The following is a 72089-nucleotide window of genomic DNA, read 5'->3' as shown; positions in this document are numbered from 1 at the left end:
ATGGCCCGTATCCACCGCAATTCCCCCCCCCCCTTCCTACGCCACTGGATATACATGCATGTAACTGGAGATTTGGCTTGAAGATTGACTGGAAGCTATTCAAGTCTGGGCCAAAGAAGCTAAATATAAGAACTATACCTGTAACTCTTTTGTGTACACACTTGTGGCTTAGGGAATTCCCTTCCAGGGCATAGTGCCAATATCGGCCCAGACCCAGACCTTTCTTCATACAACACACCCCTCCACCAATAACCGACACAACACAAGTTGATGGAGAAAGTTGTTGCAGCTTTATTAGCACATACATTATGCCAACATGTTGGGTTATCTTACGGGCAATCCAAGAGCAGGCCGCCTCTCGCGACCCCGCCCACCTGATGAGCCATAACCCCCCGGGGTGTTAACCGCGGGGGCGTTGTCAGTTTCGGGGGAAGGTCTAACCCCTCCCCTCGGCGGACCTCTATTCCGCCCCTTGCTCACGCCCCCCCCCCTCGGGGGGCGGAGCGTTGTGGCAACCCCCGGTTGCTCAGGTCTACAACCGCCCGAAGGACTAACGGGGCGCCGTCGGTCCTCCAGGATCCATCACAGCGTGGATCTCCCTGGGGATAATTCTGCTCTCGCACCCTTCCGGTGCTCCTGTAGAGGGTACCCCTCTGTACCTTCCTGCATTGGATTGCCCTGTAACTCCGCCTGCAACACAAAAGACAGTAATATTAATAACAAACCCCCCCCCCACTTACTGCCCGAAAGCAGGGTAAGCGGATGGGAGGGAAAAACAGCAACGGGCAGCACCCGCTCGGGGTCAGGGCAGGGGAGGGCGAGGGTCACGCGAGCAGCGGCCAGGGACAAAGAGGGCACTCGACCCTCGCCCCCAGGGCTATATAGCCCTACAACCCCTCCCCCCATGACCGGAAGTGACATCACAGGGGGACCACTGGTCCCCCCAACCACTAGACCGCTCAGGGTCCGTGCCATCCTATGGCACTAAGGGTGGCCCCCCTCGTATGTGGCCACCTTTGGTGTCCCGGGGCAGCCTATCATAGTGCCAATATCGGCCCAGACCCAGACCTTTCTTCATACAACACACCCCTCCACCAATAACCGACACAACACAAGTTGATGAAGAAAGTTGTTGCAGCTTTATTAGCACATACATTATGCCAACATGTTGGGTTATCTTACGGGCAATCCAAGAGCAGGCCGCCTCTCGCGACCCGCCCACCTGATGAGCCATAACCCCCCAGGGTGTTAACCGCGGGGGCGTTGTCAGTTTCGGGGGGAAGGTCTAACCCCTCCCCTCGGCGGACCTCTATTCCGCCCCTTGCTCACGCCCCCCCCCTCGGGGGGCGGAGCGTTGTGGCAACACCCGGTTGCTCAGGTCTACAACCGCCCGAAGGACTAACGGGGCGCCGTCGGTCCTCCAAGATCCATCACAGCGTGGATCTCCCTGGGGATAATTCTGCTCTCGCACCTTTCCGGTGCTCCTGTAGAGGGTACCCCTCTGTACCTTCCTGCATTGGCTTGCCCTGTAACTCCGCCATGGCTCTGGGTGTGGCCGCCGCCGCCCCAGAGCCCCCCCACCTACTAGCTTCCTATTAGTACAACCTACTGCTCCTAGTGCTTTCCGCTATATCAACCAAGGATCGTCATATCAACTTCCATTAAATGAACCAAGTCTACATCAAGGCACACCGTGCCTTTGGCAAGTAGCAACCCAAGCCTAATGAAACAAGTTCTCCTATGCTTCAGGCTAGTTCCAAGTTGTCGGGCGACACTATCCACCTCTCATTGACGCCAAGGACCTATTGCACTACAATTGCAATCACCGTTCTCCCTTGGCTCAGGCAAGGACAAGTCTGCTCTCTTCCTCAGCACCGCCAAGCTGGCATGCAACCAAACTTCCTTCTCACTTCTGCCACGTTCCGGACAGGGAACTGTGACAGCGATGTCCCTGAACTGCACAACTAACAGCCAACTGTGCTTTGCCGGTGTCCATCTGGCATCCCCTAGTCTATTCCTATTCTGTACAGCTGGCTTACCAGCAACCAACAAGCCCCTATCAGGTAAACAACACCACTGCCACTGGCATGGTGTCCCCTGTCTAGCATGTGGCCTTACCCCCTTACTTAGATCTACTGGGGACACATTCACCATCAAGGCGACGCCAGGCAGCTTACTCCTATGACGCCGATCCTACTGTAGGCTAACAAACTCCTCGCATCTTTAGCCTCACTGGAAAGACATGTAACTTTCAAACCCATGTGAACCTAATTGTAAGACCATTACCTCCCAACTATGCCTGCCAACTGCGTTCTAGTGTTGGCTTAGAACACTGTAGAGGATCTCCTCATGTTGACACTTGTACAAGACGTCCCCCCGTGCCTGGCCTTCGATGACCCTATGAAGCTTGTAACAAGCCGCCTATACAACCGTTATACAAGTTGTGCAGCTAGAAGAACTAATTCTACCTCTTACATCCTGGCATGTGCACACTGCCAGAGTAATCCCTACTTTAGTACCTGAAAACAATTAAGCAAATACTATCTAGGGAAAATCTCACCCGAGCACCTAGCCCCGGGCCCCCCACTGCGTGTCAACCCCTGTTGATTTTTTCGCTGTTAAAATTGCCTGCCCACTTCCGGACCCTTCACGTAAAACCAGCCAAAACCAATCGCTTACACGGCCAAACATGTGCCAACCTGTGTCCCATGAACTAACAAGTTAGAGGCTTACTGTAACAGCCTGATTCAAAGCGGGGGCAGAGCTGAGAGGTCTAGCGGGATCAGACTGGAGGAGGTAAGTGAGTGGCTAATGCAGGCCCAACATTCTGTGCAACCTGATAATGCATCCCCATAGTGCCAATTGGCCAGAGAGAAGGAAACTGGCAATGCTGAGGTATAACTATGTGATTGTCTCAGCGTGGGCCAGGATGCAGCAGTTAATGAGTGGCTTGTGCAGGCCCAACTCAAACTGCCAGGCTATCAAGCTTGTACAGGTAATGTGCTGAAATTGCCTGGTATATTGCCACTATGCCAATTGCCTCCCTGAATTACAAAAGGAGCACTCTAATTACAACAGTCAAAGCTGCTAGTAGCCCAAGATAAGGAAGCCTCAGTTAAAGCTTTCTTGCATAGCCAATCACGAACTAGCCACCCCTTTTTAGAGCTGCACGCGTACAACTGCTATGTGCGGCATTCCCATTATTACAGTGCACGAAGAGTGACATTGAAAGACTAAGAAGGACACTTTCTTGCTAGCACACCACATTGAAGATGACGGATACCCAATGTCAGTAATACGGCCATCTGACCCACAAGGTTCTGGGCAGACCACAGATATAAGGCTGCTTTAGTCAGACATTCCCTAGGTTGAAGGGTGCATGTGTGAGACAGTGACCTATGCACGAAACCTTGGGAGTAAAAGTGCCTGGACTTGAATGAGGCTGCGTAGCTCAGATGGGACAGAGTATCACAAAATTACACAGTCAGTCAAAACTGCCTGGCCCCATGAGACCGGAGATTTTAAGAGAAGTCCTCCACGTACCCCACAAAGAGGACCCTACCAGTCTTTTACCGTACTACTCATGAGGATACTTGTCCAGTTGCCTAGGAGCTAGTGGCCCGACAGGAAAATAAGACTTTGTTGCTGTCTGGCCATTGCCTGATGTTGTTAAACAATAACTGTGGGTATCGTGGAAGAAAACAAAATTCCACCATTCTGAACTGATCAGCCTGTGCCCAGGGGTAGTCCCAGCATGGGTTTTTCAAATGTGCTACAGGTCTCGGAGCACACACCCGTCCCTCAGTGGATGGGGCCTCAGTTGTTCAAACTGCTATTACAATTATTAAAGAACAAAAGGCACAGCAGTCCCTTAATGCACATGAGATGCATGATATGCCCAAATCAACCCGTTGTTGAGTTGAGAACCCGTTTCCCATTATCTTTCACATGAAATGCATGATTAGCCCCTGCTCCGCCACTGAATCAAGAGCGAACACCCCCATTATTGCACCGTAAAAGACATTGTCCAGACTCAAGTAAGAGAGAACATGCCATTCTGCACAGGGCTGCCTAATAAGTCCCAGCTCCCAGTAACTATCCAAGTACTGCTTTCATGAGTGAAACCAGCCCGCGTCACACACCCCGGATAGTAATGACAACTGGGGAGAACATGGAAATCCCAGACCCTAGCACCCTGCCCCCAATGTGCTATGATCCTTATACCTGTTGATAATTCAGGTGGCCCTCCATGTGGGTGGGGCGGTTCTCGTGCGTGGTACCTGCATTAGAGACAGAAAACATTCATTAAAACGTCTCCCCTCCCCCCCGGATCCACGATCTGCATTCTCTGCAACGAGACATGGCCCTCAATGCCCCACACACTAGCCAGGCCGGTTGGGGTTAAGAGCACTAATTAGTCAGCAATACCTGCACCTTTCACAATTGAGTTGTCCTCTCCTATTAATTGAAGGAAGTCCATTCGTGAACGAAACACTCATCTTCTTGTATCGCTCTGAAGGGGTCTACCCAAGTGTTCTGATGCCTAGCAAGGCTGCCCATTCTTGCAGTATTATCCCTCTAACTGAGTAGATCCTCTGCTGACGCATGCGCCCGTCACCAACCTCCGGTGACACCCAGCTTACTACCTCTAGCAGTCTGTTTAGATCCGGGGTTAGCACGAGTTGCCTCCCTAGTACCTATACGCCAATGGAAATGGCACACAAGACCTATTCTCACCCTGTAATGCCCAGTACAACATCTTCTACTATCCGCTCCTGTAGAAACTTGCTTCTTGTAACTACGCGTAGCTATGTACTGTGAACACCTATGGGAGTGTCGGTACTGTCCCCCTTGAGAAGCGTTCTGACCCCCATCGGGCAAAGTCCACGCACCCACGCCTGGCGCATAGAACTGCATAGACCTGCCACAAGGTTCCTCTCACCTCTAAAAACTACTCCGTCTACTCTGACGCAGGCCTCTAGATTCAAGCTTGGGCCAGTCACTCAACGTTAACTGAGTGTAGGAATCTATTCTCGCTCCCCAAGAGTTCGGCTTCAGGTTGTTAGGAGTTCGTTCACTAATACCCTCATGCAAGGCCCCCTGGTAGGCCCGCAATGTTCTTTGTTAAACTTCTTATTCATTGATAGCATACCTACCCTCGCACCAGCATATCGTGCCAGGGATGATGGGTGAAGACCTATTTCCGAAACACCAAGAAAACGCTCTTAATGATCAATGCTGCTAACAGACATCAGTTAATAACGATGTAATTCCTAAGATATGCTATAAACACACCACCGGACAGTGCTTGCGTGGACCTTACACGCTATGAAGAACATTGACGTTAAGTAAATTGCAACAAGGCATGCCCCGTCGTGAAATTACTACTTTGTACACATGCCAAACCACAACACAGGTCGCTTCGATGGCTGCCATGATGTGATCCACGACGTACTCCTCTGACCGATACCTGCATGAATATAAACAAAAGACATCCAAGCCCACAGGACGGGCTCGAGAAACCCCATGGTGTTGAGTTACCTTTAGCATGTAATAGTATACTTGACACGACACTTCCCCATATGCATAGAATCCAACGGCATGTCTAATGCCTATTCAACTAATATCACCCACTAAACCCGGTGAAGCATTCTATGTTCTCCTTAAAAGCAATACTAATCCCAATGAGCAACAATGACCACTGTAATAGTATTAACATTGGTTACAGCAGCAGAGTGTTGCCCGGTGTAAAGAGCTCTCCCTAGCCGCAATAAACGCTGTGCAATGAAATAACACCACAATAGAGGCACCTGCCGACTTACAGGTGTAGTGGCAGACGCATGTAGAAAAGAGTACTATGGCCCTCACATGTCACCAATAAAGAATTTTTTTTAAATTGTACATTGTCAGTCCACAAAGTGGTTTCTCTATGCATGGTACAGCCATATATGTATTGCAGATAAAATTACAAGCGGATGAGGTGGGGGGGGGGGTCGCAAGTCAGTCTGCTCGATATGGTTGATAACTGCAGCTAAAAGTTACACTTGCTCACATACCAGCCGCTAGATTCGGAGCTCCCTGGGTCTGTATTGCCTTTGTTTGGGTGAAAACACAAGAAAGACTGGGGAGGCAAAATGGTTGATTCAAGTTGCTGAGAGTAGTAGGCCGCATTGGCCACTGTGGAAAGAAAACTTGCATGCGTAAATATGTTATGTATAGAACAACTCCACAGGAGCATATCTTTTTACGTCCACTCCACCATTTTGATGAACTACATAAACTAATCCTGACCTAATACGACTACCTGAGCCCTGCAGAACCACATCGCCGAATGAGGAATAACGTATGTTAAACTCACCCCTCAACTAACTCGTCCCTGGGTAGCACAATAAGCTACCTGGCCTATATCTACAATGGTTGTACCACAGTAGCTGTCCATAAATTGCCCTTAAGTATGTACAACTACTACAGTTGTATCACTACTATTGCTCGTATTTAACTTATTAGGTGTTTAATGTTAAGAGTACTTTCTTCATCATGGCTAGACCCAAAAGTGTCAGGGCACTGAACAATAGAACGGTTACGTTTCATGAGAGAACTGTTACCGGAATAAACAAACAAAATTAGCAGGCCATAGAGTTGACGCAACACCAGCAGAACTGTAAAAGGACTAGAACAAAATATGCAGGCCTTAGAGTTGAAGCAACACAGGCAGAGGGCACTCAATCTCAAGCACAGCAAGCACAGACTGTAAAAGCAAAAGCAAGAATAAATATGACAAAATTCCAGTGGCAACGCACTTCCTGGCAAACAATCAAGCTGCAAATGTGACCAATTTAGCCGGCCCACTGCAACAGTGGGACAAACCCAATTACCCATGTGATTCCATCCACGATGCGGGGGCCTACAAATCAATCTCGCTGAAGTCCTGCAGTGATAAAAATTGAAAGTGATCAAAACCTTATGCCCGCCCTCCCACTACCCAACACTGCCCCGTTCCCTTCGTGTCTGTTGTCCTTCTCTTTGCCGCCCGTCTGCTGAAAGACAAAAACAACACGTAAAAAATCCCCAATCCCGCCCCCCCCCCCCCAAACGACGTTAAAACAGGAAAGGCTCAGCTGCAGATCACAACGAAGTGGCCTGGGACCCAAGAGGTGACACCGATCTCCCCCATGTACATGAAACCCGCGTGAGAAGCACAGGAAACCAAAATGACCATAAGCCCAAACATAGACAAGCCAGCCCACCCCCCGTACCGCGAGGGGCAAGGAGGTGCAGCCCCTCCCCGCTGCAGTGACGCGCGTGACGAAGGAAGCTGCTGGAGGGGGGGGGGGGGTCGGACAAGGGCCCGAGGACCGCGCATGCGCGGGTCCGCGGCAAAACCACGGCCAAGTTGCGCCAGATAGAAGTCCGACGTGGGCCCAAGCCATGAGGACCGAACCATGACATAGGAGAGACGCCCGATCCTCGACTGGCCTAAGATCTGCCCCAAAGGCTGTATCGCCCCCACTCAAGGGCCAGAAGCGCCAAAACCTATCCTGCGAGTGCCCGACACCACGAGGGCATGCATCGCCGCAGGGCCAGGGCCCGCACCCCACCCCCACCCCCCCCAGAGCACTTGCACCGGAGAGGTGCACGCAGCCCCTGAAGAAGCGCTACGAGAAAGCCGTGCCGCCGCCGCCCCCCCCCCCTCCGCCGCCGAGATAAGGATGCTGAGACCGGCACCGGCCACCCCAGCGTCCCTCCCCACCCTACAGGAAATCCCTGACAACCGGAGGCCCGGACCAGCGCCGGCAGAGCGCAGACACGGTGAGCCCCCCTTGCCTGCAGCGCCACCATGCCCCAGAAGAAATACCCGGTGAGAACCGACTAATGCTGCGTGCAAATTAAGTCGCTCATCGGAGGGGGAGAGGAACGGAACGCAATCACGGGCGAGGGAGAGCGTCCCGCCCGCTCGCGAACAAGCAAGGCCCCCAGGAAACCCCGGCCCCCCTCCCCATACGAGAACTAACACCAGCTGCCCCAGCAGCGAGCCTCGCCTCCCTCAGCCCAGCCCCCCCCCCCACATGCCACAGGAGAAGCAACGCGGCGCATCCGTAAGCTCAGCAGCGCTTGAAAAGTTTGCGGGCTCCCAGCGCCGCGATACCTTTTACGCTCGTGCAGCGCTTCTCCCTGTGGCCCCCTCCTAATCGCGTATACATAAATGCGCCCCCTCATTTATGGCTTTGCCGATCCCAGCCACACATAGTCAAACACCGTTACTCACTTCTCCCGTGTCCCGGTGCGCTCCTCCTTATTACCGGTCACGTGTGCCAGTAATCATCTCGCACCCCCCAGCCGTTCTCAAAACCGTTGCCCGCCTTGATGTCGCATGGACTTTCTCGCTCCCTCTAAAAGTGATCTGTCCCTGCCAGTAATGTCCCGCAGGCATTCGCGCTCCACTTCCAAATGTTCCACAGCCACCCGCGTTACATTTCCGCCTTCAATCCCGCTACTAGCCTAAATTAAGACTACATGCCCTCTAATTTTTTCGCTACGCCGTGAGGCCTCTCACCTTGTGAATTGCCACCAGCGCCGCCGGGCCTATCAAAAACAGCAACGGGCAGCACCCGCTCGGGGTCAGGGCAGGGGAGGGCGAGGGTCACGCGAGCAGCGGCCAGGGACAAAGAGAGCGCTTGACCCTCACCCCCTGGGCTATATAGCCCTACAACCCCTCCCCCCATGACCGGAAGTGACATCACAGGGGGACCACTGGTCCCCCCAACCACTAGACAGCTCAGGGTCCGTGCCATCCTATGGCACTAAGGGTGGCCGCCCTCGTAGGTGGCCACCTTTGGTGTCCCGGGGCAGCCTATCAATCTAGGCAGCAGGAATATTTGAGCCTACTGAAAGTATGCTGTGGCTGCCTGACAACTGTTGATTGTGCTGGATGGCTTCCTGCTCCATTCAGTTTGGCGCCATATTCTGATCCCCTCGCTCTTCTGGTTTCCCCCATGTGACAGTTTCCTTGTGTTTGCAGGGTTTAGGCAGCATGCTAGTTTGTTTATTTTCGCTGCCTGATTTCGGCTTCCGCTTGGAAGTTCTGTCTCGCCTTGGAGTCCGGGTTTCCATGCCTGTATCATGCTTGGTGTGGGACTCATAGGAACACAATCCGCCCAGGAGTTTTGTAAGCAATGACAAATGCTGCTTTTGTTTGGATACTTCTCTGTATATACTCGCCTGATAGTCACGTGATTATCAGTATCCAAGACGCGGATACCTGCTGAGCTTGCCAACTTCCTTGACGTTTCAAAGAAGCAGATGAGTGGTACATTTGTGTGTGTGTGTCTCTCTCTCTCTCTATCTCTATCTCTCTCTCTCTCTCTCTCTCTCTCTCTCTCTCTCTCTCTCTCCTCTCTCTCTTCTCTCTCTCTTCCTTCTCTCGTTCTGTCTGATGGATGTGTGTTTGCCCAACCCACTGGCAGAAAGAAAGTGGGAGGGCTGGAATTCTTAACATAGTAACCTTGAGCTCAACTTAACAACCTCATCAGAAGCCTTGCACAGGAACTTCAGGTATTCAAGGACTGGATAGCTGCTGCACATGACTAAAGGCCAAGCGGGGGGGGGGGGGGGGGGGTGAGGGCATCAGTACTGGGATAAGGGCACGGCCAAAGGTCACACTATGCGACCAATGGCTTCTCTGCCTCGCCAATGAGTGAACCCTGGAGCCTCTATGTATGGCCAGAGGGCGTGTGCAACCCCGAGGTGCACAAGTCCACAATTAAAATGGGGTCATGGCTGAGTCTTGGCAGCCCACTCAGCTCTGATAGCAGTCTCAACCTGCAGCTCACCAGGGAAATGTCAGAGTATCAAAATGGTCAGTCTGGTCCTTGACGATGAGTGAGCTCAGAGTATGCCAGAAGGCTGTGCGCTGCTCCAGTGGCCACAGCACATAGCCAACAATCATTCATAATGGTTCTAGATGCAGGAGGACCGAGGGCATGATTTTTTTTTTTAAACAGACTTTATTCAATTTTCATATTTCGCACAAGTGCAACATACATATCTCTTTTAAAATACTTTATAAATGCAGAACCCAACAGTCGGTTGTGACCACATCATGACATAGCCCTGCATCTCATTAGCTCGTTTAGACCGCCCTTTTCTTCTTCGCGAGGAGAGTAGTCCATCAAATGTAGGAGTCATATGCTATCCGGCTTGTGTCATAACCCTAAGGGGCTGAATCGTGTTGCCCCAAGATTATGTGAGCACTGTCGACACCTATTTACCAGATCAGATAACAAAGAACGCAACCCCCCCAACTCACTCTCCCCTACCCTGGCCCCCTCCCATTAGCCCCACCTCCCTCCTCCCCTCAGACATGCCGCTCTCCCTAACAGCGCACTTGTTGCACCCACGTTAGTCATCTCCTCACCTACCCTCTCACCCTGCGGCATATGGTTGTGTTCTCATGTAGTAAAGGGTGACACCCATATCCAGAAGGGTCAGTCATCGTCATCAGTCAGATTTTTAAGAAGATCTACCATCACCACCCAGGCTCTCGCCGTGTCCCACAATTTGTCATTGTCAGTTCTCTGAGCCAGCTGGAGCCGGAGGGTCCCCTATTAGTCCACCCACTTTATCATTTCCCGCAGCCAGCGCGCAACACTGGGGGCTGTGACCGCCTTCCCATGGCTAGTAATTTCTCGTTTGGCGAGGACTAACCCCAGATCCAGGAATTTACTGGAGGTTTTGTTGCGGGCAGTGTGGGGGACCAGTGTAACAGGCACACCCCTGGAGTAGGCTGCAGCTCCCTCTGTCACCTCTGTCAGTTGGGCCAGAACCTCCCCCCAATATCCATGGAGCAATGGGCAATCCCAGAACATGTGCATAAACGCTGCGTTTTCCAGTCTGCATCGTGGGCAGGCAGTGCGGGAGCCAAAAAATTAATTGATTTTGTAAGGAGTGAGGTACGCCCGATGGAACACATAGAATTGTATGAGTTGGAATCTCGCATTTCGAGGGCATTTCCAAGCTCGTTCCAGAGCATCTCCCAGGGTTTTGCCTCTATAGGCGTTCCCAGATCAGCCTCCCATTTAGTGCGCAATTCCTCTAGAGGAGCCCTTAAGCCCTGTGTCAGTCCCCGATACAAACAAGTAACCGCCTTGATTTTACCTGTGGAGGTGACCACGTATTGGCAAGGGAGGAAGACCTGTGGTTCCTCCATCCCTTTTTTCCAGTGTTTGCGCACAGCCGCCGTCACTGCCACATGCAGAAGAAAGTCCTGAGCAGGCAGTTTGTGTCTTTCCATGAGATCTTGAAATGTAAGAGGGTACTATCCTCGTATAGATCTCCAATGGAGGAGACCCCAGCTCCCACCATTCCTGCAGTCGCTGCCAATCCCCTCCGTGAGGCAGCTCCTTGCAGAACCACACCGGAATCTCAGGCGCATACGCAGGGCTCACTTTATTTCATCGTAGAGCCCTATTCCAACATTGCAGTATACCCATAAATCTCTGGACACCTCTCTTTCACGTACCGGAAGCTGTAACAGAATCAGAGTCAGGTGGCGAGGACCGAGCGCATGATGTGGCTAAACGGATTGCCCCTCACACAGTGGTTGCTGCACAAGGCCGAAGGCCATGCATAGATGTTTGGGAGCTTGAGGAAGATTCAAAGGGCAATGTTGGAGGTCAAACAATGTGCCCCGTTGCCACTCCATATACAACAAGCGTGTCCATCAAGGTATCACATTTAACAGTGATGCAGAAGAAAAAGCATCTGAGGTCTACATGAAATTTAGCTGAATCATTACTGCGTTATGATTAATATAAAACACATTAATAATTGTATTTAGACTTTTCTTTTTATTTCAACATATTTTTATAGATTTTTACACATATAGTCATCAACTCTTTGTCGTTACAGGGCAACACAGAGGGTGGTAGCCCAAACTGGCTGTGTTTGTTGTCAATACAGTTACACAGTATGTATGTTTGGCTGTCCCCATTAAGCCCATTCACAGACCCATACAAATACTCACCCCCCCACTTACTGATTCATAGCCACTGACACATCCACTCACCCATACAGCCACTCATGCACCCACTCACTCACCAATACAGCAACTCATACATCCATTCAGACAGACATTCAGACACTTACACAATAAGCCAGTCACCCATACAGCTACCCACACACCTACTCACTCACCCATACAGTCACTCATGCACCCATACAGCCACTCACACATTCATTCATACAGACATACAGATACTCACACAATGAGTCAGTCACCCATACAGCTACTCACACACCTACTCACTCACCCATACAGTCTCTCATACAGGCCCTCACTCACCCATACAGTTACTTACACACCCACCCATTCACTTACACATACAGATACATATACTCTCTCACCTATACGGTAACTGACACAAGCATACACTCACCCATACAGCCACTCCCACATTCACTCACTCACCTACAGTCACTCACGACCCACACACTCACCCATACACCAATTTTGCACCCACTCACCCATACACCCACTCATGCACCCCTTCACTCACCTATGCATCCTCTCAGATACCCACTCGCTCACCCCTACTACACCACTGACACACCCACTTACTGACCCTGACAGCCAGTCACTCACTCACCCTTACAGCCACTCACACAGCCATTCACCTACCCATACAACTACTTACACACCCATAGAGCCACTCAGACACCTACTCACACATGGATTCACACAGCCACTCATATAATATGTGTACTCATTTAACTATTGTAGTATCTTAGTATATATCTTTAACGCTCAGAACCATTTAGAAAACACTCACAATCACTGGATGATGTCATCAGTAATGTCATTGTAGATGTCATCAGTGATTTAATCAGTGATGTCACTGACCATGTCATGAGTGATGTAATATGTAAGGTCATATGCACTGCACTGCAGGGGCATAAGTTATAGTTAACTCAGGTAATTATAACTGCTGAATTTTACTGGTTTTGTATGAGTGAAATCTGAGCCTAACTATAACGTCTCTGTAACCTTTTTTTTCCCAGTACATTTCTATGGTTTTTAAAATTAGACTTCCTAACTATATCGTCCCTGTAACCCTGATATTGTATAGTATATATGTGTGTGTATATATATATATATATATATATATATATATGTGTGTAAATATATATATATATATATTTTTATATATTGCCACAAAGGATTCTTGAGTGCTAAGAATCGAAGAGACACAGCGGGGAGTGCAGGAAGGATCTTTATTTCAAAAGAGCAATGGCATGACGCGTTTCGGACTGTGCCTTCATCAGATGCCTGCTCCAACCACAGTTCCTGCGCCAAAAGTCTCACAGATATACTCACATTCGTTTCGCCTTGATTGGCTGTTCAGGTGGGCGGAGTTGGAATCACAAACAGTACTGCAGCCGCGTAGGCAGACTGCAAGTACCAGCATGCACCTCTCACGACATGCAGGTAAGTGGTCCCACTTCAGTCCAAGTGTCCTTTCAAGGGCCCTGATATTAATTATGAACGCGGTGTGTTCTCTTGGCAGAACTGAGCTGGTGAAATGCGTATCCCTCCTAGGTCCCCAAGACGCCTCAACCACACAGGTCCGCTGACAGTTGAGCCGGGAATCAAAAATGCAGTCATCCCTGTTCCTCCGTGCAGTCACGGACAACTATTAGCCGCGGCACATGTACTGAGAGTGGGTGCGGTGGGTCAGTGCATATCCAATACCTTGGAGAAAAAGTATGCCGAAGCTGTCCTTGTTGCACTGACCTCTTAATGAAGCGGGTCTCTATCGGCACGCTGATAGAGACCCACTTCATTAAGAGGTCAGTGCAACAAGGACAGCTTCGGCATATATATATTATATATATATTTGAGATGTCATCAGTGATGTCATCAGTGATGTCACTGACCATGTCATGAATGATGTAATATGTGACATCATCAGCAGTGGATTGCGGGTGCGCGATATATAGTTAGTGCAACTAACTATATATGGAATTTCATTGGTTTTATGTCAATAAAATGTCCAGCTAACTATATATGGTCTCTAACCTATGGTTTTTTCAGTGAATTTTCAAGGTTTTGTAAATGCTAATTCCTAACTATATATGGTCTATAACCTATGGTTTTTTCAGTGAATTTTCAAGGTTTTGTAAATGCTAATTCCTAACTATATATGGTCTATAACCTATGGTTTTTTCAGTGAATTTCAATGGTTTTTTAATAGCAAATATCATAAGCTGTCGAATGTCAAGTACGTGGTAAGTAAAAACATTTTCGTGTTTATGCACACTGATCTGCTTTGAATGCTGCCCCCCACCCCTCATTTCTATTAGGAGTACTCTCTCTTTGCAGATAGTGAAGGGTAGTTAACGCAGGCCTTTGCCCCCGTTGTAATCCGTCGTGCCTGCTTCTCTCTCCATTTGATTGATTGTTCTCTTTGGTTCATTCTCTATTTACAAACAAGCACAGAGTCGCAATACTCTGTTTAGTCTTTGCAGATAGCGAAAAATCGTGTAAAAAAACAAAAGGAATCGAGCAAAATCAGTAGGCCACTAATGGGATCTCTTTTTGACCTCGCTAAAATAGAAACATTAGGAACAACCTGTTGAAAATAGCAATGTGTATGTACATAAGCGGCGTTCATTTGTGTTCACAGTACCCCTTGTTGATTGTTTGAATCGAGCATTGAATTATTCGAAGTTGGTTCTCTTAAGGATCTTCTCTGCCTGCAAACAAGGAAGAATAGGAATATTCTCTCTCCCTTTGCAGATAGTGAAGGGTAGGTAACGCAAGCCTTTAACACGTCGTACCTATTTCATTCCTCATTGATTGATTGATTGTCCGAACATTGACTGTTTGGGAATTAGTTCTTTTTGGAGGTATTCCCTGTTTGCAAATAAACGTAGGAAAATCTTTGCCAGTAGTGAAAGGGTAGGTAATGCGGACCTTTCTCCCCCGTTGTAATCTGTCATGCCTATCTACTCCCCACTGATTGATGCACCTGTTTCACCCGGACCATTTACTAGAGATATCTGGCCCAACAAGAGAGCACCCCTAGTGAAAAGGACATATGCAATAATAACGAAGTGATCACTGTATCCTGTTAACAGAAACTTTAGCATGAAACAACCTGGAAAGAAAAGAATAGGAAAACGAAAATCAGTAGGCCACTGATGAACTTTTTATTAAATAACAAACAAAGAAACGATAACAATACGTAATGATAAAAACTATTATTGTCCTAGAAACAAGAAACGTTAGAAGTAAGCCCGTAATAAGAAACCTGAAAACATCGCCCCTCACTGCCCCAAAACGTGTCTGTCCCACCGCCTGCCACGGCCAAATAACGGCAAACTGGGAAAGATAGAAGTTAGCAGACATCCGCCCCATTCTAGAAACTTCCAAAGGGCAACAGGTTTTCGGCTACGCCCAGCCGGAAGCAACACATATAAGGCGGGTCCTGCTGCCACGCCTCGGAGATCATCACGTAGGGTGTAGCCGGAGGAGAGGCCGAGGCCGAGGCCAGCGGGACCCGGCCAGGGGGATTGACAACGCTGGAGAGTTGCAGGGGGGGGAATGTCCGTGTCCTCGACCCTCCCCTCTCTCTCCCAGTCCGGCCGCGGTGGCCCTTGACAGTTTCAGGTAGTCCCGCCACATTCTCTACCAGTCCGGCCACCAACGGCCGGGGCCGATGGGATCCGGCTGCAGCCGATAAACCAAGGAACCCGTTCATGGGGCCAGAGCAAGGGGCGTCCGGCCGACATCCACCGGAAGCCCGGCCCGAAGACGGACGGGACACTTTTTCTTTCTTGAATAATGGCTGCGACAACACTGGGGGGGATGTCTTGCACATGCCTCCGACCCCCCCCCCCTCGTCCTCATCGCCTGGTCCGGCCATAACAAATCTCAAGCGAGACGCCGTGGGGTGCACTGGGAGGGAGAGACGGTGCGAACAGGCCTCTCCCGCCTCCCCAGTGGAGGCTTCCCACCTGCACCCTCAGCGCTCCAGGCGCCCGGAAAAGGGTTCTTCCACGGTGGCGATGCTGCAACGTCTCGCCCGGCAGGGTGGAGCCCGTCCGCTCATTTGACCCCGCGATCGCCAGTAGCTACCGAACTCTCAAAATGGCGATCGACGTGGCAAGAGCGGGCCCAGCATAAAGAAATGGCCCGGTCACTGGTTGACTCCACCACAGTAGTCCTCCACGACCTTGAAGATTCTAGAGGAGCCGCGGGAGTCTCCGACCCCCGCAGACACCCCCGATGGGGAATGACTGCCATGATCGCCCGTGGAGTGACGAAACTGTATCCGCGGGACGTCGGCGCTCCCATGCTGGCGCCAGCCTCACTTTGAATTACTAGAATCCTGCAAACCTCAGTTCCGGTGAAAGCACACTGTGACCCGGTAGGAAAAATTGTTGCACCCCCTCCCCTTTTTGACTGATAGTTCAAACCACCGATCCTTTCCTTTGCCCTTTTACCAGAACTTTGGACTGCCTCCCCCTCTTTTACATTTTCTAGAGAAAACAAAACATTAACCACTACATTAGCATAGCAGTTGACACCAGAACTGTTTTCAAATTGAAAACCAACAACATCTTCAACAGAATCCTTTTTGTTTCTGCTGTGACCCTGCTACAGCACAGGCATTGTCCCCAGCAGTAATTCTGCAATGCCGGTAAGAATACCTGTGGTGCCTACTGGACTCACTCACCCCCGCGGCGCCCCACGCCGTTATTTGCTGGGCGGCAACTTACTAGACATCACCTTTGTGCCATCTAGATTTCAGCGCGTTCTGCTGCCTTGGAACTATTCGCACAACAGACTGCTACTGACGACCCACCCCCAGGCAACATCTTCTGAATTTTCATAATTTGAAAGAACTAGTAACATGTCCTCATCAGGAATTTCCTCATGAAAAGTCTGCAATGATGATTCTTGTAACTCTATGGTCTCCAAACATTCGATAAATTCACCATCAAAAGATTGATCAAAAAAATCATTCAAGTCATCTCCTCCTTGTGAGAAAATTTCATTATTGGTGCTGTCAATTTCAATAAATGTATTGGATAATTCAAAAGAAATTGCCACGGTCTCTTCGTTGTTTAAATGTTTTTACTGTTTTTGTTTTGTTGTATATATTTATAAGTTATTAAAGTTTTATAATCCTACTACTTTGTTGGAGTGCTATATATTTTTAATGTGACACATAAATGTAAAAACTTTGATGTACAAAGAGTCATCCCTGGAATCTTCCGCTTCAGGCTCGGTCCCCTCCCCAATCACAATACAGGATGGTTTTCAGATAGTAGGAACACGTGTGGTGTGACGGATCTCATCGGGTGTGGGCCTTGATCTACTACAACTCCTTTGAAGAGGGGTGATTCTTTACAGCTGGGGCCATAAACTACATCTGCAGGGCTAGCTGATAGCCTGGACAATCGGACACAGAGGAAGAGGAGTGTCAGAGGGTGCGGTAGTGAATAGGGCGAAAGGGAGGTGTCGGGCGGGCACAGAGTGTGATTCTCAGGGAAGAGCAGCGCAGATGGGGAGAGGTTTATTGCCCATGCATAACACAGAGAGCGGGGGTGACCAGTGCCTGGGGAAGATGCTTGCGAGGGTGGGGAGCCATGCTACGAATTGACAGCGTGCAGAGAGTGGGTCTGGTCAAGGCATCTAAAATGGCTGCCGTGCACGACAAAAGTGTGGCATTTCAAAAAAGGCAAGATGGCGCAAACAATGTTTTTCAACACTTCCTCATTTCCTTCGAATCGAACGTTAACAGACGTTGGTGCATATTACCAAAGTTAAGCGATATTTATCGCTAACGATGCTTACCAACGAATTTTTTACCGCTAAGCATCGTCAGAAATTATCGAAGATAAACCTTGCTATTATCAAGGTTTATCGCAAATGCGATAAAAAACGACCGCAATGCATTAATATCGCTGAAAACTCAGCGATATTCATGCATTACCGAGCTAATGCTCTTAGCCATGTTATCCACCTCCCATTGGATAACATGGCTAAGAACTGCTCAGGGCAGGTGTTAGTTTTTGGAGATATTCGCGCTTAGCGCGAATATCTCCAAAAGTTGGTAATAGGAGATATATATCTTGCATGTTGTAATGCAAATTATTGTGGTATATGGAACTCATACCATATTCTCTCAGGAAAGCAGAAACTGATCCTTTTGGGACCGCCTGAGAAGGCCTAGGGGGTGAGGGGTACTCTACTTTTCCCCCTTTTCACGTTCCGAACTATTTTATTTTACTCTCTTCTGTAATTACACAAAATAGCAGCGATAAGATGCATCAGAGACACACAGTGAGAGAAAGGAGGCCGGAGATGAAGAAGAGATGTCAAATACACATTGGAGATAATATAGTGGGAGAAGGGAAGTAAATATGAGTAAACTTACCATGTAACATAAAAATGTTGCACTCTATACTATAAGTCTCATTTTATACTACAATCACTTCGCTACAACCTCATAAATTAAAAATAAAAATGAATAATGTCTCAAACAATTTTTGATTTCTAAATATAAATGTATTCTTCTGAATTTTCTAAATTTGAAAGAACTAGTAACATGTCCTCATCAGTAATTTCCTCTTCAATCATCTCATCTGGAATCTCCTCATTAAAAGTCTGCAATGATGATTCTTGTAACTCTATGGTCTCCAAACATTCGATAAATTCGCCATCAACAGATTGATCCAAAAAATCATTCAAGTCATCTCCTCCTTGTGACAATATTTCATTATTGGTGCTGTCAATTTCAATCAATGTAGTGGAATCATTCAAGTCATCTCCTCCTTGTGACAATATTTCATTATTGGTGCTGTCAATTTCAATCAATGTAGTGGACAATTCAAAAGAAATTACCACGGTCTCTTCATTGTGAGCCATTTTATTTTGAAATTGCTTGCTGTAAATTGCAGAAAAAAATAATCACTTTCATTTATCGTTTTTAGTAATACATAATATAAAACTAACTTTATCAAGTATTTAGTATAACAGAAGGACTGCAAATAAATAACAGAAAACATTTTTCAAATTATCTTCAAGTGTACAACATAGTTCCCCTTACAAATTAACAACTCACCTTTTTAAAAGTAGGAGAAGTGTTAGTACTGTGTAAATCAAACACCAGAAATTCACCACCAAAAATTCCTCACAAATGTACCTCAGACAGTAGTATCACAAAATGGCTGTGGTTTCCTCTCATTTGAGATATATACATAACCAATTAACTTTCATCACACACAAATACAAAACCAAAGTAACATTTTAATTGGTTCTAAATTTCAACACTTTCAAATGTGTTTTCCCCATGCAATTTTCCATAGGACATTTACATATGTCTACAGCCTGAATGGCTGAACGGAATTACACCAAACTTGGCAAAATGGTACATCAAACCTAAGAGGTCAGGAAGGATCTACTATGCCCCCTTATGGTCATTTGCCCCTTCGCTTTGGCCTCCTCTTGTCTCTCGATCCTACCGAGAGACAAGATGGCGGCCGCTACGGACTGTTTGGAATGTTTACAGACGCCGGAGAACCAATCAGCTTCGCAAAGCTCCGTAACGCGAAAAGTACGCGAAGCGGAGCGCTGTTACAGATATATATCTTTTTTTGAACGTTAATTTCTCAAAATCCACTGGAGCACATATATTGAGACCTAGCAAAGGCACATCGGGCTACCAGTCCCTAATATTTTGCCAAGTTTCGTGCAAATCCATTCAGCCGTTCGATTATTATTATTATTATTTTTTTTGCCCCGCGGGGCCCTTTTAAAACCTCCACATCAAACCTAGGGGGTCAGCGAGGATCTACTATGCCCCCTTATGGTCATTTGCCCCTTCGCTTTGGCCTCCTCTTGTCTCTCGATCCTACCGAGAGACAAGATGGCGGCCGCTACGGACTGTTTGGAATGTTCACAGACGCCGGAGAACCAATCAGCTTCGCTTCACAAAGCTCTGTACCGCGAAAAGTCCGCGAACCGGAGCGCTGCCCGGTCCGCTGTTACAGATATATATCTTTTTTTTAACGTTAATTTCTCAAAATCCACTGAAGCACATATATTGAGACCTAGCAAAGGCACATCGGGCTACCAGTCCCTACAATTTTGCCAAGTTTCGTGCAAATCCATTCAGCCGTTTGGGCTAAAAGTGAGGCCAACCGCCCTATGGGAAACTCAATGTTAAAAACATGTTTTGGGACCCCCCTTTTTTCTCGGCCCCCCCTTGACGAAACCCCCCCAAATTTTCAGGGGCTGCTCAGAAACAAAATGTTCCATTTTCCTGAAAATTTCAGCCAATTCCGTCCACAAACGCCAAAGTTATTAGACATAGAATTTTCAAAAATCCCATAGAGAAAAAATCCTAACTATATATACCTACTGGCGACCGCCAGTAGGTAATATGTATATGTATATACATATATGCAACCACAGAATTGTCCGTTCCTCCACCGGTCCAGAAATAAGCATGCCACACTCAAGCACTTGTACTTCAGCTAACTTTTAATCCAGGCAGAAAAACATGGCGTGTTTTGACCCTTACAGGGCTTGCTCTCATAATGTCTATTTAGAACAAGCATTGGCAAAGCCAAAAGGTCTCATCTATGCTAGAGTTATATGCTTTGCCTATGTGTTCTAGTCATGTTGCACACCGGTGTGGCTTCTGTTCAGCATGGCTAAAACTTTGTGGTATAGAGGAGAGTGGTGTGGAGTAGAGTGGCTTGGAGTGGCATAGAGTGGAGTGGCATGGAGTGTTGCAGAGTGGCATAGTGTGTTATAGAGTTTATAGAGTGTCACAGAGTGGCATGGTGTGGCGTGTCATAAAGTGGCATGGTGTGTCATAGAGTGGCATGTCATGGGGTGGCATGTCATAGAGTAGTGTGGAGTGGAGGGATGTAAAATAGAGGGGCCTAGAGTGAAGGGGCCTAGAGTGGATGGACCTAGACTGGAGGTGAGTAGAATGGACAGGAGGGGCTTAGAGTGTAGTGGATTGAAGGGACATAGAGTGGAGGGATATAGAGTGTCATGGCATAGAGTGGAGTAGAGTGTCATAGAGTGGAAGGGCTTTGAGTGGCATAGCATAAAGTGGAGTAAAGTGTCATAGAATGGACTGGCATAGAGTAGAGTGGAGTAGAGTGGGAGTGGAGTAGAGTGGCATATCGTAGAATGGAGTGTCTTAGAGTGGAGTGGAACGTCGTAGAGTGAAGTTGAGTAGATTGGAGTGTCGTAGAGTGGTGATGAGTAGAATGTAGTGGCGTAGAGCTAATTAGAGTGGAGCTTAGTAGAGTAGAGTGGTGTGGAGTGTCGTAGAGTGGGCTAGATTTAAGTGTCGTAGAGTGTCATGGAGTGGCGTAGAGTGGAGTGCATTAGGGTGTCGTAGAGTAGTGTATTGTGGATTAGAATGCAGGGGCATAGAGCAGAAGGGTATAAAGTGGAGGGGTGGAGTATTGTAGAGTGGAGTGGTGCGGAGTGACATAGAGGGGAGTGGCAGAGCATAGAGTGCAGTGAAGTGATGTGGAGTGATGTTCCATGGAGTGGCATAGCATGGAGTAAAGCGGCTTTGAGTAATGTGAAGTGGCATAGAGTGTTATAGAGTAGAGTGGCATAGAGTGACATAGCGTGTTGCAGTGTGGAATGTGCAGAGTGGAGTGCTGTAGAGTGGAGTGACAAAGAGTGACATTGAGTGAGTGGAGTGGAGTGCAGTAGAGTAGAATTGAGTAGAGTGCAGTGGAGTTAAGTGTCGTAGAGTGGGAAGAAGTGTTGTGGAGTGGAGGGGCATGGAGTGGAGGGGCATAGAGTGGAGGGGCATACATTGGCATGGAGTGGAGATGCATAGAGTGTCATAGATTGGAGTGACAGAGTGGGGGGTGTAGAACAGCACAGCATAGAGTGGAGTAAGGTGTTGTTGAGTGGATTAGAGTGAATTGGAATGGCATAGAGTGGAGTGGCATAGCATAGAGTGGAGTGAAGTGTCAGATGAAAGTGGTGTAGAATGGCATAAAGTGTCTTAGAGTGGCTTTGAGTAGAGTAGAGGAAAGTGGAGCACAGTATCATATGGTTGAATATCACGCAGTGGAGTAGAGTGGAGGGGCGTAGAGTGGTATAGCATAAAGAAGAGTAAAGTGCTGTAGAGTAGTGTGGAGTGGAGAGCTGTACCGTAGAGTGGAGGAAAGTGTCAGAGTGGAGTGGCATAGCGTGGAGTGGCATAGAGTGGAGTTAAGTAGTATAGAGTGGAGTGACATAGAGTGAAGTATTGTAGAGTGGAATGGCATAGAGTGAAGTAGGGTAGAGTGGAGTGGAGGAGAGGGGAGTGACTTGGAGTGGCATTGAGAGAAGTAGAGTGAAATGGAGTGAAGTATCAGAGTGTAGTATCGTAGAGTGGAGTGAAGAAGAGTGTTGTGTCTTTGAGTGGCCTAGAAAGAAGTGGTGTAGAGTGGAGTGGCACAGAGTGGAGTGACGTAGAGTGGAGTGACACAGAGTGGAGTACAGTGATGCGGTGTGGTGTAGAGTGGAGTTGAGGGGTGTGGAGTAAAGTAGAGAGGAGTAGAGTGGTGTGGTGTGGCATAAAGTGTCGTAGATTGGAGTAGTGCGGAATGGCCCAGCATAGATGGGAGTAGAGTGTTGTGTGTCGTGCAGTAGAGTGTTGTACAGTGGACTGGCATAGAGTGAAGTAAGCATGGTGTGGTAGCATACTGCCATTACAGACAATACAATCTCAATTGAAATTTCCATTATATTTGCACTGATAAAACTATACAGCACACAAACGATGATGTGTGGAAATGGCATCACGAAGTGTATTGATTTGTTTTGATTGTATTAAAATATTTGTTTCCCCCATTCTTCAGAATTACAAAAAGGTGCTTCATTTGTGCTTTCCTCATTCTGATATATTCTGAAATATTTGCACACTTCATTTACAAACATTTAGATTTTTTTGTGTGCTAGAAAAAATACCATCCTACAGCCTTTTCTCTCACATGGGTACCTAGCAGGATTGTCACATGACTCCTCTCACTTTGAAGTCAGAGAAAGAAAAGTAAACACCAAGCTCCCTCAGAAGACAGATCCTGACATTTGACCTCTCTCTAGGAATGCACAGCAAATGTGGCTAGAGAAGAACAAAATTCAAAGAACTGTTTACAGAAAGCGAGTACTTATGGAAGACTAATTTTAAAGGCATGTTTGCCGAAAGTGAGCACTTGTGTTAGAATAAAAGGAGCTATGGTGAACAGGCTTTGCTCCATGGGAGGGACAAAGACATGCCAGATAGCCTAAAGCAACTAAAGCAAGCAAATATGAGTTACAAACCACAAAGCCAATGGTAAACAGTGGCCGTAATGTATTCCCAGATAACCTTTCAGAATGTCTCCAAGATGTCCTTGCAAACCAAACAGGTGTGCTCTCTGGTAGGCTTAGACCTAAAAATAAAACAGAGAATAAATCACTATCTGACTGAGCTCCCAAAGTGCAAGAAAGATAAGTAACTGGTATTTTAGGTTAAATAGTAAAATAAAGTGCACTTTAAATTAGCTTGGGTACTGAAGAGAAAGGAACAATTTTCTGTTGAAGTGAACAATGTGTACAGGCTTTGTACAATCACTCAAAGTGAAAGGGCCGATGGATAAAAAGAGCAGACGTACTGACCCATGCTGAATGCTGTCATGGATAAGAACAACATGTGAGTGAAAATGTAACAGATCACTGGATGAAACCATGTGTTCGAAACCTCCTCTAAGTCTGTATGTATTTTATTTTTTTAAAGAAAGTATGGCCAGACATCGAAAGCTGTCTCAAAGGTCAATCCTGAAAAATAAAACGAGATATAATTGATATAATTGTTCCTGTAACCCCAGCATTGAAGTGCACTACGTTTCTGGCTGCTGTGCACAGCAGTGTAATAGACCAATCGATAAAGGCCGTGGACTGAAAGCCCCTTTAGGTATATATTTAAATATGTATTTTTTAAATAAGTATATTTTGAAAATCAATAGATCCTGACAAATTTCTGACCTATAAAGTGGACATAGGGAAAACAAATAACCAGTGCCTCGTGGCTATTAACAGACCAGACAAGATGTAAAAAAAACGATTAACTAATAGTCGAAGAGTGATCTTAATCTTAAATAGCCAAGTAGAGTATCAAACTATAAGAGGGAAAAGAAAGCCACAGACGCTTGCAGTTGTTCTTGAAGGAAAGCCATCAAGCATCCAACATTTTCCAAACAGTTGCCAAAGACTATCAAAGTCGGGCCACACACGATCAGCAAAACCACCCTCTGTATGTTTCAGCGCCATATTTGACCTAGCTTCTCCTACGTAACAAAAACACGCACAAGGATCTACAGCAATATTTGTAGAGTCTCAGAAAGAGCAAGAGCAAATAACAAGCATTGGCAAAGCCAATAGGTTTGACCTTTTCGAACAAATGCTTTGCCCATGTTTTTGTAAATGGTTCGCAGTATTGGCAAAAAAAAAATATACCCTGCAAAAGATTGCAATGATTGGCGCACCAATGCCATGGGTACACATCATGACACTATAGGTGCCGAGAAGGCTGGCATATGTGTGTTTGCATCACTATGCATGCACACCCAAGAGGCATGAAATGGCCGCTGTTCAAATCATTGTTCTATTTACTGTTGCAAGATGGTGGACTCCACTTGGATTGTGGGTAAATAAAAGAAAAAAATTAAAAGGCGCCACAAAAACGGTTTTTGAAAACAGAGAGGATCAGCCAGCAAATGAAATCTGCCAGGCCATCCAAAAATATTATTTCTAAGGACTGTGACAGGCGGAGAGCAATGGAGGAGTGGGTGGGGGGGGGGGGAGAAGGAAATGTGTGGGATCAGTGGATAGTGGGAAGGGTAGCAACAGAGGAGCTTGAGGCAGTGGAATAAATAAAAAACAAAAACACACAGGGTGGGAAAGCAAGCAGTGGACAAGCTGTGAGTGGTGGAGGAGGGGCAACATGCAGCACCTGGTGAGAGAGCTGTATTTCAGGTTGAGAGCAGCAAGCGAGGAAGAAAACAAGAAAACACATGCATTCTAATGGAGGGCTGAAGAAAAAAGTGTGAGCAATGGAAGGTTCCAAGTCATATAGTCAAATTAATGGAAAACAAATGTGGTCCAGGGGGTACAAAAACATAAGCATTGACAAAGCCAATAGGTCTCGCTTATTAGCTTTACCAATGTGTTTTAGCCATGTTGTGCAACAGCGTGGCTCCTGTTCAGCATGGCTAATCATTAGTGGCATAGAGGAAAGTGGCATAAAGTGGGTTGTCATTGAGTGGAGTGGCGAAGGGTGGAGTAGAGTGTTGTAGAGTGGAGTGTAGTAGAGTGGAGAGGTGTAGAGTGGCAGGGGCATGGAGTGGAATACAGTGTAGAAGAATGGGTGTTGTAGAGTGTTGTGGAGTGGCATATAGTGGAGTAGAGTCATAGAGTGCAGTGGCGTAGAGGGGAGAAGTGCTGTGGAATGGAGTGAAGTACAGTGGCCTAGAGTGAAGTGGCATAGAATGGAGTGGCTTATAGTGGCACAGAGTGGTGTAGAGTGTCGTAGAGTGTGGTTTAGTAGAGTGGAGTAGATTTTTGTAGAGTGGAGTAGAGTTTCATAGAGTGGCGAGGAGTGGAGTACAGTAGAGTGTCATAGAGTGGAATGGGCATAGAGTTGAGGGGCGTAGAGTGGTGTAAAGTGTAGTAGAGTAGAGTGTCGAGTGGAGGGCCATGGAGTGGAGACAAGTGGTGTAGAGTGGAATTGATTAGTACAGTGCAGTGGTGTAGAGGGGAGCTGAGTCATGGAGTAGACTGGCCTAGAGTGAAGTGTCATAAAGTGGAGTGGTGTATAGTGGCACAGAGTGGAGTAGAGTGTCATAGAGTGGAATAGAGTTTCATACAGTGGAGTGCATAGAGAGTGGTAGAGTGGAGTACAGTGGAGTAAAGTAGAGTGTCATAGAGTAGAGAGGGCATAGAGTTGATGGGCCTATAGTGGAGTGAAGTGTAGCAGAGTGGAGTGGCATAGAGGGGAGTGCCATAGAGTGGAGATGAGTTGTGTAGAGTGGAGTGGCATAGCGTAGCGTGGCACAGATTTGAGTAAAGTGTCATAGATTGGAGTGGCGTAGCATGGAGACAAGTAGAGTGCAGTAAAGTGGCATAGAGTGGAGTAGAGTGGCACAGAGTGTCGTGGTGTGACGTAACGTGGAGTGGCTTAGAGTGCAGTGGATTAGATTGACTTAGTAAAGTGGCATAGAGTGCCGTAGAGTGGATTGGAGTGTGGTGGAGTGGAGTGTCTTATAGTGGTGTAGAGTGGAGTAAAGTGGCATAGGGTGTCGTAAAGTGGAGTACAGTGGCATAGAGTGTCGTGAAGTGGCTTAAGAGTGCAGTATGCATGGTGTGTTGGTGTATTGCCACTACAGATAAAGCATTTTCAATTGAAATGACTATTACATTTGTGAATACAGTTTATGGCACGATTGTCACTTACATTCTCTCACTTTGAAGTCAGACAAAGACAAGTAAACACCATGCTCCCTCTGAAGATAGAGCCTGATATTTGACCTCTGTCTTTTAAGGCACAGCAAATGCGACGTGAAAAGAACAAAATGTAAATGGCTGTTTACAGAAAGCAAGGACTTGTGGAAGAATACAAGGAGCAATAGTGGACAAGCTTTGCTGCACATAAAGGCTAAAGACTTATTAGACAGCCTAAAATAAACAAAGTCAGCAAATAGAAAGCTAGAAAATGGGAGTCACAAATCACAAAGTCAATAGTAAGCAATAGGTGGATTGTATTCCCAGGGAAGCTTTCAGAATGCCAGCAGTAAGGTAGGCTTAAACCTAAAAAAGTGCTTAAACAGTGATACCACCAGCCATGGCAGGATACTTCATCTGGTTGTAAGGTTGCCCAAATAACACATAATGACACAAATGGTAAGGTGCAACATGCTTAAAATGAGTTGATCAATATCACCCCCGTTTTGTTTCCTTTACCTCTCCAATTCACTATTTGCATATAGTATGTAATGAGAAATCCTTAACTTCATTAGTATCATAAACATTTGCATCATACAAAGTTCCGTGACAGTTACGGAGTCCGTGAGCATGGCGACTAAGGAAACAAAAACAGGACTCTTTATGCCAATGGCATCGCATTAGTACTATCGAATGTTTTTTTAACTAATCTATGTGGTCTAAAGTTGTCAGATGTGCCACTTCCAGAACTGTCCAGAAATTACTGTTAACGCGGGATTTCTGGTCTATAGTTATAGGCCTAGATCCCAACTCAGGTCGACTGAACCATTGGTACCTGTCATTGAGTAAAAGGCAATCCACTACCAGGTTAATCCGTTAATGACTTACACCACTCTAAAGAACCACTTAAGCTTAAAAGGTTTAAAAGTTTATACAAAGCCAAACTTAACTGGGGATACAAACATCTCAATATAAGGTTCAAAAGATATACGGGTATCAATACAAACATGAATTTTCTAAATGCTCTTAGTCGGCAGAAGAATATTACCAAAACCAATTCAAAAATCATCAAAGTTACAAGAATAGACACAAGCTGTAGCTTATGAGTCATTTACAGAAAGGAAAGAAATCAGATTAGACTGTCCCTACACTAGACTAAGTGACATCCCTACTTAGCAAGATCTTAACCTAAAAAGGTGTCAGCAGTGGTGACTTCCAAAGAAGATCACACACTTCCCTTAGTCTTTGTTTCAAAACGATGTCTCGCAGTTCCCTATCTGCCTACCCATCCGCTCTCTTAGGTTCCTCAGATCATCTGCCTTAACTCCACCCCGGGGTGCTGTCCCTAATACAAAATCACATTTACAATGGATACGCCCTTTGGAGACACCCCTTAGAGACGCCCCTCACGTGGTGTTGGTTCTGGTATGTTCCATGCTGGTACTCCTCTGGGCCCATCGTTAGCGTTGACCTTGCTTCCCAGGCTCCTCTCCGGCAAGACGGTACCCCCAGGAAATTCCTGAAGACTCCTCCAGGCCTGTGCCTGGCTCTCTTGAACAAAAGTCTATTCATCACTCTCTTGATTAAAACCTCCTCGCACCTGCAAACAGACACTTGTACTGTGGGCCCCAAATTCCGGCCTCCACCATATCTTTAAGTCGTAAACCATTTGAACAGGCTCCACAGTTTGTGCTTAACACGACCTTTCTCTAACGAGCACATGCAGATCAAAAGAAATGACTTTGTCTATTCAGGCCTATCTAGAATTACATGAACGGGCCTGTGCACTCTGCAAAACATTTAATTTCTTCTAAACAGCATTCTAACTTATTACACACTATGATTATATGAAACGTTTATAAAACATATTTCAGTTCTAGGATCAATAATACTTTGAATTACAATAACATTGAAATCCACCATCGTGTAAGAGTGTAACAGCATCTTGTACTCTATGTGAACTGCCATGTGGCCTACACATTTCTACATTTAGCAGCATTACATTTTCCCCTACCACTGCCACATAACATGGGATTTCAACATCATTCTAACATCCCTACAAACTTCTACATTAGCTTTTCACACTTGATATAAGTATTCTATTTTAATAAGACACTATTATATATTTTCACTCTATATATTCGACACTCTTATATAATGTTTACTAAACTAATACAACGTGCTTGTAAATATGGTGCACTTCTATATTTTTCTTGATTTGCGCTCTCTCAATCCCCCCTTTGATGACTTTCAGTAGTCATCATCATTACAACACCATCCCTGAGGTATGGTCTGAGTCAAACTGAAGTCGTTGCAGTACCCCCTCGTTTCATCATCTCTAGAGCCTTCAGACTCCTATACTGATTATCCTGCATCGCAGTCAATCTCCTCTCTTGCCTTCTCATGGTTCTTTGCAACCGGTTTGATCTATACCATTGGTACAGCCGCACCAATCCCCACAAGGTGATTATACAAATCACTATTATGATGATAGGTTTCACTATGTACCAAATGATATTCTTTCCTCGGTTGGCAAACCAACCTCCAACTTTACCCATTCCTTGACCTACCTTTTTCCCACACTGTTACCTTTGTCAAATCCTCAATTTCATGGTGTATTTCAGTAATGTTCCGAATGTACTTTTCTAAAGGTTTTGAGTTGTCTGGAATGTAAGTGCAACATTCCTGGACCTTCAAAGCATTACAGACTCCTCCCTCTTTTGCTAACAGAACATCTAGAGCAAGTCGGTTCTGAAGAACCATTGCCCTTATCGATTGCATCTCTCCCTCCACCAGCATTAATGATCTAGCAGTACTGGCGGACAACCTATCTACAACTGTTGCCAATCTTCTAATCTTGACATCATTTAATGCTATCCCTAAAATAGGAAACATAGCACCAAATACGTCTCCAACTACCTCCTCAGCGCTTACATCCCTTCTTCCTCTAGCTTGAGTTCCTCCCTCTATAATTTCCAAATCCTTAGCATGGTATATTTTGGGAAAGACAATTGCCAAATAACATGATCCATACCAATTATCTGGTAATTTCACGTATGCATTTTTCCCACAGACAAAATATACATTTGGGATCACCTGCATTTCCTTCAAGAAGTCTTTCGAATAATATTCTAATTGGAAAGCATGTTCACAACTCACCTTTCCAACAAACACATTCTCGTAATAAGTTTCACTTCTATGTATGCACAATTTCCACTTTTTCTCTCGGTCTAAAGCTATTGGACCATTGCTACCCTTTCTTTGATGTGCCCTTTCTTCCTCCGTCCAATCTGTCTTCCATTGACCTGAAGCTTTCAGAATCTTCTGTCTCCTGTATCGATCATCCACCTGCCCTACAAACCTTTTCTCAATTTCTGACACTTTACAAGTCAAATTATTTCTTCGGGGCATGTGAAGTATCTAATGTTTTCCAGGGAAGGAAACATTTCTGTAATCTGTCTTCACTCTTGTAATAATCCCATTTATTCAAATGCTTGTAATTTGGAACTTCTGGTAACACTGAATCAAAGTTTGAGAAATAATATTCAAACCCATCTCGTTCATAAAATATACTAAGCAGCAAACTACATGTGATTCCATAAGTCAATGGAAGATGATGGTATCTGATACCTTCGTCTACAGAGGCTGGCAGTTTCATGCAGACATAACAATTTTTAGCGTCCATAGCATCAACATATTCGTATAGTAATTTAGCATATGCATTCGATTTAAAGTTCCCTTGTGATTCATCTACATGTAACCTATGAGTCTCAGCTGCTAGTAAAGCTTTATCTTCCTCTGTATTGTCCCCCTTTTTACCAGCAATAGTAGGTTTCTGTGTCGATGTAATCTTTGGTTTTGTTGTTGCTTTCTCTTCGTTTTCATGTCCCACTACATATGATATTGTAACCACTAAAGCTATAAGAAAAATCACTCCCACTAAAAGTGTGCCTATTATACATTTGGCCCTGCCGTTCGGGTTGCCAACCTCCATGTTCTCAAACAGTGTAGTTCCAGTTCTCTTTCCCAGCACAATGTCTCTTCCCTTTGTACAATGTCTCTTTTCGAACCACACCTGGAAGCTGATAATCTTCTCCGCAAGATCAGTCTTTGTTTCTATAGCAACAGACAACCCTAGCCCTTCTCCGTCCACTCAATGGAAGTCCCTAGTTTCTTCTTCTTCCACTTGGCGCTAGGTTACCTCTCAATTTGTTTATTTGCAAAGTCTTTTACACAGTCCTTTAGCAATCCGAAATTATACGTGTTCCAGCGACTCTAATCACGGCTTCTAATATTTCCAAATGAAGAAGGACCTCCCCAAGTATTGACCTCCTTGGACAACAAGTCGGGAAATCTATTCTGTTTAAAACCAAGTCTCTTATTCCACTCAGATAAGGAGGATAGGGGATATTGAGTGTGAGCAACCCTTCGACCTCCACTCCCGGTATCAACAACACTATCTCCACTGTTATGATGGGATCAGTGCTGATCAGGGTCACTTCCCTCACCCTCCCAGTTCCCTGTACACTGGACATCTGCAGCGAGGTAGGTCCACTCAGGAGTAGCGTATCTTCTGCAAGGCACTCGCACCCTCCTCGATCTTCTCGGACCTTCCTGTTCCTGTCCTTGTGTACTTTCGTCCAAATCCGAGTCTTCAGATACAGGGGCAAGAGTTTTCTCTGGAGCTGTCTTCAAGCTTGGCCTCTTTCTTCTTTCACTTGGCCAACTAACTTCTCCACGCCTCTCTCTCCTATATCTTGTCCGCACACTCGGTTCTTGATCACTCTGGGCTTGATCTGGGTCTGAGCCGTATTCACAGCAACTTTCTCCTTCTGTGGCAACTTCAGTTTCACTGCCGTCCTGTCCTTCTTCTTCTTGTTCTGTAGCGCTCCCAACTTCTTCCGACACCCCGACAGCTTGACTGGTCCCCTCTAGTGGTTCTCCCTCCACTGCTGAATTTTCATCTGGGAGAGGAGCTGTTTCTTCTAGGGGTGCTGGAACTCTTTGAGTATGGGAAGCGTGTATCCAGTTTGGCAGCCCTCCACACTTCACAGCGGTATTCGTGGTCAGGATAACTTGATAGGGCCCCTTCCAACGCACGTCTAAGCAGTTCTTCCGGACGTGCTTCTTCAGCAGGATCCAGTCACCTGGACACAAGTCGTGACATAGATCTCTTGAAGATGGAACTTCAGCAGCCTGCACCTGAAGAGACACAGAATGAATGGCGTCAGACAGCCCCTTGCAGTAATCCAGGATTAGGTCATCCATAATATTCAACAAAGCTGTAGTGGGTACAGACGGAAGTCTCATTGCCCTCCCCATTAAGACTTCGTGTGGAGAGAGACCTGTCCTCCTGTCTGGTGTGCTACGCATACTCATGAGTACCAAGGGCAGAGCATCAGGCCAACTTAAGGACGTCGATGAACAAAGGCGGCCTCGAGGCCCCGAGGTTTGACTTGTACTACTATGCGGCACAGCTTCTCCCGGCCGCCCGGTGGTTTGCTGAACACGAGAACTGGGAGCTGGCACTGTTTGCAGGAGTGACTACTGTTAAGGACCTACAGGAGGCCTTGATGCAGGGTCGGGGCGCTGACGATACTCTGCCCTATGTGGTGAGACATACGGCCAACATTTGGCAGCGCTTTGTAGAGAAGGTTCTACGACGCACGCCGTTCCACAGGGAGCTCCCACTTTGGATATTGGCCCCGATACTCACACTGGAGGAGAGTATGTCCTTTAGGGAGTGGTGCTTGGGCGGCTGCGAGACCCTGGCGGATCTCTACCCGGATGACTCCTTTGTGTCCTTTGAGAAGGCCATGGACTCTTTTAACCTCGAAGAGGGCCAATACCTTCACTATGGAAGTCTTAGGGAGGTGGCCAGGACGACGTGGCCCCCATTCCCGGAGACACCCCAGCTCACTCATACTCTGGACGTTATCTTGTCCTGTGGGAGAGGTAGGCGCCTGATCTCCCTCCTTTACTCCGCCATGCGCCGAGACTCGACTCCCCCGTTAGCGCCGGCCTGGGTGGCATGGGAGGCGGATCTGGGGATGGAATTGGACCCGGCCCAGAGGAGGCGGATTGGACTGTTGACTCGTAAAGTGTCCTGCAATGCCCGCTTTAAGCTTATACACTTTAACTTTGTTCACCGTACCTACATGACACCTGTCTCACTCCACCGTATATCGTCAGATAGACGACACAATTGCCCTAGGTGTGGGATGGCAAGGGCGGGATTCCTACACCTGGCGTGGGAATGCCCATTGGTCCAGGATTTTTGGCGCAGGGTGGTGGTGTCCATTTCCCGTACCACCCATCTTAGGTTGCAACTAGACCCACTTCCCTGCCTGCTAGCGTTAGTGCCTAAGCCAAAGAAGAGAGGTCTGTCTTATAAATTGTTGCAACTTCTGTTGGTGCTGGCAAGGAGACGGGTGGCCATTACCTGGATGGGTCAGAGGGCGCCTGAATTTTCTCATTGGTTGCGAGATGTCAAGGAATGGACCTTGGCGGAGGCGACACACATGCAGCGCTCTCGCAGAGACGAGAAACTCCAGGATGACTTACTCGCCTGGAGAACTATGTGTATGGAAGGGATGAGGGAGGATGACTCAGACGCTACCAGCGCTGAGTTGTTTTCCTCTGCGTCCTCGGAGTCTGGTGAGGGGGAGGAGGGGGGTCTGGAGAGGGGTGTTTGAGCTTGAGCTGGAGCTGCGGTCCCTTGTAGTTCCTTGACAGCTATGTTTGGATTAGCTGGGATTCCCTATAGGCCACACAACATTGTAGTGACTGTGCCCTAACTGGCCCTTGCATGTTTCTCCTCCTATATTCGGACCTGCACTAGAATGTCATTCTTGGGGTAGTTCGTTATAGTTCAAGCTGTTATGTAGTGTAGGAATGCAACTTAAGAAAACTGGCGTAGACATTGATATTGTTTTATTGTTACTTGGAGCACAATTGCACTTTTCCCTATTCAAATGTAAGTTTACTCCTGCGCCGCCCTGCCTCCGGGATGTGGGCCATAAACGGCTGTGTATTGGTTCTGGGACTTCTTGTTCCTGCTGTCTACATTCGGACTGGGTTGATGATTGTATATTTTGTGCCTTCTTCTTATCTTCGCCACAATAAAAAAATTCTAAAAAAAAACAACAAAAAAAAAAAAAGGACGTCGATGAACATACTTTGGCTATTCGGGACTTCAAAGTGCCATTGATCTGCTCCACGATACCTGAGGCCTCTGGTCGATAGCTACAGTGCAACTTCTGATCAATATTCAATGCAGAGCAAAGCATTTTCACAACTTCACTGTTGAAATGAGTTCCTCGATCTGATTCCAGGGAGTTTGGCACCCCGTAGCGCGGGATCAACTCTCTAAGCAACAACTTTGCTACTGTGAGTGTATCGCACCTGCGTGTAGGGTATGCTTCGACCCATCTGGAAAATATGCATACAACCACCAGAACATACCTGAGGTGGTTGCTTTTTGGCATCTCAATGAAATCTAATTGCATTCTGTTGAAAGGCCCCCCAGACCTCCCAATGTGACTCATTGTAACCGGTGTTCTTTTCCCTACGTTCAGTTGCTGACAAGTAACGCATCTCCTACACACTGCTTCTGCTGCAATCCTAAACTTAGGGCAATACCAAGTCTGCCTGAATACCCTCAGCATGGCATCCCTTCCTAAGTGTACTGGACCATGTATCTGTCGTGCCATTGGACTCACTAATTCCTCAGGTAACACTGCTCTTCCATCTGCTGAAACCCAGAAATCCATTTCACTTTTCACACATCCTGCTGTTTCCCATGCCTTTTTCTCTGAATCAGGTGCGTTCTCTTGCATGTTTTTTAAGTCCTCCCAAGTATCTACTGTTTCTAACATCATATTTAATTCGGTCTTTTCCTGAGCCCCACCTACTTCCACCTCCGTGAAAGAGTATCCTTGCTCCGCGCAATAGCGGGCAACTTCATCTGCATATCTATTACCTTGTGACACAAAATCTGTATTTTTGGTGTGGGCTACACATTTGACGATTGCAATTGCAGCTGGACCTTGTAATGCTTCTAACAACAGTCACACAAATTCTCCATTTCGAATAGGCGAACCAGAGGAGGTCATGTAACCTCTCTGAGACCACAACTGCCCAAAATCATGAACTACACCGAAACCATATTGGCTATCCGTATAGATGGTGACTCTAATTTTGTTTCCTGCTATACAGGCACGTGTCAATGCAATGATTTCTGCCACCTGTGCGGAGTGTACTCCTTCCAGGCAAGCGGCTTCCACAACTCCAGTAATGGTGCAAACAGCATAAGCTGCTCTCAACCGACCAGTATCGTCTCTTAAACATGAGCCATCAACAAAGAAAATTTCATCAGGGTCGATCAACGGCTCATCCACGATATCTGGTCTTGGTTTCGTGCATAGTTCAGTCACATCAAGGCAGTCGTGATCTTCACATTCCTCGCCTTCAATATCGTTAGGAAGTGGCATCAATGTAGCAGGATTCAAAACAGAGCCCCTCTTAAGGGTCACGTTCTCCGCAGCAAGTATAACTTGCTCGTAGCGCGTGAGCCTACTGTTGGTCATGTGCTGTGTCTTGGTCCTGGTCATCAACAATTCTACAGAATGCGGTACATACACCACTAACTGGTGTCCCATTACAATATTTTCACACTGCTCAATGCTGACACCTGTTGGAGCAACGGATTTGAGACATCCGGGCAACGCTGCGGCTACTGGATCTAAGGTAGCCGAAAAGTATGCAACTGGTCTACGGGCATTTCCATGAATTTGCACTAAAACTGACAAAGCACAACCTTCCCTTTCGCAACAGAAAAGTGAAAATGGTTTCTCATAATCTGGCATTCCCAAAGCCGGAGCACGGCACAAGTCTTCTCTCAGCTGGAGGAACGCCATCAAACAATCCTTGTCCCATGGTACCGGATCACTCACCTCCTTGTGCGTCAGTTTTTGTAAAGGTTTTGCTTTCAGTGAAAAGTTAGCTATCCACTGTCGGCAATAACCAACCATTCGTAGGAACATCCTGACTTCTCTCTGTGTCGTAGGCCCATTCATCTTCATTATCGCCTCTATCCTATCTGGTGACATTTTGCGCTTTCCTTTTTCTATCCTGTGATCCAAGTACTGTACTTCTGTCAGACAGTACTGCAATTTGTTCGGAGATACCTTATGCCCATTTTCAGCTAAATGGTTCAGCAAGGCAATGGTATCTGTCTTACAAGCCTCTTCTGTTTCTGACGCAACAAGTAGGTCGTCTATGTACTGGACCAGAACCGAGTTCTGGGGCAGTACCAGACTTTCAAGATTTTTCTTCAACAGCTGGTTGAAAATTGATGGGCTATCTGTAAACCCTTGGGGGATACGACACCATGTTAAAACGCGATTTTCCATTTTAAAAGTGAAAAGATACTGGCTCTCTTCATCCAATGGGATTGAAAAGAAAGCCTGACAAAGATCTATCACTGTGAACCACTCAGCTTGGAATGGTATCTGAAACAATATCACTGATGGATTCGGTACCACTGGACAACATGAAACAACTATGTTGTTAATTTTTCGAAGATCTTGCACTATTCTAAATTTCCCACTAGGTTTCTGCAAACCCATAATCGGGGAGTTGCATAGACTTCCCACGATTTCCTTCAGTATTCCCTGTTTTATCATAGGGTCGATTACAGGTTTTATTCCTGCAATTGTCTCTGGGGTCAGTTTGTATTGGGGCGTTCTTGGATATTCAGCATTTGGTTTAACCATAATCTTCACTGGTTCTACTCCTTTGATCAGTCCTATCTCTTCTCCCGTAAAATCCCATACTTCTGATGACACTGCATCTCGTAAATCCCCTGGGAGCTCCTCCACTGTCAGGGTAGGATACAGTTCTATGCATGTTCTTGAATTTACAACTTTGAAGGTAGCGTCAACATCTGTAGTCTGTACCTCTACTCCCTGAGGTGTGCAGTATATTGTGCAGTTCAGTTTACACAATAAGTCCCTTCCTAACAGACACACAGGACTAGAATCACATACCACAAACTGATGTTCATCCGTGTAGTTTCCTATTTTCACTGATACTGGTTCCGTCAAAGGGCTATTCATTCTTTTATTTGCAACTCCTACCACCTGAATCGTTTCCCCCGACATTGGTAGATCTGGAACCACTGCCGATCTCAGAGTGGATCGGGTAGCTCCAGTATCCACCAAGAATGTTGTAGTACACCCTGCCACTTCTGCCTCAACGAACGGTCCTCTTTGATCCACTTCTAGAACTGCCCCGAGGGTACAGTCCTCCTCTCTACTTACACGTCGTCCCGTCAATGGATCAACGTAGTAACACTCTTCTTTACCTGTGAACAAAGGCATCTGTCTATAGACCTTTCCTCCTGTCGTAATCTTTGGTGGCTGAGGGAACTGAGCTCGTGGAGCTGAAGTCCCCCCCTTTGGCCACATTACTTCTTGACACTGTCACCCTTTGAACTGGAAATTCCTGAACTTCCTCCTCTACTTCTATTTCTCCATTTTCAGGGTTATAGGGACACTCGCGTCTCCAATGTCCCACCTGGTGACACTGATGACACTTTGTCGTTTTCTTCAATGTAGCAAAGTCTATTCTAGGTCTCGGATTTTCCTCGTTGTCCTTATTATGATTGTTTGATTTCCGTCCCATTGTCCCTGTTCCCTGTTGCTGCTGTCCTCCCTTTCCAGCTGACTGCATCTGCACCATCATCAATTTCTCCTTTAATTTCTTTGCTTTGGACTCTATCTCATCACTGCAGTATCTTGCGTATCTCAGAATCTCATCCAATGGTTTGTTTTGCCAACAAATTAAATACTGCTGAATCATCAGACAAATATCAGGTCTCAACCCCAAAACAAACTTTGATACAAACTGTCCTATATCCTTGGGGTCCATTACATCTAGTCCACTGTATTGTTTGAATGCTTTCAGCAATCGCTCATAATACTCATGGACTGTCTCCTTTGGTTCCTGTCTTGTTCGGTCTATTTTTACCCAATCTATGTCTTGTGGTGGCACCTTCTCCTTCAGCCATGTCATTACCCTATCGTAATTTAACATTACTGTTTCTGAAGGTCCATTAGTACGAGTATCCCTTGCTGGCTCGGTAGTTGGCCACTCGACACTAACCTTGCATGCTATCCACAAGTCTCCTGGGACCACAATGTCAAACAAGGTGTTCAAATCAATCCACAATACTTTTGAGATCTTCACAAACCTCTCTACCTGCTTGTACCACTCCACAGGGTTCTCCCTTAACTTCGGAAATGAGTTGGTGAAGGCAGCCAAATCTCCCCTACTCCAGGGTACGTGTACATAATTCCCATTCGCTATTTCTCGCAAAGGGAATGCCTCCATCTGCATTAGTCTTCCCTCCGGAGACATCACATTCGCACTCCGCCTGACAGTGCCCTTTTTCGACCACCTCTCTTCCCATTTGTCCAGATCTCTCCATGCTCTTATTCCTGTGATCAGTTCCCTTATGTGTGTTTTTAATCCAGTTGTCCTCCTCTCATCTAGGTCCTGATCTGAATAATGCAACCTGTGGTTACCCTGTAATGCCTTGGTTCTGGACAAATCTACCATATACTTGTCTGCCAGTTCAGACAGTTTCTCATGAGTTGCTCTGGCTTTTCGAGTGATGTCCTTTGCTATAAACAACAGCTCATCTTGTTCGTACATGTCAATCCTTTCTATCGGCACTGTACCATCTATCATCTCGTCCAGGTCAGATTTTAAACTGGACACGTCGAGTCTTTTGGCTTTTATTACAGCTTTCAATATGCCATCTCTAGAGAGTCTATTTACATCCCTCCCATCACAGCTCTTAGTCCTACGTCTAGGCTCAGGCGAGTTATGGGGAGTCCTCCCTTGCTCCCATCTCTCCAGGTTCCATGCAGTTCCATCCTCTCTGGGTGTATGGTGAAACACTCCTCTGTTTCCCATGATCTCATATTTCTCATTTTGCCTGGTTTCTCCAGGTGCATGGTAAGACCTCCCGTTATTCCCCATCTCTTCACCATTTGCCGGTGGTCTCTGATCAGTCGGCACATGGCAAGATCCTTCACTGTTCCCTATGCTCCCACGACTCCAGTGCTGTACATTATCACTGGGTGCATGGTGAGTGCACCTAAACCTATCTCTGTACTCCTGGGCCCTTTGGTCTCCCTCATTTCGAATAAAACGAGATGTCTCCCCACACTCCGTACTTCTGCCTCTTTGCTCCTGCTCATTTCCTCTGTCTGTATGACGTATAACTCCTCTACTCTCCTGACTTTTACCATCCCACTCCTGACTGCCTTCGCTAGCCCCGCAATGAGATAATGTTCCATTGCCTCGACTTCCCCATTCCGCTTCTGCTCTTGACCTGTTGCTCTGTGCTTCTGTCGACGCATCCCATTCTCTCAAGTCAGCCCTCAACTCTATGTAGGATTTCGGCCGTGGTCCCCTCAGGTCCATCGGTCCTCTCTGACCCCCCTGTTCTGTTACGGGGCCCACTGCTGAATCCAATGGGGTGCTCCACGTTATTGGTCCTGGCAATTGCCTCCAGGCATTGGTCGTGTTATTCCTTCCTTCTATCTCAACTCTTTCCCTGTCTAGCTGTACCTGTTTTTCCTCTCTCGCTTTTTCTGGGCTATAAATCGACCGTATAGGACCTATGGTAACAGGTACTTGAAGAGCCTCTGGCAATCTATGAGACTCAACCCTTTCCGTTGCTGGCGTCTTCTGCACCACAAACCTTCCAACTACTCTCTGTACAGGACTATGTTGAGGTGTCTCCTCACCTTTGGTAGGTACCCAATCCGCTATAGGGAGTGGCCTGTTCTCTTCTATGTCAACCTCACCTTCTTTTGGGAGCCCCGTACCTTCTGTCTCCCTATTGTCCGGAGGTGGTCTATCTATCAACAACCTATTTATGAGGCCGTCCTCCGACTCGCTCTCATCATCCTCTTCCATGGGTCTCTTTCCACCCGTAACCTCTCTCATGGGGTACAACTTATCCACCTCAATCACCTGTACTCTCCACTTCTTGGCTTCTGCATCCCATTTGGCATCTTGCACTGCCCTCACTGATCGCCGTACCCTTTCCTGGCGTCTGTTCTGACTCCTGTCGTGCGCCGCCCTAATCCATGCATTAAGCGCCTCAAACTGTGTTGGTCTAGGCAAAGGTCTCAATGAGGACATAACTGCTTTCAACTGATGTAACACTTCTAATCTAAACGTTCCGTATTTTGGAAAAGTCAGTTCCTCATTCTCCTCTGTAATCTTACTCCAAGTCCCAAGCCACAGTATAGTATGCAACCCAACATTCGTTGCCATATAGTGAGCTGGTGTACCCTCCGGAGGTGCCTCTTCCCCGCAATAAGATTCTCTTCTTTTTCTCTTAAAAATCCCTCTCAAACATTTAAAACACTTCATGTTCAAAATCTACAAAATTTCTATTTTCTCCGCGTTCGTTTTACTTCCTGATGACAATCCACCAATCTCAGCGCGGTTTTCGCTAACTGGCCTATCACAGCACGGCTCTTCGCTGACGTCACACCAACCGGCCTATCACAGCGCGGCTTCACACCAACCGGCCTATCACAGCGCGGCTCTCGCTGACGTCACTCGTCCCCCTTTTGCAGCAGTTCCCCTCCTTTCTCCGCTCGTCTCCCGGTCATGCATGCGTCCCATTCATACTCTGAAAAATGATTACTTCCGTCCAAGCGATCACTTTCCTTGACTGTACGTCCACAGTCTAACTGTAATTGTCACCTTAACTGACGAAATGTCTTTCCGTGTACGTCCAGACAATCGCCTTCTCTGATAGGTTACTTGCACACGGTAACTTTCGACCTGCGTCCGTTACCCACACACTCATTCTTGCATTCCCCCTATCTCGGTCCTGCGGGCGATCAATGGTACCTCATGACCCCCTTTTCTCTGGTCGACAACTACTCTGGATGTTCGATACACCCGAACCACTTAAGCTCTTCCCCGCACTTAAGATTTTGCCAGGTTGCGCGCGCTCACAACCCTCCCTCATTCACACTACAGGCATTCAACTCCGCAAGACATTACAATACAGATACAACACAAAACACCGCAATCTGTCCACGCATGACCCTTGTTATACTCACTCTCGTCCGATTCTGCTGCTTTTCTCTCGCGCCGTCAGCACCCTCTTCGGCGGGCCACCTCTCGATCTCTAGGGACCTTGGGGTAAACTTAACCTAGTCTAGATCACCTTCCTCAAGAAGGTAACCATCCTCACTCTGCTACCAACTGTTAACGCGGGATTTCTGGTCTATAGTTATAGGCCTAGATCCCAACTCAGGTCGACTGAACCGTTGGTACCTGTCATTGAGTAAAAGGCAATCCACTACCAGGTTAATCCGTTAATGACTTACACCACTCTAAAGAACCACTTAAGCTTAAAAGGTTTAAAAGTTTATTACAAAGCCAAACTTAACTGGAGATACAAACATCTCAATATAAGGTTCAAAAGATATACGGGTATCAATACAAACATGAATTTTCTAAATGCTCTTAGTCGGCAGAAGAATATTACCAAAACCAATTCAAAAATCATCAAAGTTACAAGAATAGACACAAGCTGTAGCTTATGAGTCATTTACAGAAAGGAAAGAAATCAGATTAGACTGTCCCTACACTAGACTAAGTGACATCCCTACTTAGCAAGATCTTAACCTAAAAAGGTGTCAGCAGTGGTGACTTCCAAAGAAGATCACACACTTCCCTTAGTCTTTGTTTCAAAACGATGTCTCGCAGTTCCCTATCTGCCTACCCATCCGCTCTCTTAGGTTCCTCAGATCATCTGCCTTAACTCCACCCCGGGGTGCAGTCCCTAATACAAAATCACATTTACAATGGATACGCCCTTTGGGACACCCCTTAGAGACGCCCCTCACGTGGTGTTGGTTCTGGTATGTTCCATGCTGGTACTCCTCTGGGCCCATCGTTAGCGTTGACCTTGCTTCCCAGGCTCCTCTCCGGCAAGACGGTACCCCCAGGAAATTCCTGAAGACTCTTCCAGGCCTGTCCCTGGCTCTCTTGAACAAAAGTCTATTCATCACTCTCTTGATTAAAACCTCCTCGCACCTGCAAACAGACACTTGTACTGTGGGCCCCAAATTCCGGCCTCCACCATATCTTTAAGTCGTGAACCATTTGAACAGGCTCCACAGTTTGTGCTTAACACAACCTTTCTCTAACGAGCACATGCAGATCAAAAGAAAAGACTTTGTCTATTCAGGCCTATCTAGAATTACATGAACGGGCCTGTGCACTCTGCAAAACATTTAATTTCTTCTAAACAGCATTCTAACTTATTACACACTATGATTATATGAAACGTTTATAAAACATATTTCAGTTGTAGGATCAATAATACTTTGAATTACAATAACATTGAAATCCACCATCGTGTAAGAGTGTAACAGCATCTTGTACTCTATGTGAACTGCCATGTGGCCTACACATTTCTACATTTAGCAGCATTACATTTTCCCCTACCACTGCCACATAACATGGGATTTCAACATCATTCTAACATCCCTACAAACTTCTACATTAGCTTTTCACACTTGATATAGGTATTCTATTTTAATAAGACACTATTATATATTTTCACTCTATAGATTCGACACTCTTATATAATGTTTACTAAACTAATACAACGTGCTTGTAAATATGGTGCACTTCTATATTTTTCTTGATTTGCGCTCTCTCATTACCGTAACATGTTATCACATAGTTACATTTCGGGTTAATTGAACTGTATTTTTTTTAACTCATTGAGGCAAAATTACATTACAATATTGCGGTATTTCACAAACAAACAACACAACTATTGTAAAAGGAAAATGGAAAATAGAAATACAGACATTAGAAGTCATTCACATTTACGTATCTTGTTTCTAAGTTCTGGGCCACCATTTACATAAGCTTGTGGTTAAATAATATAAAAATCGCTCAATACTCCCAGAGTATCTGTCAGTTCGATAATTAACCTGCCCTAAATTAGGAAAGGGGAAAAATAGTCACTCAGTTATACATACAATATGACAAAGTGCTATAGTGTAAAGATCTAAAGTTTGGACACATTTTCCCACCATTTTGAATATGCAAAGCCAACTTAGCTCTGTCAAAAGGCTGTGCCCAGGAAGCCTATCAGTGCAGAGTGCGAAGCACAGTAGGTCCGTCCCTCCAACCACTTATAGTACACTGATAGTTATGTCAAGCATCTAAATTTCCATAGGAAAGGCATATTTGTTAACTTTGGCGAAGTCAAACGAAGCCACAGAATTGCCCAATCCTCTAACCCTCACTGCTGCCCACTGTCTTATTAACAATAGCAGCCCGTCCCAACGTTGTCCGGGTATGAAATAGAATGTGTGTAATGTGTGTATTTGGCATGGGCAATTTATTTTAAAATCTCGCGGTAGACAACATTTTTTGTTTCATTAGAATAGGGACGGAGAAGGTCCAGCTGCAGCCCTGGTTGATGTTAGCAGGCGCGTGTAATTGGTGTAGTGATCCGCCGCCTGATCCCGGCTACAGCCTGGGTTGATGTTAGCAGGCGCGTGTAATGTCGTTGAATGAGAGAGTTATCAGCCGGGGGTAATTCCGTTTAATGACAGAGTTCAGTGACAGCGAGTAGGAGAGGCTTCAGTAGTTGTCCCCGCAGACACGCTCATTTGCATGTTCCCCCGCTTGAGGCCCAGATGCAGGCCTGTTTGATGTTAGCAGGCGTGTGTTCCCCCGCTTGAGGCCCAGCTGCAGCCCTGGTTGATGTTATCAGGCGCGTGTAATTAGTGTACTGATCCGCCGCCTGAGCCCAGCTAGAGCCCTGGTTGATGGTAGCAGGCGCGTCTAATTTCGTTGAATGAGAGAGTTCAGTAACAGCTCGCAGGAGAGGCTGCAGTAATGTTACTTACCAGGATCCAGCTGAACGCGTTTGTCATGCCCCCAGCACACGGCCACAGCAGACGATCTTCTGATTAATGTACGACCCACATGGCATGAAGGGCGGAACGTAGCACACGCCCCTAGTGTTTCTCACGGCCCCAGCGTGCCCCTTGATGCGGCGCAATTGCGTTCACATGGCATGAAGGCCAGACACACGCCACCAGCGTTTCTCACGCCCCCAGCGTGTCATGCCCCCAGCGTGCCCCTTGATGCTGCGCAGCAACGTAATTGGCGCTTGTATGTACGACTCACATGGCATGAAGGGCGGACACACGCCCCCATCGTTGATCACGCCCCCAACGTTTGTCACGCCCCCAGCACACGCCCACAGCCCACGATGTGATGGCCGTACCACACGCCCCCAGTGTTAGTCACGCCCCCAGCCCACGCCCACAGCACAACACAGACACGCCCACAAGGGACTACTTTGCTGGCACGGTTCTTTTACCTTTTAAATGTATATGGTGTCCTACGGTACAATTGTATGTCTTGCACTGTATGATTGTGATGAACACCACTGTTTCTTGAAAAGTTAATAAAAACAATTAAAAAAAAAATGTATATGGTGGCCGTCTGCATAGCCTATGTCCTTCTGCTGCAACTGCCCTTTCCAACGCTGTATTGGGTGTTGTGATTGGTGCTGTGGTTCCTAAGATTACCCGCCTCAAAGGTTTGGGCTCTCTCTTTATAATATTAGTATGGATATATTCAAGAAAGGGAAGCAAAGCCTAAGCATTCTGATTCCAATCAGTGGATTCTGTTGCTGCAATGTTTACTGCATGATTATGGATTCACTCCACTTGCCACCAACTTTGCAAAATTTGCAGATGTCGCCTTTAATGTGGCTTTCTATCCCAAATGGATAAAAAAGAATACTGACAGAGATTATGGCACATAATTTGACTTTATTGCTGCGTAGTTTAGACAGTGACGGGTCCTCTGCTAAGGCAGAGGAGCATCGTCCCACTGCTTCGCAGCAGCTACGCCAGCTTTGTGCGACTAGGCCCGGCTGCCCTGCTCATAGAGCAGGGCAGGGGAGGGAGTGGTAGCACCCTCCTAAGTGCGCAATGACTGTAAAACAGACGTGCGCACTTCGCATGTGCTCCATGACGCCTGCATTACAGCTTGCATGGAGAACTTACCGAAACATGTGTTCAGACCAATCACAATGCTGCATTGCAGCTTTGTGATTAGTCAGGGGAGCCTGGGTGCTTACCAATCACAATGTTGCATTGCAGCGTTGTGATTGGTCAGGGGGGCCTGGCTGCTTCCTGTTCCATTCCTGACGTAAGGAGAGACGACGGAGAGACGCTGCGGTGAGATAAGTTATGTTCTTTTTTTTAATATCCCCTTACCCCCGCTCACCCCCCACCAACCCTGATCTGTGCTGCCCGCTACTGAGTGTAGATAACCGTGCCACATAATATGGTCCTCCGTGTTGAATATTGCTAGAAGCTGTGACAATGTTAAAGCTCTGCAGAATAGTTAGAGGTCTATCATTATGATGATGAAATCCGAATTTCACAGGCAAACATGAAATATTTCCCATATTTCATGGTTCTCTATGAAGTATGGGTTTTACACCACTGCATTTTGTTCAAGAAATTAAATATATATATATATGTGTGTGTGTGTGAAAAAAATAAATAAAATATATATATATATATATATATATATATATATACATTGTGAACAAGCTCCCCTGTGGAGCGAAACGCGTCATCTTCTATGGAATAAACCCTCTTCCTGCTAACTCATTTCGAGTGATTATTTTGCTGGCTATATTTCGCTGCATTGTGTGAGATTTCTGAGGTCCAGACCTACTATATTCCGACGTTACTTGACGGAATTGGGACTGCTTTCTTCATATGTATATACATATACACGTGTATATACTCTTTTTCTTTCTCTCTATCTCCCTTGCTTCCTCTGTCCTGCTGTTTCTGTCTCCATCTACAAAAACATTTAATCACTTTGGTCAAACAACCGACACTGCGCATATACAGTGGTGGCTTCACATTTCCCAGCACGTAATAAGCGGTACCTTTTCAACAAGTGCCCACCCTTAGCAACAACCGCCCTTTGACATCAGCGAGGAATCCACAAGCATGGGCTGCTTCCATTGGCATGGTGCCGACGTGTGTATATAAATGACGGGTTTCTTTCACCAAGCCCCACGGCTGCTGCTACATTCCTGCCCGTAAAGTATAAGGTACGGGGACTTTACAGACTAGAACTAGATGATAGGTTTGTCTTGTAGCTGACATTATGCATTAGAGGGCTGTGACAACAGCGGGGCCTCTTCAGGGAAACATTCTTTCATAACCACCAGTTTGTTTCCACAGTTGACACGAGAAGACAAGTTAAGCCCTAATTACAGGGTTGCCCTTAAAAAGCGGGTCGGTCATCTTTTTCAGGACTCAGTTTAAGTATAGCCTGTCGCCTTCTGAGACAGAGCCTTTTAAAATGCTTCACAATATTCACCTATTTCATCAAATAATTCATTATTCTATGCATCACATTGGATTTGATTTCGTCGCCATTCTTGGGATGTATTATAAGTGGTCACCGTTATACACAATCAGGCGGGCAACTAGAGTCAAATTTGGGGGGGGTGTGGTAAATAAATAAATAATACCCTATTTTTGACTAGACTTATAGCATAACAGATAGCTCAATAAATAAGAGTCAAGATTCGAGGTAGTAGGAGTTTCTGCAGGTTTATTACAGCATAAGGACAGGATCAGGACAACCTGCATAGGAACGGAATGACAGGGCCCAGCAGGACAACTGGGGCCCAGCAGGGGAAAAGAGGCCCAGCAGCTGCTGGGGCTAGGTCTGGGATGAGCGCGCTAACATTTAATAACAAAACATTGACTTATATACATAGCGCAAACACATAGCATTACATTGCAGTAGGCGTAACAGTAGGTGGAGTAGAAGGCGTGACGCGTAGCAGTCGCGAGAGATAAGAGAAATAAGAGGTGTAACTGGGAGTTTACTTAGACATGTGATGCAAAACGTAACAGAATATGTCATGAATGGGCGGAAACATTGGAGGGGGCTACCTAAGGAGCCGGGACCTTTAACCTAATGGTGCGCGAAAACTGACAATGACGTGTTTACTAGGAGAAGCTGGGGCTACGAACTCTGTGCTAGGAGCAGAGACTAGAGTCTGGAGGGTCGGAGCGACATGTACCTAAACCCTATCTGGTATCTACTGTTTAAGGAACATGTTGATATAAACTAGAAGTCATGAGGGGAAAAGCTAACCTGACTCTAAGACTGGACCATGCATTATTCTACATGTAGTGCGTGAAGAATATTAAATGACCATTAAATACAGTATTTCTCCAACGTGGAGACGAGAAGGCTAGACAATGACGGAAACTATTGATGCAGTTCAGTAGCTTAGGAATGCAGAGGAGGAGGACTGAACTGATAACTGGAACTATAACATACTTTTGGCAGACTCAGAGGCAGAGCCGGGGTGCACCGGGCACTGCAAGGCAGGAAGTAAGTGAAGGGTCGAGGATACAGGTGGGGGCTGTATCGCTCCTCAGCGAGGCTTTCAGGAGACAGGAGCTGAATCTGTGGTCCGGGCCCTTTTGAGGCCTGGAAACGGGGACTTTATAATTGAATAACGTGCATACTGAGAAACGTGGCAACATTACTTACATAGGCCTGATATTCGTAGTATTCACGAGGACTGGAAACTAACATACTAGAGGTGGACACAACTGTAATTGCGTCTTTAATCGGACATGGGGAATAACATATGCATATTGGTCATGCACACATAACATATGATGGATGAGGCGTAGGGACACAGAACATGGCAAAATTTACTTTTCCACATTCCCTCCTTGTCACTACGTTTTCATCAGGAAACATCAATATTCATGATACCATCTATCATTTCATACAGTACCATTTGCTCGTCTCGAATTGCCTTGGAACGAGATTTAGAACGGGGCTTGGGACTGGGAATACAAGAGGTAGCACACATGCTGCAAATCGCAGGGCCACATTGTATACAGAGGCAGCAGCTAAATATGATCGCTACTGCAATACCTAAGAAGGACAGGACTTTCCATCCCCATGCGGAAATTATATTCCAGAACCAACCGGACCATGTCCAGGTGCCTAGATCTTGGTGTAACAGATGGGCAATTTTATGGAGTCTGGTTATAGCTGAATAAACAGACGGCGCGTTATTAGGAATGAAAATGCAACAACTGGATCCGAGAATTCTACAGGCCCCGCCCCTATCGGCCAGTATGACGTCAAGGACGAGACGATTCTGTAAAACGACAATTCTCATAAAGGATTGTTCTTCAGTTAAGTTACCTAGAGCAGAGGCAGTCTCATCTACTACTGCTTCAAGGGTTCTTGTTAACCTACGGATTAGCTTACTATTTACAACTGTGCCTAAATAAGGGAAAACACCTTTATCTATATCAATGAATTGCTCTGCGGCGGTTTCAGTATAATCGACAATCGGGAGATTTCTCTTGTGTCTAGTGTGTACTAAGAAAGAATTCCTATGATAGTCAGGTGGGGCTAGAAAAACAGGTGGCAGTAGGAAAGCAATGTAACAGGTTCCCTCCCAATCGAGGGGCAGACGGACATATGCAGTTTGACCACAAATAAAATAAGAATGACGTGAAGCTTTGAAAACTGATTTCCCACTGTCACTATACTGGATAACAGTAGTACATTCACTATGACCTATGTGTACAGAACCATAACTACGGACACATAATTCGCCTTTGACTGGTAGTACTGAAATAGCAGGTGAGTCTGGAGTAGTATCAGACTGAACATTCAGAACCATGAAATTCGACGAATAATTACCTAAATTATATACTTCATTTTCTAAATCTAAACCTGTTCTGTGGGGGAAACCTTGCTTGTCTGGGAAACATGTACTGTTAAGAAAAGACATATCTGTTGAGGATGACGTTAACGTGGACCATGCTCCACACGAACCATTGTGTGAGAATGGATAAGGAAAGAGTGGCAGAACTCCCTTCGGTGTCTGGAAAGGGGGGAGTCGACCACACACCCAACAATTAGTGGCATTGCTGGTCTGGTGTGAATAATGTAACATACGGATAAATGTGTTATTACGCATAGCGAGGCGGTATGCATATTCGTGAGGAGGCAGATCACTAAACGTGTGCTCTACTGTAGCATGAGCAGACATATTTACATGAGGAACTGAAAAACACAGATAGAAAGCATAGCTGGTGCAGGAAATCATTATGCTGATGAAAAATACGAAACTCAGAAAAACGATACATTTGATTGAGCTTTGACTGACTCTCTCACTATGGGGGTCTATTTTATACATGTCAGAAACAGTCTAACCGTTTCACCTAGGGGAGGACTTATACAATCAAACTGGCTGACTTATTAGACCTGAGCTTTAACTTATACTCCTGTTGCGGAGTTTTCTCTAACAAGGGAGGGGTTGTAATAATGTCTTGTGCGGGACAGTCCTTTAAAACAATGTTCTGGCAATCCTTCGAATCCTGGGAAATGTTCTCGGAAATGCTTTTGAAGACTGGTTTCGGTCCTTTGAAAAGTTTTACATGAGAAAGGTGGACCCACCCCTTCCTGCCTTCCAACTTGACGGCAGTCCGGGTGGTCAAGAGGACCTGACGTGGCTCCTTCCAACGTGGTTCCAGCGGACTTGATCTGTCAAAATTTCTGATCATCACTAGGGAGCCTGGAACGATCTCGTGCGGTGCCACCTCAGTATTGTCTGGAAATGCGGCGGCAACCTGTGAACGACATGAGTTGAGGGCAGACATCAAGGAAGCTAGGTAATCTGTCAGCATATTACATGAAACATCGGTAATACTTCGGGGTCTAGGAGTACCCCACATGTTAGGGGGGCGGCCGAAAACGACCTCATACGGGGACAGACCTGATCTGGAATGTGCGACCATACGCATGTAAAACAGAGCGACTGGCAAAGCTACTAACCAGTCCACACCCTTGTCTTTACAGACTTTTGCTATACGGATTTTCAGAGTCTGATTATGCCTTTCGACTAGTCCAGCTGCTTCTGGATGGCGTACACAGTGGAACTTCCACTGGTACCCTAACAAAAGGGAAACGTGTTTCATGAGTTCAGATGAGAATGGCTGGCCGTTATCAGAATATACGACTCTAGGGAGTCCATATCTAGGGAAGAATTCACGAACCAACTGCTTGGCAGTGGTCGCGGCTGTGTAATCTGGGACTGGATATGCTTCTGTCCACCTGGACAAAGCGCATACAACTACAAGAACATACTTGAAACCTCGACATCGCTCCATTTGAATATAATCCATCTGGAGGACCTCAAAAGGGTGGTCAGGGGGCTGGAAACCACCTTGTTCCACCGGGACACTTTTACCTGGATTAAACTGACAACATATCATACAGGTACGGACTTTCTGCTTGGCTGCAGCTCGTAAATGCTTGTTGAACCAAATGTTCTGGATACTGTCTAACATAGCTTTTTCTCCTAAATGTGCTGGACTATGTGCGGTATTGATAATGACTTGAACCATAGAATCGGGGAGAAACCATGTGGCTCTACCCTTTGTTAACCATCCTTGATCTGTCTGGACCCCTCCTTGTACAGACCATTTCTTGATTTCATCGGGAGTAGCATGTGACTGGATATCTATGACATCTTGAGTAGGGTCCTTAACTGTCATGCATGTAATCGGATCTGGAGTATGTGTCATATTAACTGGGATGTCTGGAGTCTGTGCTGTAAGCTTGGCTGTGCGGTCTGCTAAATCATTACCTTGGGAAATAATGTCAGTAACTTTCGTATGTGCTTTGCATTTCATGATAGCAATAGATGTCGGTAAATGTATGGCATCTAACAGGGCTTGAATAAGGAGACCATGCTGAATCTTGGTTCCATGAGAAGTCATGAAACCTCTCTCCTGCCAGAGCACTCCGAAGTCGTGTACAACTCCGAATGCGTAACGTGAATCTGTGTAAACATTAACCTTCAGGTTCTTGGCATGTATACAGGCTTGTGTCAGAGCAACTAGCTCTGCTGCTTGAGCGGACAGAGTATCAATACGGTGTGTTTCAATAACTTCAGTGTCAGTAGTCACTGCATACGCGGCGACTAGTTCTCCTGTACTAGTTCTCATACATGAACCATCCACATAAAGTGTCAGGTCAGGATCTGGTAACGGAATGTCTGTCAGGTCTTGTCTTGGCTTTGTCGTAATGTTAACTACTTCCACACAATCATGTGTGTCTGGATTTGAACTAACTGATGGTAACAGTGTAGCAGGATTCAGGACGTTGCAGCGTCTAATTTCTATGTGTGGCTGGAACAGTGTCAATTCATAACCTGTTAAACGTGCAATTGTCAAGTGCTGAGTTTGTGTTCGGTTTAAAAGAACTTCTACTGAATGTGGGACCTGTACTGTCAGGGAATGTCCTAAAACTATAGAATCACTTTGTCTGATAGCTAGTGCTGTGGCTGCAACTGACTTGAGGCACGCAGGCAACGCCTGGGCGACTGGATCTAATGTGCTCGAAAAATAAGCACAGGGCTTGTATTGACCTGCTTGATCTTGTGTGAGAACAGATAATGCTGTACCTTCGCGTTCTGTAACGAAAAGTGTAAAAGGCTTACTGTAGTTCGGTGTAGCTAGAACTGGAGCTTGACATAGGGCTTTCTTTAACTCGTTAAAACTAAGTGTATGGTCAGATGTCCAAGGGAGGACAGTCGATACGGCTGCCTCCTGTGTCGTTAACTGTATCAGTGGCTTGGCTAGAAATGCATACTGGGGAATCCATTGTCTACAATAAGAAGTAAGGCCGATAAAGGCACGTACCTCCTTCTGGGTTCTGGGCTGGGGAAGACTCGCTATTAACTGGATACGGTCGGGTGTCAACTGCCTACCCCTCTTGGACAGCAAGTGTCCTAAGTATACCACTTGCTGGACACAGAATTGAAGCTTCGAAGGTGACACCTTGTGCCCCATCTCGGCTAGAAAATACAGAACCGTAAGTGATGCACACTCGCAGTCACGTTCAGAACGGGCTGTGATCAGTAGATCATCGACATACTGGAGCAGGGCAGTGTCAGTTGGCATGTGAATGTTGTCTAGTTGTCTCTTGAGTGCTTGACTGTAGATACTAGGGCTTTCTGTGAAACCTTGAGGAGCGCGTGTAAACATATAGCTCCTTCCATTTAAACAAAATCCGAAAAGAAACTGGCTGTCTGGATGAATTGGAACACTAAAAAATGCATTCTTGAGGTCAATAACAGTGAAAAACATGGCTTCGGAATCAATAGCTGTTAACAGGGAAGAAATGTCTGGGACAACTGGATACTGAGGAATAATACATTTATTAAGCTCTCGCAAATCAATCACTAATCGATATACTGGGGGTGCATTTGGATCAGTACGTTTCATGACTGGAATGATCGGAGAATTGCATACATTGGAGTCAGTTTCTACAACTACTCCTTGAGCCATGAGCTCGTCAATAATTTTGGATAAGGCTGCTACAGCCTCAGGTGGCAGTCTGTACTGCCTGATTCGTGGTAACACTACACCTGGTTTGAGAGTCACACGATAGGGTGTGATTTGCATGTAACCTACATCAGTTGGACCTTGCGCCCATAAATGCTGCGGAACATTAGACAATCTTGAATCAAAATCTCGTAATACATAGTGACCCTTAAAGTCACGTAGGAACAGACGTATTCCCTCTGGGGAACAGCAAATAACTGCACCTAATTCTTTCAGTGTCTTAATACCTAATAGATTTTCTGGACATGACTTAGTAAGTAACAGATCAGTAGTACGGGACAATGGACCTACTTCTAGAGTAACTGGCTTAGATATTTCATTAACTATGGGTTTTCCTGAAAATCCAAGGGAAACATTTCTTGAGCCTGAGAGCGGAGCCCCTGGAACTTCGGCATGACTAATTGTGGTCCTACTTGCCCCTGTATCGATCAGAAACTTTCTGTCTTTCCCTAATACTTGACTATGAACATAGGGACCTTCTTGGTCTACAGGTATCTCGATGAGAGGCAAGCCTACCTCCCTCTCTAGGCTGTTTCATGAATATGACTGGTACTCTGGATACTCGGACTGTGCATACTGGTACATCTGCGATGTAACGTGCTGTGTTGCAGCAATAGGCTGCGGTACTGTAACTGTCTGTAGTGCATTCTGTAGCTGGGGAGTCTGTGAAACTTGTTCTTGTCTCGGCGGACGTGGTCTTTCTTTAGTCTTACCAGTAGCTATGTTGTGTTTCAGAACTGCACACTCGTTTATAAAATGACCTGGCTGTTTACAATAATTGCAGTTCCCTTTAACGGGAGCTGCAGGATGACTGGCTTGATTCGGACCTCTCTTCTGACTGTCTTGAGGAATAGACTGTGCAACTAGCACTTTCATTTTCGTGTCTTTCATACGTTTTCTTTCGTGTTCTTGCTCTTCTCTAATTCTATTCTGGTGGTACTGGAGCATCTGGAGCATCTGGGACGGAGTATTTGCTTGCCAGGTGCTTTCGACTTTCAAAACTCGGTTTTTAATTTGTGGACTTGAATTCTCGACTAATTTGGTAACGAAAAGATGAGGGTATGACTCACTACTTGTCTTGAGACCACTGTTAATACTAAAACATTTCTCAAATCTAGAATAAAAATCACTAATATCCTCATCTTGTTTCTGTTTACAGGCTGAGATTGCATCCCAGTCTTCTTTCCTAGTTGTCAATAATCTGGGTAAAACTTGAATCAATAATTCTGGTAAATCTTTACATTTATCTCCAAGACCGGTACCTGGTACTCGTGCCTTGTCTTCAGCTTCTAGAGCTGCCCAATCGATCTTTTTCTCTCCCACCTCCCATTCTTTTTCCTTTAACTTTTCATACACCCCTGCGGGTAGCAGGACCTTTAACATTTTAATGATATCTGGGTAAGTGTATTCTCCCATACGGAGCATGTCTTTTAATTCTCTATGGAACCCCGCTGGATCTTTGTCATGACAGGGGATTAATTTCTTCATTTCAAGAAGTTCCATCTTTGATATCGGAGTGTATACAAACACTCGTTGCATTACGCCACCCGCCCCTTGGACTGGGTGGACTTCTCGTAGCGGATTCTGTCTGTCTATGTAAAATGGTTTACTTTCTGGGGGTGAGACATGAACAAAATGCGGGTTCAGGAACGTTCTATACTTGTGGCGCTGTTCTAGAATGACACTAATTAAATCGGTACCTAGACCTCTCCATCTGTACTGGAGTAACTCGTTCAGGATATCGTGCAACGGGCCTGGATCAGAATGTTGACCCTCATACAGGGTAATGAGGTGCTGGATCATATACATACCCACCAGTCGTTGCTCGGCTGGGGGCAGTTTCAGAAACATTTGTGCCACTATTTCGTCTGGAAAAGTGGTAGAATCAGTAATCCATCGGACTGCTGATCGGGCTAGTTCTTGTTCGTGCATGGTACTTAATTCGCTATAACCGACTCGTGATTTCAGAATGTGATCGGTAGCTTGAAATACTTGCTCTAAAGAGCCTCGTTCTGGTGCTGGATGATGAAAAATAGACTTAGGTTCTGGACGTAAATGGCGATCTGGGAATCTGGATCTTCCTACATACGCTATTCTGGCGGGATTCTCGTCTTCCTCTTCAGGATCAGAGACACTTTCTTTCTCGCTTACTTGTGCTGCTTTACGCTGTTCGTGTAACCTTATTACTTCTTTACGAATTTTCTTGTACATACTTTCCATGGCACTAATGGTCTTGTGCTTACCCTCGGCTATATTATCACTCCACCTTGTTAGGATTCTCATTTCGGCGGGATCTTTAGACGGGTAATCTTGTTCTCTTACTAGACAATTGATCAGGAACTTTAATATCATGAGCTGAATCTCGGCTTTCCTTTGAGACATAATCTCGCCAATACTTTCTGGATCATCCCCTGTACGGATGAAACGATATATTCTGTCTAGATCTTCTTTCATATTTGGTAAGGTGACTAGATACTCGGTCACCCTTCTTACGCGTACGGAATATAAAACCATATTATACTCGCCTGGGACTGTGTCATAGACACATTCGGCAAGGGCTTGTCTGATTTCTGTAACAGACTTATTACTTTTAGGAGTACGCTGTGATGCTTGAGCATGTAATTCGAGTGCTGATAAACGCTTGTGTGGCGGCGGGGTTTGAGGAGGACCTCCTCCTGCGGCCCCTAGACTAGAATCGTCGACTGACATTCTTCGTGCTTGCAGGGTCGGTAATTGTAACGTGGGCTGAACTTGTATGGCAGGCTGACCCGGGGGTACCGTAACAGGTACTCCGGTGTCTGGAGGAACGGGAAGTGCCTGATTTACAGGGACAGGTGGAGCGCGAACTGGATTTGCATATTCTGGAACTGTGTCGTCCAGATAGGACGAAATAAAAATATCAGCTGCGGTCGGTTTGTGACGTAGCTTGGTCGGAACTAATGGTGGCGGGAAATTACTGGGTGCCTCTGGGGTCGCTTTTGGCAAGCCTTCGGCAAGGAGAGGGTACATACCCTTAATAAGGGCATGCCTCTGTCTGTCTGACTGTTCGACTTTGACTTGTTCACCTATCTCGATTAATTCTCTTTCTTGGGCTCGTTCTTGGGATTCTCTACTTAACTCTGACTTTCTGACTTCCTTTTCCGTTCTTCTATGCGCTTCCTTACGCCATAACTCGATGGCATCTTTCTGTGACTGTCTGGCTTTCTTTTTCCATAATGCTTCTTCTACTCGCATGATACATTCGGCATCCCATGTACCCGATACGGGCCATCTATACTTTTCTTCTAACTGTTTGGTATACTCTACCCATAAATCTAGATACAATATGGCGCTTATGCCATGTTTCTGATACATAAAGTGACCTGGACTGTCCCTAGGCGGAACAGGAACTGCTGCTTCCAGCAGACCCTTTCTAGTTTTTAACTGACGTAACTTGGAAAAGAGCGGCATTCTAAACTTGAATCGGAACACAATACAATACACGAAAAAACAATAACAATTGGGAAAACAATTCAGGCATACCACGACATTGGAAATACATTAAACAATATCATAACATAACAGTTCGAACAGAATACTACCTGAAAATACTGAAAACAGAAACAGAACAGAATTCTCGAGAACGGAACAGACTAGAGTTACTGGATGCACTGCTGTAACAGTACGGAACATACCGGTCCCATAAAGGAACGCATCAAGACCCGTATCCACCTAGGTGAACACTTCGTTTGTGGGCTTGGGTACCACCAACCCACGGACCAGGAGTCAATTTAGACTGACCCTGTCTAGACACTACCCCAGCAATGGTACTCACCGGGCAGCACGGAACGGAAGGCCTCGGACGGGACTGGACTATGACGACGAACTTCGGACTTCGGACATCAGTTACGGGTGGGCCTCCGGATACCTCGGACCTTGGACTCTCGGCTTGGGCTCTGGTCGGGACTCGCCGCGTTCCTCCACCGTCTCGTTCGGATGCTGGACCGCCTCCTCCGTCTCCTCCGTGGGCCTGAGGGATACTTGAAGCAGAAATATCTGCACTTGGCCGGTATGGTTCCGTCACGACTGCAGAGGGTCAGGGGGTCGGCGTGGCTTCACCGACGCGTGGGGAAAGGGCAGGTCCCTATTCGGGCGCCATTATGTGGTAAATAAATAAATAATACCCTATTTTTGACTAGACTTATAGCATAACAGATAGCTCAATAAATAAGAGTCAAGATTCGAGGTAGTAGGAGTTTCTGCAGGTTTATTACAGCATAAGGACAGGATCAGGACAACCTGCATAGGAACGGAATGACAGGGCCCAGCAGGACAACTGGGGCCCAGCAGGGGAAAAGAGGCCCAGCAGCTGCTGGGGCTAGGTCTGGGATGAGCGCGCTAACATTTAATAACAAAACATTGACTTATATACATAGCGCAAACACATAGCATTACATTGCAGTAGGCGTAACAGTAGGTGGAGTAGAAGGCGTGACGCGTAGCAGTCGCGAGAGATAAGAGAAATAAGAGGTGTAACTGGGAGTTTACTTAGACATGTGATGCAAAACGTAACAGAATATGTCATGAATGGGCGGAAACATTGGAGGGGGCTACCTAAGGAGCCGGGACCTTTAACCTAATGGTGCGCGAAAACTGACAATGACGTGTTTACTAGGAGAAGCTGGGGCTACGAACTCTGTGCTAGGAGCAGAGACTAGAGTCTGGAGGGTCGGAGCGACATGTACCTAAACCCTATCTGGTATCTACTGTTTAAGGAACATGTTGATATAAACTAGAAGTCATGAGGGGAAAAGCTAACCTGACTCTAAGACTGGACCATGCATTATTCTACATGTAGTGCGTGAAGAATATTAAATGACCATTAAATACAGTATTTCTCCAACGTGGAGACGAGAAGGCTAGACAATGACGGAAACTATTGATGCAGTTCAGTAGCTTAGGAATGCAGAGGAGGAGGACTGAACTGATAACTGGAACTATAACATACTTTTGGCAGACTCAGAGGCAGAGCCGGGGTGCACCGGGCACTGCAAGGCAGGAAGTAAGTGAAGGGTCGAGGATACAGGTGGGGGCTGTATCGCTCCTCAGCGAGGCTTTCAGGAGACAGGAGCTGAATCTGTGGTCCGGGCCCTTTTGAGGCCTGGAAACGGGGACTTTATAATTGAATAACGTGCATACTGAGAAACGTGGCAACATTACTTACATAGGCCTGATATTCGTAGTATTCACGAGGACTGGAAACTAACATACTAGAGGTGGACACAACTGTAATTGCGTCTTTAATCGGACATGGGGAATAACATATGCATATTGGTCATGCACACATAACATATGATGGATGAGGCGTAGGGACACAGAACATGGCAAAATTTACTTTTCCACAGGGGGGGGCTGAAAATATTTCGGGTGGGGCTAATTCTTCCAACCACGGACAAAGTGGCTGTGAGAAGGGGTGACCACACAACAAAAGCCTCATTTACAACTAAATGGTATTTTAAAGACCTGTTAAGCACTCGGGTGCGGCTGCAATTACTTGCTCGCCAGCCCGCGAAGCTGTCTCTGCCCGGGCTGACAGGCACGACGGGGGAGGCTGAAGCCCCGTGAGCCCAATGGGTGTTGCGCGCCTGTACACAATGACCACTGTATATTATAGGTGCCCGGTTGGGATAGGTGGGGGCAGAGAGACTCAGGACCTCTTTTATGAGGTTTTGCTGTAGAGCCAGGGCCGGCGCTGGGCAGCGTGGGCGGCTGCACAGGGCCTCGCACTCAGCCCACCAGCATGGGACCACGCACTGGTGATGTGTCGTGTTGTTTCCCTGGCGATCTATTTAAAAAAAAGGTGTCGCCTTGCAATTAAGGCCCATTGGAGGGGGCCCCCTCCCAGGGCCTCTCAAGGATGGTGTCTGTCTGGCGGCATAGGGGAGGGAGCCGCTCCCTCAATTGCAAGACCATTGTGGGGGGCCCATTGTCCAGCATTTTGGCACCCCCACAGTTTTAACTTTTAGACCACAATCAATTCTCACACCTATAGGACTGAAGGTGTGAGAAATGCTTGTGGAGTAAAAGTTAAAACTGTGGGGGTGTAAAATTGCTGGACAATGGGCCCCTCACAGTGTCTCTGAATGGTCTCCTTGCAAGGGGCCACTTATCTAAATTAGAGGGGGCCTTGCACGTTCCCTTTTAGCCCAGGGCCTCGCAAATCCTAGGACCGGCCCTGTGTAGGGCGCCGCCCTATTGCAAAAGAAAAGGGTAGGAATACGATGTATCGATGAGATACGGCGCATTCCTGTCCCGTTCCCCTGCGCCGGCGCAAAGGTGCATGCGGTGCAGGGATGATTATTTTTGTGCAGGGAGGGAAACCTTCTTGCACAAGAACAATCACTATGTATGCTGCAGAAGCACACACAGAACAAGCATTGGCATAGCCAATAGGTCTCGCCGTTGGGGCCTTAGAAGTGTTTAGCCAGAGCTGTTGGCTTTGCCAAAGTCTTTAATCTATATTGTAGAGCAGTATGGCTGTAGACTGTAATCCAACAGTCTATGACGAGACGATTCATTAAAAACATATAGTGTTGGCGCTTTAATTTGTGAGCCCCACCCTTCAACCTTTGGACCCAGTGCGACTGCATAGGTCGCACCACCCTAAAGCCAGCACTGCAAAAAGGAATGCCGAAGGTCTATGAATATAACACAACTTGTGGAATGATATATAACTAAACATAGATGCACATTAGTCACACTGTGTTGGTATGTGATCTACTAAACAGTATGGGGTGTTTATAATGTATAGGCATTACTAACATGTTTTTTTTATTTGAAAATATATTTTTGACCAAAAAAGAGCACATCAAGATATTCTAACCCACAAAAACTGAAGGTGGTAACGGCAAATAAAATATCAACACAATACACAGTATTCAAATTCCTAACAGGTGCTCAATTCTTTACAGATACATATAGATAGTCTAACATAAATTGGCAAAACCAATAGATCTTGCAGAGGAGGAACCTGTGCCTCCCCAAGTTTTTGGTGCTGCCTCAGAGTTACGATTTCTCATAAATCTTGGGCAGTGTCAAAAAGCCATGGATGTTGATGGGAACGCCCCCGGCAACACCCATTGCAATCCCCTTCAACGCAGGAAACTGCGCTAAAGGGTACAATAATTACGAGGCAGCATTAAGCCAAAAAAGTGACTTCGTGTGGCCTCGTAAATATAGAGCAGGCTCCTGCCCCACGGCACGTCACAAAAAGTGACATTCCGGCAGCGTATGGGCAGATATACCTAGTTTATTGTTACCCCTTTTGTTATTGATTGTGTAATGCACGTACGCCTTTACTGCTATTATACAACTTGACCTTTCTAACTGGCCCCATGTAAGCATCAAGCAGAGGTACCCATGCGCCGAGATGCATGTGCACCCTACTAGCCATGTATTAGAGATGCTTGCTTTGCTCTTCCCTACGGCAATGTAATACGTCACACACTCTGTAACCTGCTGATGCTGGCTATCATTTTATGCGTGTTACCTTTATGCTAATGGCTCTGTCTAATTCCCTGCTTTCTTAACCTGTTACCTTTGTTTAAAAATTCTATCAAAAATATTCAAACAAAAAAAGAAGTGGTCAAAATTATTAATTTAGTCGACCATAAACGCAGCAGAAGAGCAAGATACTAAAGACAAAGGTAGGCCAGATATTTTGGCTTTCCTAGCCAGTGGTAGTGGGTTAAATGTTTAAGTGGTGGAAGAAAAGTTACATCATGAATTCGGCTGAGCAAGGAACCAATGTGAGCCAGTCTCTCTCTCCAATAAGGGATATGGGAGTGGTCTGCCATTTATCAGCACAGCAACAGTAACACCGGTGGCATGCCCAATAGTAAATATTCTTCAACAGAACCTATTTTCTATAATGCTCAGCAACGTAGCTTCCATTGGTGCAGCAGGTTCAGTGGCACCAGGGCCCCGAAGCCTGCAGGGTCCACCTGACCCTGATCATTGCTGTATTTGACAGTTCAAAGAGCGGCCAGAGAGCCCATTTCCTTCCTTGCACCAGGTCCCATGACACACCGGCTCTGCTACTGATAATGCTCGCGGAGGAGAGAGCCCGAGGGGTGTCATGTATAGAATGGCTGAACTCTCATCTCCAGATACAGATAGACATTTGGCACTGTTGTAGTCTGGAAACGAGAGAGGAGCTACAATGTGGAGTTCAGAGGAGATGTTAGGAACTACAAAAATACTATTGCCTTAAGCTACCACATGGGAAAATAAATAAGCACTGCAGAAGTGCTTTAAAAGGTAAGCAATTATAATTATACCTAAACACAGCATATGGAAAAGAAGCTTAAAAATCAACAATTCATCTGAGCTGTTTAAATTCAGTTCAAGCTTTCATGACTCACCTTTGCGCTCTATCCCTGGGTAGGCTGTATCTTCAAGTAAACATTTTAGACGACTGCTGAAAAAGGAGCTCAAGTCGAACAAAACGTGAGGGGATGACGGCATCACACAGGGCTTCAGTGACCATTACCCTGTGACACCAAATTCCTTCATCTCCTCATATATATCTATAAGCTGTGGAAAGGTAAGCCCAGACATGCGCAGTGGGCTGCCTTTCAGAGACTGAATTCATATCAGGCTGAGTACGTGGGACATGCAGCCTGGAAAGTTTTAGCGTTGCTATTAAAACTGAGGCAATGCATTTTAACTTTCTGGAAATTGGAGGGGCAGGACCCTATGCCCCATATAAGAAGCCACCAGCTCTAGTTTTCTTTTGTCTGTGTGCCCCTTTGTGTATGGTACCATTCCTCCTGCTGACCGGAAAGAGGGCAGGCCCCATCCTCAATGAGGACCCACTGCTGAGCTCCTTGGCTGACGGTAGGATGCATTCTTATGAAGGCCGCAGTTTAAAACATGTTTTTTATTCATTTTAGTAATGCATAACTAATGTCCCTCTGACATAATGCTGTCATGCACCCTGGGCAACTAAGAGCTCCTTATTTTATGGGATATCTCATCCCCTAATCATAAATTCTGACTTTGGCCTATTTTTGGTTCCCCGAGTCTCCATTTGGGGCCCACCACACAAAACCCTTGCTGTGACTTAACTTTGATAACCTTCCAGACCTACCTTGCTCCTCTCACTGTCTTTGCACATACATGTAAAATGACCTCTCTTACAGCTTTTCTGGACTTCTTCCCCACCACAAACCAGTTTGTAGAGTCTTACTCCCTGAATGGACTACCACACCTCTGGTACACCTTTGCATCCCAATTTGGTGGGTTGTTCCCTGTGGTACTCCCAGGTACCCCTTTGCTATTTGCAAATGGTTTTGTATCAATGGCAATAATTTCATAAGACATAATATCTTTTACTGCTATAACTGGATTTTTCTTCCCTCCATGGGATCTATCTCTTTCATACTTCTCGTGAATTGCTCAACAGCCTCTTCAATGTCGACGGCTTTTATGAGTGTCGGATTACCCGCTACCCATAATCTCTCTTCCATTTTCTTGCGCTGGCATTGAACTGTCAATTAGTCTTTAATTCATTTATTCATCATGGCACCAAATTGACACTTGGTCGAATGTTCTCTTAGTCTAACTACAAATTCATAATCTGATTCATCATGTTTTTGCGGTTGTGTGTAGAATTTATGGCATGTCATTGATACATTGACCCATTTGCATTTCTGATTTCTAATCTAGTTTTAACACCGTTTTACAAATCAGCTATAACGGTGCCTGGAAGGCTCATATTGGCAGGCAAGTGTTTGCAAATGTACTGACTTTTTTTACCCCCAAGAGGAATTAGCAGCAGCACATGTTTTCCTGTTTGATGACTAGTGCACACCATCAAGTGCTTACAGATAATTCTCAAAGATTTCAACCCCACTCTTCCCATACTATGGGAGGTGATCCTGACTGAGAAAGCAAACTTGGTGGCAGAATAACAGCCTGTGATCCATCCATAACTAATGTGTTGATATGCAATGAAAGTTACACACATGAAGGTGTTACCGAGCAAAGTGTAAATAATGTTCTTGTCTGCTCCAGATGAGGCTGTTGTGTACCAAGAACATAGTCATAGGTCTTTAGAATTGAGTAGAAAATTCAGTGTTATTTTTTCAATGACCTCTAGACAGCAGTGTGTTAAACGAGGATTGCCTTTCTTGATCTTATCTTCACCCTCTGAATGATGGGACAGGACCTGTTTAACCATTAGTCCTCGTAATGTGAGCCTTCCGTTGTGCTCTCCAGTCATACCTGTCTTCATTGAGCAGTCTCCTGCAGTGGCAGAACGCAAAATGATGGGGCCTCCCTACAGAATCTGATAAGGATCCTGAGTCTCCCAGAAATTCATTAGTCGCGGGCTCGGTGGTGGCCCCCTGAAGGGCTGTGGGCTTCCCTGTACCGTATGGGATGCAGGAGCCTGCGTTACACCCCTGGTCTGCAGAGCGGGTGAACAAATCAGAGAACCTCTGAGCAGCACGAGAGACACTTCCAGGAACCAGCGATAGTGTGTCACAAACATGTATCGCAGACCAGGTGTGAGAGAGCATGATCTTCTCAAATTCTGCCACTGCGGCAAGGTCTTCATGTGGCTAAGGAAGGACACTCTGAGCTGAAACCTAAAGGTTTGCGGCACTGGGCTGGCTGCTTGGTCCTATTTGAGGCCACCAACTCAGTACACAATCATATTTTCACAAGTCTACCACTTTGCAGTGATTTGATGGGCTCTGATCCTCCACACATTGGGCCGATCTCAGCAAGATATTCTAGTCCTTTTTTTTAGCATCCCGTGACCCATGCACAACTACGTGGCTGGCTTTAGAGTAAATTGTCACCAATAATGTGAAGAGGAATGGGAGGCTGGAGCTATGATGAAATGACCTTTATTCCAAGAGGCACGGACAGTGGTGGTGGTCTGTGGGCCAGCCCACTTCAACTGCCCGCACAGAACATCCACCACAATAGACAGCAACATAAATCTTAGGACACTGGCATTATGCAGAGTTCTTCTGTTCCTTAAAGATACAACTCAATCCTACCTGAGTATTCTTTCTTTTTCTTCTGGTTTATGTTTTATACCTAGCGGCGTACTCCTCGTAGTTTGTGCTGCATGAAGCTTCCCTCATGAGTTTGTGTGTCATCAAGCTTCCCCCATTCCTCTTTTTGGCTCACTTTATTATTTTCCCTAGTGGTTCACCTTCTTAGCTCCCCTGTATTGCGAGGCTGGGCTATGTTTTCCAGATAAATTCTTTGCTTCTGCTACAGGTGTTTGTTGCTGACTGCTCTTGCATCCCTGGATGATTGGTTTTGGATTACACAAAAAGGTGGAAACGAGGAGGAAGGTAGCTAAGATATAAGAAATAAGACGTTATAAGCCAGAAGGCATGAGAGGGACATTTTGTCAGGCATATCCTTGGGAGAGCTGCCCCAAGCTCAAGCAGGCCACATATTATACCTCTCTCTTCATTGTTTCCCTCCTCTATTTGGGATCAAGTGAATGCTTTTGTGCCTTGCCTTCAGTTTTTTACCTCATACCAATTGATATGAATCTTGCAAACTGTAGACTATATTTGATTGTTCCTTTGTCACTCATTGGTCTCCTGCTCTTTTTAGCCTTGCAGTAACACACTTAACTCCTAACGTTTTGTATTGTCAGCTACAGTTTCCTTGTACATAAGCCTAGTATAAGGTTCTTTAGTCAGAAGATCTTTGCCGTGTACATGTTCTCAGATTGATCTCCTTGGCTCTTCTTGGGCTTACTTGTCTTGAAGCTCCTTATGGCCTCCTAATTGGCACTTCCAACAGAAATCCACTATGCCATGTTTCCTGTTTCACCAATGTATAATCTTTTTGCAGTATACACCGTATTGGTTACCCATCGCACGATAATGCCTGAATGGGTTACTCTTCGCAGTGTATGCTCTTGACTGGGTAACAGATAGGTGGTGCAGGGTCCTTGACCTGTTTTTTTCTCCGGGCCCAGCTGTCCTTACCTTACATTGAGGAGGTGACTAGGGACCTATTCTGCTGTATGCTATGATGCAATAATGTCACATGTTCTTGTTCTTTAGCTCTGGCTTGACATCGCAACTGTCAGTAAGATCTATTGTTTCCAATGCTTTACAATATACATAGAGTGAACTTTGGCCCAGCCTCAAGGAGTATTTCTCTCTCACATCAAACTATTGGCTGTTTTCCTGTAATATTCCGCCTTTCAGAAAGTGGCGATTTGTATTGCCCGCACGATGAAGGTAATTTTCTCATCAACAGACCTATGGAGGTGGTGTGAAAAGGACAACCCAAAACATTTCTTATTACTTTTTTACTTTTATATTTTATACAACTGTAATATTGTATAGTCAATAAAAGATCTAATCAGTATAGTTTAGGATGACAAAAACATGTTATCTTGGGTAATAATCAGCCACCCTTGTAGTGAAAATAAAGATTTCATTCCAATTACAGAAGTGTATTACCATGGACAACATTTATCAAGCAATATTTCAGTCATTCAGTTTCTGTCTGCCAGCCTCTTTCTGAGAGGTGGAGACACTCGCAAGTTAAGAACTACCATTACACCATAGACTTTAAGAAACAACAACTACACTCTTCAGTGTATAATGATCATGTTAGGAATATTTATTTGCATAGCTGTAATTTCTCTTAATCTTTTGTTCCTAGAATCTTATTTATTAGCTAGGTGTAGCATAAGCTTTGCATGTATCCTTTTTGAATCAGGGAACCTGTAAACCTGTTTGTGCCACAGATTGCATCCCATAGTTTCATAAACACATAAAGACGCATTGGCCTGGCCTGGCATTTCAAAGGAGCACAAGACCTTCATGTAAGTGGCTGGGGGACATCTTAAACTCAAGCCGTCCCTGGATAAATTTCAGAATATATTTAAACAAACAAAACGCCAATTTAGCTCACAAAATTATATACCAGCATGGGTAAAAATATTAGAACACTGAAATATGAAGAACTCCATTGAATACAAAAAAATGGCTCAGGGCTAATAATGGCAGGTGTTAAACTTCTGCTCCAACATTCCTTTTTTTTCTTTCAGTCCTCATATGACCTCCGTAGGTATATCAATCTCTCGGCCTGTTCCACATCTGCTGCTCATAACTTGGGGCTTCCAATCTCAGCTGATGTTCTTACGGGGACCACCCGCAGCACGGGAAACAACCTTTACAACGCAGTCATTACATCGTACTACCTTTACATAGCAGTCATTACATCGCAACATCCTTTACATCACATGTCATTACAACGCAGCCATTACATTGCATGTCACTACATCGCATGTCATTACAACGCATGTCACTACAACGCAGGCATTATATCGCAAGTCATTACAACGCATACCATTACAACGCATAGTACCCCTACACTATCCAACACTTACCCTACTGGTGCACTCACTGGAGGTAGAATAGTAATTTTTACCCCTACACTATCCAACACTTACCCTACTGTTGCACTCACTGGAGTTACAATAGTAATTTGTACCCCTACGCTATCCAACACTTACCTTACTGTTGCACTCAACGGAGTTACAATAGTAATTATTACCCCTATACTATCCAACACTTACCTTAAATGCATTGGTATGATTTGTAAAGGTATGGTGCGATGTAAAAGAATGCGTTGTAAAGGATGTTGCGATTTATAAACTGCGTTGTAAAGGCATGCATTGTAAATGTATGCGTTGTAACCTTTAAAATCTTGGCTGAGCTGAGTAAGAAGCCTGATAATGTTAAGCCCCCTTTTGACTGTAATACCTTCCAGACCTACTTCCTGGAGAAGGTGAAGATCATTGTCCAGGAGATAGAGAATGTGGCGGCAACAGGGACTGCAATTGCCTTAACATCTAATAAGGCGAGCGACTGCTCTCTCAATGTGTTCCCACAGATGGATACACTAATCTTGGAACAGCTGATGTGTAAAATTAAATCTGGCTCCCCAGCTGATCCATGTCCACCTGAGATCTTTCGCATTGCGCGTCCCTTATTAGAGGAATACATCATCTCTCTCCTCAATAGATCGCTAGACATGGGATACCTGCCGAGTGAACTTAAGGAGGCGCGGGTAAGACCCTTATTGAAAAAGCTGGGGTCGGATCCCGCGGTGTTGAAGAATTACAGACCCATCTCCCAGCTGCCCTTTCTCTCAAAAATTCTTGAGCAACACGTTCTTCAGTCCCTGTCCTGCTATCTGGAATCTTACCATCTACTCCATGATAGACAGGCAGGTTTTCGAGCACATCACAGCACCGAGTTGGTGATGCTCTCGGTGCTGGACGAACTAAGAGGTAGGGCTGACTGTAAGAAAGCGAGCGCCCTGATTTTATTAGACCTATCAGGGCGTTCGATACTGTCAGCCACACCCTGCTCTTGGACAGATTGAAGAGCTTTGGGATTAAAGGTTCGGCGCTGCAGTGGTTGGAATCCTTCCTTACAAGAAGGACCCAAAGGATACAACTGGGGGATGAAACATCTGAGGTAGGGGTTTTAGAGTGTGGAGTACCGCAGGGGTCGGCCCTGTCCCCACTTCTATTTAACCTATACCTGCAACCACTGATCGCTGCGCTGGCTGCGATGGACTGTAAAGTCTTCAACTATGCGGACGACACGCAGTTGCTGCTAAGTATAAATGACACCACGGCTGCACAACTCCAATCCCAGAACATCTTGAGGTTCACGGTACGATGGATGACAGATAACCTTTTAAAAGTCAATCCTGACAAAACTGAGATCCTGGTTATACCATCCACCCTCTCACCTTGGAGTGACCTCTACTGGCCCATGGAGTTGGGCCCGGCCCCAAAACCAAGCCTGGCTGTAAAAAGCTTGGGGATTCGGCTGGATGCCGACCTATCGATGGCGCCTCAGATCGCGTCGATGGTAGGCAGCTGTACTAATATCATCCGGCAACTGCGGAAGTTATCCCCTATCCTTTCAGAGCCCATGATGCGTTCAATAGTAACTGCCACTATCATTTCCAGAATCGATTATGGGAATGCTCTCTATCTTGGCCTACCGAAAACCCTTACTAATAGGCTTCAGGTTCTGATGAATGATGCTGCCCGACTGATCTTTAGACTCCCTAGGAGGTCTAGAGCCACTCCTCTACTACAAAACCTACATTGGCTTCCAATTAAAGAGAGAGTGGAATTCAAGAGTCTGTGTACAGCCCATAAGGCCATTTATGGTAAGGCTCCGGCCTATATCAAGGAGCGCCTACAACTGTACTGCCCGACGAGATCACTTCGGTCCTCGGACTCGCAGTTGTTGACCTGCTCTCGGTACAGGCTAGTGACGAAGGGAGGCAGAGCCTTCTCGGTATTGGTTCCCCAGCTGTGGAACAATTTGCCTGGAGGGCTGCGTGAGGAAGGAAACCTCTTAAAATTTCGAAAGAGTCTGAAAACGCTACTGTTTAGGAGAAGCCTGAGCATGGCTTAATCCAATGCGATTTTTTGTTCTGACCCTGTTATGCTATTGTCCTGTACCATCTTTCCGGGCGCTTAGAGACCTGCAGGTGATTAGGCGCGGTATAAAATTAAAATAACAATAACAATAACAATAACAATAATGTCATACATTCCCGCAGCACCCATCATGAGCTGACCAAGAGGTATAATCATTGGACCTTGTAAAGTATTCTAAACAGTATCTATATCATCTAACAAATTTCAAAATATCCCAAGTTCTGTTCTTTCTTTATATACATTTACTTCCTGATCTAGATCTTTATAGTATTTTACTGAGTTCCAGCAGGCTCTCCATGTTGGGGGTACCGCCTGACGCCATAACTTACAGATCTCCCTCCTTGCCAAAAGGATCAAATAAAACACCAATTTATTCTGTATCCCCGTGAAACCCAACTTCCCTTCTGGCGTCACTACGGTACGAAACAAGATAAGAGAAGGGCTTACCTCAATGTCTAAGGGATCGGGCAAAGTCTTACCCATGTTGCTCCAGAATTCTTGAATCATGGAGCAAGAAGCAAACACATGGATATCGTCCGCCTTCTGGGCACCACATCTCATACATCTAGCTTCTCCCCTGCCCTTTATTTTGAATAGTTTAGGGGACCAATATATCATGTCGAGCGTAAAAAAGTGTTTTCTCCTTATTGAGGCAGATTTAATCACCTTATTAAGTGTGTCTACAGATACTTGCTAAAGATTGTTCAGCTCCTCGCTCGGCAAGCACTTCTCCCAGACCAAATATGGATCTTCCTGTTTCCTATCCACAGCAGCAAGAAGATGGTTATACCACTGTGCTAGCTCCTTCTTTTTTGAAGTCGGGTCTTGTAGCTCATCTTCCATATAATTGTTCTCTAAGGGTGGCCAATGTTGGCTCTTACACCATGATGAAATTTGGTAGTACTTAAATCTGTTGAGAGCTCCACTGGTAAGATTCCTCCAGAAGTCCCAGGAAAAACATTTATTGCCAACCACTCAATCAGGGAATTGTAAGCGCGCTACTCACCCATGAGGGTCTCAAGGAGCTGAGGTGGGGTCCGCAGATCTGTTTAGCCGAAGAGCCAGGTCTTGAGGGTCTTCCTGAAGGTGTTCAGGGAGGGGGCGCATCTGATGTCTGCTGGTAGCTCGTTCCAGGTCTTGGCTGCAATGTGAGAGAAGGATCCTCCGACTGCTCTGGCTCTGTGGATGCGGGGGGTTTTGGCCAGTTCGAGGTTGGAAGATCAGAGGTTTCTTTTGGGTATGTCGAAGTTGATTCTGTCATGGAGGTATTTGGGTCCATTGTTGTGTAGGCATTTGTAGGCGTGAGTGAGGATTTTGAAAGTGACTCTTTTCTCCACAGGGAGCCAGTGGAGACTTTGTAGGTGTTGACTGATGTGTTCGTGTCGGGGGATGCAGAGGACGAGTCTGGCGGCGGTATTCTGTATTGTCTGGAGTTTGCGGAGTAGGGACTTGTTGATGCCGGCCTAGAGTGCATTTCCATAGTCCAGTCTGATGGTGATGAGTGCGTGGGTGACTGCCTTCCTTGACTCAGGGGGATCCACTTGAAGGTCTTGCGGACGATGCGGAGGGTGCTGAAGCAGCTGGAGGTGACGGCGTTGCCCTCTCGGTTCATGGCAAGCGATGAGTCGAGTACGATGCCGAGGTTCTTGGCGTGGTCTGAGGGGTAGGTGGGCTTCCAAGGGCGGTCGGCCACCAGGTGCTGTCCCATGCAGAAGGGGTGGTACTGAGGACGAGGACTTCTGTCTCCTCGGCATTGAGCTTCAGGCAGCTGTTGGTCATCCAGACTGCGACGTCTTGAATTCCTTTTTAGAAGATGAGTTTGGCAGTGGTGGGGTCTTTGGTGAGGGTACGGATGAGCTGGGTGTCGTCGGCGTAGGATACGATGTTGAGGCCATGTTGTCGGACGATGGCTGCGAGGGGTACCATGTAGATGTTGAAGAGGGTGGGGCTCAGGGATGAACCCTGTGGGACTCCGCAGGTGATTTTTGTGGGGTCAGAGCGGAAGGGTGGGAGTCTGATCCTTTGGCTTCTTCCAGTGAGGAATGATCGGATCCAGTCCAGGGCTTTTCCTTGTATGCCTATGTCGAGTAGTCTGGCGACTAGTGTGTGGTGGCAGATGGTGTCGAAGGCCGCTGATAGGTCAAGTAGGATGAGGGCTGCAGAGTGGCCTTGGTCCAGGAGGGTGCAAATGTTGTCTGTGGCGGCGAGTAGGGCGGTCTCTGTGGTTTGGTTGCTTCGGAATCCAGATTGGAACGAGTCGAGGATGGCGTTCTCTTCAATGAACCTGTTGACTGTTTTCTCTGGAACTTTGGCTGCGAAGGGGAGGAGCGAGATGGGCCAATAGTTCCTGAGGTCGGTGGGGTCAGCTGTGGCCTTCTTGAGCAGAGGTCTGACTTCTGCGCGCTTCCAGTCATCTGGGAAGGTGCCTGTTTTGAAGGTGGTATTGATGGTGCGTTGTAGTTCGGGTGCGATGGTGGCTGCGGCTCTGTGGCAGATGTGAGGGGGGCAGGGGTCAGTGGGGGCCCCCGAGTGGATGCTTTTCATGGTCAAGGCGGTGTCTTTGGCCATGATCGGTGTCCAGTTGGAGTTGGTGGGCTGGCTGGTGTTTCTGGGGGACGGGGGCCGTCTGTGGCGCCTGGTGGATAGTTGATGAAGTTGTCGCAGAGGTTTTTGATCTTGAGGTGGAAAAGCTTGTCACAGAGGTCTTGGGATGGGGGGATACCTGTGGCTTCGCTGCGTGGGTTGGTGAATTCTTTAATGGCACTGAAAAGTTCCTTGAAGTTGGTGAGTTGGCCAGGATTTTGTTGTGGATGAAGTTCCTCTTGGTGGCTCTGATCTGGTTGTGGTAGTTCGGCATGGCGTCCTTGTAGGTGGTGTGGTTTTCGGTTGTCTTGGTGTTTCTCCAGTTCTTCTCCAGGCGTTTGCAGGTGCGTCTGGCTTCTTGGAGAGCGATGGTGTACCAGGCGGCTTTCGTGGGGCGTTGTCTGTCAGGGTTGCGTAGCGGGCAAGCTCGTCTGCGCAGTCGGAGATCCAGGTGTGGAGTTCTCTGGATGCGTCGTTTGCGTCGGGTGCCCTGGTGAGGTTGCCTCGGGTGAGGCTGAAGTTAAGTTGCTCATCGGTAACCTTGCTCCAGTTCCTTCGTGGTGGGCGTGGGGCTGGTTTGGGTGCCTTGGATTTGTTGATGGCGAAGTGTATGCAGTGGCGGCTGCATTGTGTGGCTGAATTGGACGATGTTTCCTGCTGCGAAGATGGGGTCAAGGGTTTGTCCTGCTCTGTGGGTCGGTGTGTTGACGAGTCCAATGCTGGCGAGGTTGTCATAAAGGATGGTGGAGTTGGGTTTGCTGGGGTTGTCGAGGTGAAAATTCAGGTCTCCAATGAGTATGTAGTTTGTTGAGGTGATGGCGTGGGGTGCGATGAAGTCGGTGATGGTGGTGGCGAAGGGTGTTCTGGGGCTGGGGGGATCTGTAGACAAGGGTTCCTCGGAGTGTGACTTTGGGGGTGGTCTGGATCTGGAAGAGCAGGTGTTCGGCAGAGGGGAAGGTTTCGCTGGATGTGGTGAGGCAGAGGGTGCTCTTGTGGGCGATGGAGAAGCCCCCTCCTGGGTAGTTGGGGCGGTCTTTCCTCTGGATCTTGTATCTGTCTGGGATGGCGGTGCTGATGTCGGGGCAGGTGATGCGTTGGTCCAACTCTCTGTGAAGAAGGCGATGTTCGGCAAAAGAGAGTCAAGTAGGTTCCAGATTTCCATGGCGTGTTTGTGTGCGGAGCGTACGTTGATGAGGATGCATTTTAGGGTGACGCCAGTGATGGCGTCGGCGGTGTTGGAGGCTCGTGTGGCGGTTAGGGTCTGGCGGCAGTGGAGGCAGGAGAACTGGCCGTGGGTCATGTTCGACGAGGCCTGTTGGCGTTCTCTAAGTCTTCCAGGGTTGAGTGCGAGGAGGTGGTGGTGTCATAGCGATGGGTAGTAGGAGGTCCAGGCTTCCTGCCACTTGCCGTGTTCGGGTCGTGACGGGTGCAGACGGGCTTGCCTTTGGCGAGCCTTCGGCACACCAGCGGCACGGCCGCTGTGTCCTTCCAGTGTGTGACACCCGCGTCTTTTAGTGGCTGAACTAAAACATCCAAGAGACACTCCGGAGTCCCTGGGGTGTCCCATACTGGAGTCCATTCACTATAGTAGGGCAATCCCAAGCAAGCCCGACAGTCCGACCAAAGTTTGGCTGCCGCATAAAACGTCTTCAGCCAGACTTTTTTAAAAAATGTAGGAGCGCCAAATTAAAACATATATCCTACCTTTTCTGTCTTAGCTTTAAACATGCTGCCAATCAGCGAGCTGTCTGGCCTGAGAAGTAGTATCCTACAATTTTTTAATTGATACGCCCAACAGTACAACTCGAGATCTGGTAAGATCATACCGCCTTGTGAGAATTTACATCTTAATTTCTTCCAGGACAACCTGATCCCTTTACTTGCCCAGATGAAGGAAGAAATCTTG

The sequence above is a fragment of the Lissotriton helveticus genome, chromosome 6, assembly GCF_964261635.1.
Source record: "Lissotriton helveticus chromosome 6, aLisHel1.1, whole genome shotgun sequence".
NCBI lineage: Eukaryota > Metazoa > Chordata > Amphibia > Caudata > Salamandridae > Lissotriton > Lissotriton helveticus.
Note: the sequence above shows the minus strand (reverse complement) of the source record.